Source organism: Pseudochaenichthys georgianus, chromosome 10 (genome assembly GCF_902827115.2).
Source record: "Pseudochaenichthys georgianus chromosome 10, fPseGeo1.2, whole genome shotgun sequence".
NCBI classification, from domain to species: Eukaryota; Metazoa; Chordata; class Actinopteri; order Perciformes; family Channichthyidae; genus Pseudochaenichthys; species Pseudochaenichthys georgianus.
Window position 1 is genome coordinate 40,856,044 of NC_047512.1, and position 70,564 is coordinate 40,926,607.

The window sequence follows — 70,564 nt, forward strand, 5'->3', positions numbered from 1 at the left end:
CACAGGGGACTGGCTGTCTACATGATGTGGTCTGCCTCACACAGGGGGACTGGCTGTCTACATGATGTGGTCTGCCTCACACAGGGGGACTGGCTGTCTACATGATGTGGTCTGCCTCACACGGGGTGACTGGCTGTCTACATGATGTGGTCTGCCTCACACAGGGTGACTGGCTGTCTAGACTCTATAACATGATGTGGCCTGCCGACATGGCCACTGTCATACAGATCATAAATCAAAGCCCTTGAATGATTGGTCTCTGTGTGTCATTCAAGCTCGGGATAAGCTCAGCTCAGGTGAGGCAAAGGACTCTCTGAGTGTTTAGATAGTTAACTTAGTCTAAGTTCTCAGTGGGTCTCAAACGGTTTGGTCATCATTTATGTAAACACATATTTCCATTTGAGGGTGTCAGTGTTTCTTCATATTGGATATGTTATTGGTTATGGCCTTGATTTTATGATTATTGAAATGTATACAGTTCTGTTTCATATAGGTGTTCCCATATATCTAGTCTCTTTACTTTCCCCCCAAAATGCACCAGATTGATGCTTTTAACTCCACCATTTAAAAAAAAATCTTACCGGGGGAGCTTGCCCCCGGACCCCCCTAGAGGATTTGAGGTCCACCCCCACTTAAAATCACATGGATAGGTTCCTAAATACATTTACATGTACCCCGCTACCACCACCCCCCAAGTATATTTCACATCTGTGGGAAGCACTGCATATGTATTTATCGGCTACTGTAAAATACTGGTCGTTCATAGAGCTGTCTAGCTATTGTTTTTATTTTGTATATACCTTTTTTCCAACTTTAACTTTTTTTAATGCCTGAACACACTTCTGCTACTGTAACTAAATAATCTCCCAATTTGGGCTCAATAACGTATCTATCTATCTATCCATCCATCTAAACAAATGACAGCAAATGTCAGTCATTATGTAAGTAATGGTTATGTAGTATGATGGTCAGCAGTACCTGTCACCTTATTGTGCACTTATGGACCATTTTGAAATATTCCACCTACTGCTTTGTCAAGGGAAATATTGTATTAAATCCAAAACTGGCACTTGTTGGTACATTGTTGGAAGTAATGAATCTGAACACTCTTGATCACTGAAGCTGTCAGTGCAGGGGGAGTGAGGGTCTCTCTTCCCAGTGAAGATGATTTAATTCATATCAACCTAACGTCAGGTTAGTTTATTGTTCTTCCAGTAAAATGACATTCTCCTCAAACATTGAGAACATTTTTAACGTTTAGCTCTAGTAACACCTCTGATAGGAAGACGTGTCTCCACAGCTCATGTTCAGTTACACAAAGCATGAGGAACATTCTTACTGAACATTAGAAATGGCGTCCAGACGTCCATCCCCGGCGAATGCTGCCTGTTCTGAAGCTGTCTGCCGGCGAGCCGTCTGTTATTGAAGGCTGCTGCTGTTAATACCATGGTTAATGCTCACTCACAACTAAGCTGTACAGTAGCAACACCCATTTGTCACAGCTAACGGCTTTTTGTATCGGTTTATCAAATGCCTTCTCTGAAACAACCGCCGAATGACAAGTATGCCATTACTGACTTACTTGTTTTTCTTATAGGTGCTTGTTAATCCACTGCTCACGAAGGAAGTATGTTTAAAATAGCATTTGCTAGCGAGGCCTGAAAACACAGGATGTAGAAACAGCCAATCAGGAGGAAGCGTCCTCGGTTGTTATGGAAAACAGAGGAGGCTCTAGGAAATGGCCGGGGAAACAGCGCAGAACGTTTCTACACCAGCAGGTGGCAGCAGAACAAACCAGTCCAGTATCTTCTGATTCTTCTGATTCTTCTTCTTCTTCTTCTTCTTCTTCTTCTTCTTCTTCTTCTTCTTCTTCTTCTTCTTCTGCGTCTCCTAATCCCCACTCTTTCCTGAATTTAAAGCATTTTCCTCCCTCTTGTCTCCAGATCCCATATGTGCTGCTGTTGTTTCATGATTCCCCTGTTTGGAGTACCATTTCCCCTCAGGTTTTGTTTTCTATGTTTTCCTTCATCAGCGCCTGTTTCGATATTTTGTCAACCCTCTCATCTCCCAGAATTGGGCAAGAACCCAAATGATAGCGAACAGAGTTCCCATATTGCACATTTCTGAGTGTTGTTGTTGTTGTTGTTGTTGTTGTTGTTGTTGTTGTAAGTAATAATGTAGTGTTTAGTATGGTGAACATTATTGGTTCTATACCAGGGTTGCCAACTTTGGGTACTTGGCTGGAGTGAGATTTTGATATCATGGGTTTAATTACACATCTGCGCACGAAATGACTGCTATCGTGTCAGTAGCGGGACCTTAGCATATAGGATATATACAATATATACAAATACACAATATTGGACACAGACTACAAAGGGGCAAAGGGCACACAGTTTCATTCACTAATCAAAGTCAAACACATCTTTGTTTCCACTGTTGTATTGTGTGCCTGTCGCGATAAGCAATTAATTGACTTATCGGCCCCGGAGTATTTGTGTTGGGTAATCTATGATAGGGCTAACCCATACAGTGGTGGTGCTCAAGTCAGTATTTGCAATGTAATTACATACACGCTATATCACCTCCTTGACAGTGAAACGCCACGCGTGAGGTTTAGATTATTTCCCTGTCTCAATCCAAATTGAACTGTATGAAATAAAAAGGCACATTTGTCTTGTAGTAAATAAAAAGGGCGACCTGGAGCTAATCCTGCAATTTCCCCACAGGTGAAAGAGTTGACATGCTGAAAACCCAACCCCTGCAGGGGGGTCTGGGGGGATTGTCCCCCAGGAGATTTTTTGAAATACTAACATATAAAATACACATTCTGGTGCTCTCTTGAGAAGAAAAATAAATACATCTATTACTACATGACATATTTAAATGAAGCTGAACCTGCTGAACCTTCACTCCTCACAAAGAGAAGAGGCTGTGTGAATTACTTACATTGTGGATAAGAGTGGATTGCCCCCATTGTTCTGTGTGTCAAAATGGAAGACAGCCCACACACCTATCAATCATCAAACCGTGGGGTCTTATTTAATTAATGTTATGTATCGGGACTTCATGCAACAACACCACGCCGTTATCTTGATTCTGATTGTCCAGAAGACATTATCAAAGATGTCCTATTGAGAAGACGATCACTGCGTGACAACAGTTTTCAAAACCGTTTCTAGTCTTCGGTATTCTGGTTTTGGCGTGAGAATAGTTTGGGCAGCGTGAGAGCGTGAGATTGAGAGTGAAAGCGTGTTTCACACGCCAGATGCGTGAGAGTTGGCAACCCTGTCTATACTTGTAACTGTGTAAGGCGGATGCAGAGTTGCTTCTGCTGTTTTCTCTTAATTCGCGCCCAGTATCTTCGGCCCAATCCCAAACCGCCCCCTACACCCTACACTACCTCTCCGTTTGCGCGTTCGCGCGGAGGGTCCGCCACATTAAGTGCTGTTCCAAACCAACGGGTGTGGAGCGTGGAGCGGTGGGCTATCAAGCCCTCAAACAGTGAGTCTGCATCGGTGCTGACTGGAGACCGGTCTCTACGGCCCAATCCCAAACCACTCCCTCGACGCTACCCCTCCGTGATGGAGTGAACTCCGTCTGTAGCCACACTCGCAGCTCAACGAGGGTCCCTCCTGTCAGATGGAGGGAGTAAATACAGCAGCAAGCTTTGGGACGGCCTCCCCTCTCTCCGGCAGAAACAGGAAATGCCGTAACTGTATGTAACAAGGGTTTCAAATCAGCATCTCTTAGACAAAAAGTTGAAATGAATAACTCAAATAAAACTCCAAACATCTTTCATTGTGTTTCAAAGCTCTTTTAGTTTTAAACCTGATGTTTATAAGCTTCTTAGTTTTTGCAACGGTCTGTAAATATACACAACTTTATAATAAAATGCACACATTTACCTTTTTCTAGACTAAACACAGGTATGATCCTAAGTTAAAAACATATGAGGTTATCATGAGGTTGTTAACATCGAAATGTATCAGTGGATGTTTGCTGGAACTACTTGTAAACAGCGTGTTTCCTGACGGACACACACAGCGTGACTCCGGTCAGGTAGGAGGAGCCTCATGTGTCACTCCAAGGAGTTCACTCATGCAGTTCACTCCGTCACGGAGGGGCAGTGTGTAGGGGTAGGGTGTAGGGCGTGGTTTGGGATTGGGCCTGAGCAGTCTATGGCAGAGCCCTAGAGATACTAGGGCCCTTTCTCATTTCTCGAACTCCCCTCCTCGACTCCTATCCTCGATACTTAGTCCCGCCCACAGGAGATGCGAGCGGAGGAGCCGAGGAGGGGAACCGAGGAGAGAGGAGGGGAAGCAGCAGGCGGTTAGAGAAATGAGAACTCCTCTCCTCTGAGCGGTCATTTTAAAGAGACGTCCATTAATGATGACAGGAGGCACAGCAGCCCTCTGTCTGATGGACAGATGTGTTCATGACCACTTATATATTTACTTTGATTCATTCACAGTGCGGTATAATGAGACAATAACAGGCTACAGATGTGGACACGCACACACATATATATATGTATATATTTATATAAATATATACAATTTCAGAATCAAACAGAGCACTCTCATAATAACGTAACACTATCAGAGACTGGATATATCCCCCCCCTCTCTGGTCGCTACAATGAGGAAAATAAATTACGGGCCAAAAGTTTTATTTACAAGTATTAAAAGTAAGCAGAGGACACCAAACCAACTGAGACCTGTCTGTCCGCTGCATCTACGCACACACTGTAACACACACACACACACACACACACACACACACACACACACACACACACACACACACACACACACACACACACACACACACACACACACACACACACACACACACACACACACACACACACACACACACACACACACACACACAGCTCCTAAAACAGGCTACAGCCGTTGTGTACTAAATGGTTTTTGAAAAATATAGACTCTTTGTTTGTAGATATCTAGTAAACTAAAGCAAATAAAGAGAGTAGGCCTGTTATACTGAGTGATATATATTATACACACTGCTCTGCTTTCTGCACGGACCTCACAGCTGTTCTCACTGTAAACATCGCAAAGCAGTTAATAAAATAATATCCAGGGGATGCATGCAGAGCTGTCATTGGCTGAGATAAGTCCGGCCGTGCGTCACGACTCTTTGAAACATCTCTGTTGCCAGAAATGCATCCACGAAGCAGCCGTGGAGGACCGTGGAGGACCCATCAGTGTATCCTCGGTTATAGCTCCTCCAGAGAGCCTCCTCGACGCTCGGTCCTCGAAGTGCATTTAGAAAAATGAGATGTCCTTCAACATGGCGCGCTAAAATTCATTTCCGGGTCACTACCGGAGGACCGAGGAGTCGAGGAGGGGGATTTGATGAAATGAGAAAGGGCCAAGGGCTCTGGGCCTGAGTATTATTTGCATGTATATCCGCCCTTTCCTGTCACGTGACCTGTTGGACTGTTTGGGACCGCGCGCCTTTCAGTGTTGGCGGGTAGACACAACACTGCCTGCTGCTGAGCTGACAACAAGGATAACTTTACTCGACTTATAATCAAGAATATGTCGAACTGGACCAGAGGAAAACGACGTGAAACTCGCGAAAACGAACATGAGAATGGGCAAGTTTCACCTGCTTAAACCACCACGAGCCTCCATTGCGTTCATTTGATTGTCGATACCTTATTAGCTAGAACTCTTTCAGAGTGGGATTATGTAAATGTGTTGCTAGCTAACCGACTACAAACACATTTACCTTTTCAATTATGAATTATTCTCATAAATAAAGCCACACTGTAAGGCTGTGTTCATGTTTCAATTGACTTGTGTCCTGCGCTAACGTTAGTTAGCTTGATGCTCGCTTTGAAATTATTTTTACATTAGCCTTAAAGAAGTTAGCTAATTTATTGTTGTGCTGTGTTCGCCACGGGGTGACACGACGCTAGCACCGTGGAGGCTCTGCTCTATTGTCGGCGGGTACCGAGGAAGTGAAAACGGTGGTAAAGGCTAACCGCTGCTAAACAGGACTGTCTGTAGTGAAGCTGTATCGGGGGTTGGTTATAACCTGATGTTTGTGCAGCGGGTTGAAGTGTTATCCACCACAGCAGAAGCTTCCTGGTAGGAACAGTTGGGGCTTTACGGAATGACGGGCGTTTTGCCGCCAGTGTTCACGGAATATACCGGCAATGGTGTGCCCGGTTGTGAACAGCCATGAATGTGAATTGATAGGCCTCAGCCCCCCCACCCAGACCCTGTCGGATAGATAATGGATGGATGAACAGATGGCCAGAACAATCGCTAACAGGAAGTCAGTGGCGGGAGAACGACTTGACAACTAACTACTTCTATTTCATTCACTAGCTGATTAAGTTATTGCTTGTACTGCTGGTGGCCATGGTTTATCTGAAAGAGGATTTAACAGTGGTGTTTGGAAACAATTGAGAGCTAGTTTTTCAGCAGTGGTGTAAAGAAAACAAGTACCCTTTACCCAAGTACAATTTTGAAGTAGGCTACTTGTGCTTTACTTGAGTATTTTAACGTGTTGCTACTTTGTACTTTTACGCCCTGACATTTATTTAATACATTTAGTTACTTCACAGATGTTGATTAATGAGGTGCAATTTAATAAACACTTAAATCAGACTTTAGTTCCACCTGGAGTAAATCCACCAGCTACCCTGCAGTCTACAAAGTCATTCAAACTAGCTGCACCTTTACCAGCTTTGAGAACACTTTCATGATCAATCATTATAAAACACATCATATATATTATTCTGAAATGGACCAATCTGCACAATGACTACTTTTACTTTTTGTACTTTAACTATATTTTGATGCTAATACTTTTCTACTTTTACTTGAGTAACATTTTCAATGCAGGACTTTTACTGTGACAGAGTATTCCTACACTCTGGTACTCTGAGTATTCTCCCACCTGTGATTTTAAATCACTTTACCTTCCCACCATTAGTTATGAGCCTATTATCAATCAATCAATGTTTATTTATATAGCCCAATATCACAAATGTTACATTTGTCTCAGTGGTCTTCACAGTGTGTACAGAATATCAGTATGACAATACGACACCCTCTGTCCTTAGACCCTCACATCGTACAAGGAAAAACTTCCAGAGAAAACCCAGTTTAAAGGGAACATGGGAGAAACCTCAGGGAGAGCAACAGAGGAGGGATCCCTCTCTCAGGACGGACAGACGTGCAATAGATGCCGTGTGTAAATTGAAAAGATAATACATTTGCAACATATTATTCGTTCATTCGCCGCCCAATAGCAAAGACTGACCCAATTTCCGGAGTTGCATCTCCTGACCGTTTTCTGTGGAGTCGGCATTCATCCACTGTGTGTGTCTGAACAGATAGAAACGGTGATTAGAGACACGCTAGCACCGAAGGGCTACTAAATTGACGTTGAACATAAAGTTGCATGTTAATAATATGCTATCTTTACTTGTCTCTACTGTGTAGGAGCTCTGGTCCGTCCCGGTGGTCCCACTGCAGGAAACGAGGGGTCGACGGAAGCCTGCGGGCCAACAGAGAGGAGGACGCTGGTCGGGAAAAGGGTGTGCACCCCGACAGCAGAAATGCTAGGTAAGAGAATACAGCTGCAATAAAAACACAACTTGCAAATGTACTAGAATAGCAAAAAGCAGTTAGAATGATTTCAGTAAGGTGACCTGAAGGTTAGAAGCTCTGGATGATCATCATTAAACCAAACTGTTAGCAACGAGGGGTAAATGACCTCGTGATTATCTCCTTCTAGTATTCTCTTCTCTTGTGTTTCTATCTCATCATTTGCGCTCTGGGCCAGGGGAGGCTATTTGTGGCTACATGTACTTGCACTGTGGCAACAATAACTCCATTCCCCTCTGTGTGTTAATGCTGGTACTCCCCCCTTGCTGCCTCCCTAGTTTCACCACTCCAGAGGGCACAGGCCCGGTGTCTCGCTGCGGCAGAAAGGCTGACTGGGGCAGCCAGGTGGAGAGTGATGAAATGAAGAGAGACGTACACAGAGACATGCAGCGGTAAGCACGCTGCTTCTATCTCAGTGGTTCACAGCACACTTTCCACTGAGTCTTGATTGTAACTGACTGTGTGTGCACTGTTCAGTTACAGGAGGAGGATACTGGGTGCAGAGGTCACCCAGAGAGAGAGGAAGATCTCCTCTGGCTCATCGGGGAGGTATGTCCACTTCTGTGGCACCTTTTTCATTGTTGGAGTCCGTGTGTGTGAAAACGTCTGTCTGTCTGTCTGTGTTCCAGCTGCGACTCAAAAGAGGGAGAACACATTGAAACTGATGAGGCAGTGTTGCTAAGGCGACAGAAACAGATCAACTATGGAAAGAATACACTGGCCTATGATCGGTACATCAAAGAAGTTCCAAAGTAGGTCAACACACTCACACAACACTACAACCATAATGACCGTTTTTGAACAATAATACATGTTTTAAAGTGACTCAAGTAAAAGGATGATATGTATGCACCACCACCACACCTTGTAAGTGCAAACCTGCTTGGCCAAAAAAGTGATTTCTGACCTTTACTTTTTTGTTTCTAGACACATTCGTCAGCCGGGTGTTCACCCCAAGACTCCAAATAAGTTCAGGAAGTACAGCCGTCGCTCCTGGGACCAGCAGATCAAACTGTGGAAGGTCAAACTGCACGCCTGGGACCCCCCAACAGAGGAGGGTCAAGACAAAGTCCTTGATGACATGTAAGAAGAGATTAGGCTTTCAACAGAGATGCCCGTGAACGGCTTAACTCACCGACTTTGAGAATCCTGATAAACACATCGGTATCGATGATGAAAGAACAGTTCAGCTTCACATCCCCGCCAGATGGTGCTCTCCACAACACACACATACGCCCACACACACACACACACACACACACACACACACACACACACACACACACACACACACACACACACACACACACTTACCCACTTACCCAAGTCAAAGAAGCAGTACCACATTGTAAATGCACTGTAACAAGTCAAAGTCCTGTATTCTAATCAGACATAATACCGTTTTGATCACAGCTGCTAAATGGATCACCCTTTTCATGCCTTGATATCCCGCTCAAGATGGAAGCAGTTCAGAACTTGAGTAAATGACCTTGGCTTTATTTGTTGCCACAGCTAGAAGTCCCTTTACCTTAAATGAACCTAAATGGTTATTTTTGGGATTGTTGCAATAATAAAAAGATACATGTTGTCTAAATCAATCAAATGTATCCACTCCCATGTTGAGTGTATTTATATATATATATATATACAGTCTATGATTTCAATAGCAAAATAACTCTTTAGGTACCTCTAAAATAGCATTTTTTTAAAGTGCAATTTAATTTGCAAACAAGCACAGGTTAAATATAGACTTTTAACAATATATATATATATATATATATATATATATATATAAAAAATGTCCATAGTGTTTATAAATGTTGGGGCAAGCTGGATGGACAATCAGGGTCATCCCAATACACAGCTGGAGGATAAGACTGTTGAAGCTCCAAGGCTGTTAACACATCTTAACTTAAGGGCCACATAGAACATTCTATAGATAAATGTATATATATATTTATACACATCCAATCCCTCCTCAAAGCCAACCTGTTCAGATCTGCCTACTCACTGTAGTGCATGTTCCCCGTTACTGTCCTTTTGTGACGTTTTGAAGCATATTCTCTGAGGGGTGTCCTTGGGGGGCTTTGAATGGCACCTCTCAATAACACGTTTTATTATTGAAATACAATGCAACGGCTTTACACATAGAGCCCCCCCATGTGGTCCGGCAGGCAGTGATTCCTAGGCTACCTCACCTGGTTGCCCAGCCCACGCCACCTGGCCTGTCGTATTGAAAGAAAGGTTTACTTCTGGCGATATTGAATTGTAAAGTGCTTTGGTCCGATGCCATGCTGTAGACTCTGTGTTCCGTCTGTTTGCTGATGGGCATGTTGTTGTTGTTGTTGTTTGTCCTCTGCTCTCCAGTGAGGAGCTGGGAATCGATGATGTCATGGACATTGAGCTGGACTTCCCAGACTTCCAGAATGTCCCAGCCTCTCTTCCCACACACAGCTGTTCCCTGGGGGTAAGGTTGATAACTTTGAATTCACTATGAGATCAGAATGATTAGAGGAGAAGGAGAGAGCAGGTCAGCTGATGCAAATGCACAATTCAACATGGACATGTATGTTTCCAATACATCTATGAATGATGTCCTCTTAGGAAACAGCCACCGTTAAGTTAGTGGGAATATGTTTAACCTGGTCACATATCTCTGAACATGATGCACAGTTTCCACATGTCCTGTCCGTTTGGACCATGCAGACTCTTCAGTCATCTAATGGAGTGTTCACTGACACGTGTCCAGCTTCCTCTGGCAGCATACATCTGTCCACGTTTCTGAAACCAAACCAAAAGTGCAGCTGAAGAATCCTGGTACTTTATGAGCCTTCTGTTTTATTGATTGCTTTGCTTCTCTCTCGCTCAGGGTGAAGACTACTATTCGGGTACTCCAGTTAAAATACAGAAGACTGAAACCACGGTGCAGCCGGACTTGGCGTTGTGGAAATGAAATGAAACATGTTACCCACCCCCCAAATGTTCATCCATCTCTTCCCTGACGCTTCTCGCAGCCCACCATGTCCCCACAATGACTGTTCCAGGTTCAATCTGCTCCCTCTGTGTCTCCGTTGGCGTTGGTTCAACACTGTAATTTATATTTACGACCCATGTGTAATGTCTTTATTCACCATCATAAATATTCAATAGGCTTCCTTTTTTTCCAGTGCTTCTTAATCCAAAGGTTGGAACCTTTTACAGATTCCTAGCCTGCTCAGGGAGTCTCCTTTCGTGGCAAGGTTCAACAGGTGCATGTTTAACTCTGGCCACTTCAGATAGTTGGGACTTGGTGTTCACAAAAGAAATCGTAGCACTGATCCTTGCTGGTGGTAATGCAGGAATACATAGATACCGACTCAACTCAAACATATTTTTTATGATTCATATTGACAATAACTTTCCCAAGAATGTACATTTTAAACACTTACATCAGTTGTATTGGGTTGTGATTTGTTTTTGTACTAGTTGTTTTTATTGCAAATGTTTTGGTTTTGTTTCTGGTTCCTTTATGGTTTTTCAAATAAAAAAAAAGAACAATGTTGCATTGACTTCTATGAGCAGTTTGAAGGGTCGTAGTGATGGGACTGATGAGATGCATCAGTGTGGAGGGGCTCTGCAGCGGAGCCTCTGGCTGCATGTGGTATGTTTGTTAACAGCCCTGTAGACCGAGGTGCGCAAAGCTGCCGTAGGGGCACGGAGTCTTTATCGCTCATTTATGGATATTGATAAACTACATAAAGTAAAGTTTATTCATAAAGCGCTTTTCAGACAAAGTGCTTGACAAAAGAATAAAACAGCATCATTACAATGATAAATGAACACACAAAGCCACGTGTTAAGTCATAAAAGCACCAACACACAATAGAAGAAGCATTTCTGCAGTAAAAGGTCTCCGTAGAAATGAAATACATTGGGGGGTGGTGTTGCAGCAGCATCACAGGAGGGTCTGCTCTGTGGGGGGAAGCTTGTAGTTCTACTTTTGACCAGAGAGGCAGTATGGCGCACATAAACTAACATACAAAGAAGAAGAGTGGGGTAGAATCAAAAAGAAGGACGAGAGGAGAAAACACCTACTGCTACTGTGCAGCTTACAATATTATCACTTGAGAAGCAAAGTGATTTTGGACCATGCTGAGGGCTTGTCTGAGAGGGGCTAACAGCAGCGTGCGGGTAAGAGCAGCCTTCACAGCCAGCCGGGAGCTAACATGTTAGCATTAGCATGTTGTCATTCATTGACCCACAGACCTGCCCAAGGTTTCACTGTAGGTTTAATTTGAAATAGTGTTGAATTGTTAACATCAGCATGCTTTCTGATGCTGGAGCTTAGGATTCACAGGGCTCTGTGTTAAACAGTAGCTTGTCATTCGAAAGAGCCGATCAGAAGCCTGCTAAGGTCCGTGCTAGCTGTTAGCTTCTAGTGACATATGACTAATGACATACAGCCAGCATGGAGACAGCTCAGTTACTGAGGAGGAGTGCAGCATATCCACAGCTCCACAGTTCACCTCACTGCACTCACCATGCAGGCAGGCTGGAGGGGTCCTAGAATGTACATCCATACACAGTGTACTAACATTACATCATCCCATGCAGTCACTGTGCGCGAGCCCGGGTTATCACCTGAGCTACGGTCAGTGCGGACGACCTGCTCAGGAACATCCCGTTATTACTCTTTTGTGTTCAGCTCATAAGGAAGTAACTAGAGTTCAGTTCATTTCAGTTTCTTTACTAAAGTAAGCAAAGCTCCTCTGATACCGTTATTTATCTTCAAAAATATCAAATGCGTGTCATCATCACGTTTACACACATCACACAGGTACAGCATTCATGTACATGATGTCAGGTGTTGAAGGTAAAGCACCGTCCCCCTCTCTCTGTCCCCCTCTCTGACCCCTCTCTCTGTCCCTCTCTCTGTCCCCTCTCTATGTCCCTCTCTCTGTCCCTCTCTCTGACCCTCTCTATGACCCCTCTCTCTGTCCCCTCTCTCTGTCCCTCTCTCTGTCCCCTCTCTCTGTCCCTCTCTCTGACCCCTCTCTCTGTCCCCTCTCTCTGACCCTCTCTCTGTCCCCTCTCTATGACCCCTCTCTCTGTCCCCTCTCTCTGTCCCTCTCTCTCTGTCCCTCTCTCTGTCCCTCTCTCTGACCCCTCTCTCTGTCCCCTCTCTCTGACCCTCTCTCTGTCCCCTTTCTCCAGAAGAACTTTGGGAGAACCCCTCTGACCAATCTGCAACCCTGCCGTCACTACACAGCAGGAGAGAGCGGGTAACACACACACACACACACACACACACACACACACACCAATTTATTCCATCAATGACTTAATCTGATGTGAAATATCTTTGCTTTTTCAACAATAGTAAATATACAGAAGAGAAAATAAGGCAACAATAAAGAATTGGTTCAAACATGTGTGCTATTGAAATGGAATGCAACCTGATCTGAGAGAACCATATCACCGTCTGAGGGAAACGAACAACATGTTCTGAGAGTACCATATCACCGTCTGAGGGGAACGAACAACATGTTCTGAGAGTACCATATCACCGTCTGAGGGAAACGAACAACATGTTCTGAGAGTACCATATCACCGTCTGAGGGGAACGAACAACATGTTCTGAGAGTACCATATCACCGTCTGAGGGAAACGAACAACATGTTCTGAGAGTACCATATCACCGTCTAAGGGAAACGAACAACATGTTCTGAGAGTACCATATCACCGTCTGAGGGAAACGAACAACATGTTCTGAGAGTACCATATCACCGTCTGAGGGAAACGAACAACATGTTCTGAGAGTACCATATCACCGTCTGAGGGGAACGAACAACATGTTCTGAGAGAACCATATCACCGTCTGAGGGGAACGAACAACATGTTCTGAGAGTACCATATCACCGTCTGAGGGAAACGAACAACATGTTCTGAGAGTACCATATCACCGTCTGAGGGGAACGAACAACATGTTCTGAGAGTACCATATCACCGTCTGAGGGGAACGAACAACATGTTCTGAGAGTACCATATCACCGTCTGAGGGAAACGAACAACATGTTCTGAGAGTACCATATCACCGTCTGAGGGGAACGAACAACATGTTCTGAGAGAACCATATCACCGTCTGAGGGGAACGAACAACATGTTCTGAGAGTACCATATCACCGTCTGAGGGAAACGAACAACATGTTCTGAGAGTACAATATCACCGTCTGAGGGGAACGAACAACATGTTCTGAGAGTACCATATCACCGTCTGAGGGGAACGAACAACATGTTCTGAGAGAACCATATCACCGTCTGAGGGGAACGAACAACATGTTCTGAGAGAACCATATCACCGTCTGAGGGGAACGAACAACATGTTCTGAGAGAACCATATCACCGTCTGAGGGAAACGAACAACATGTTCTGAAATGCAAAAACAAGCATTTACAATAATTTAATTCATTTGACTTTTTAAAAGATATACTTATCATGGGCTACTCCTTTTCAAGGAACTATATAATATATTTAACTGTGAGGATTATTATATTCAGGCAACCCACACACACACACACACACACACACATTGTGCTAAATGTTGACTCTTGACTAGACGTGACGCCAGCTTCTCGTCTCTCCGCAGCAGTGGAGCTGGCAAAGTGGTCGCTGCTGGCCTGGTGACGGTTGGCGGGGGCATTGGAGGAACAGTACTGTACGCCAAATGGGATCACAAGTTCCGAGCGGCCGTGGAGACCAATGTCCCGTACTCAGACCGGCTGCTGGGTCTGGCTCTGGGACCCGCTTCTCAATACGGCGGCCCCCTCCAGAAACAGGTGGGAGTGGGTTCTCAGCGCCTCCTAAGCGCTATCTGAAATCTGTTTTTGGTGAGATCAGAGTGTTTTGAGAATGTCGTTATTGACGTGAGACATTATTGCTGGTCCAGCTTTACAGCCGCCATGTTTTATGTTGCACTTTGCAGACCATTTCCAATCAATCTTAAAAGCTACATCTGGGAACACCGTATATCAGTGGCAGGGCTTCTCGTGTGTATTCATTCATTCAAAAGGAAAAGGTCATGCTAAGGTCATGCTAAGAGGAAATACCTGTTGAAGATGTATTTACAATTTCTAATATAGTTGTCTTTTAGTGGAGGGAAAGTGAACTGCAGGGCTGCAAACAAACGTCCTCCTGCGGGACTCGACGTGAAAGACGTCCTGCTAAAGGATCAGGGCTCGCAGACTGTATAGAGAGGTAGAGCTACACAAACACCTTTCAGACCGTCAGGTTAAAGAACTGCTTTTCCTGCTCTGTAGACGGAGAGTGTACAGCACGGGTACAAAGCTGAGACGGAGAAGAAGTCTTCAGAGAGCCCAGCCGCTGAGGGGGGGGCCGTCCCAGCTCCGCCTGCTCCCAGCATAGAGGGTAGGTCTCCATCGGGCTCAGACCCTCATCGTCAGGCTCTTTGTACCGAGTGATTTCCACTCTAATGATATCCCCATTCTGACTGTTAACTGTATGTTAGCAACTTCACTTAACCATATTTGAAACGAAGCTGCACTCATGTTGCTCTTATTTGTACGCAGCCAGATATAATTGAAGAATGACTTCTCCAACACCTTCCTACAGAGTGACATGGACCAGTAGTGCCTCTGTAAGGGGACACGCTCGTGCCGTGGATCCTACCGCTTGCTAGCAGCAGTTGCCCTTGGAATGTAGCATCTCCCGTCTGACTTTGATCCAGCTTCTTACTTCATATGAAGCTGTCTTCTGCTGTAACAAATGCAAACCCCCTCTTACCTCATTCACACCAACGGCGTTTCGGGGCCGGTTCGGAGCTTGAAAAGCACCGGGTTTCCCTGTTCACACCGCAGCGGAGCAGCCTCTTAGCTCCGGAATCCGGTTCGTTTCAAGCACCAAAAAATTGTCCGGCCAGAGCAAAAGCACCGCATACGTCGCGCTTACGTCGAGGCGGGGACGGGATCAACTCCTGAACACCAACAAGAAGCCTGCGTGTTATCCAGTTTGTACACAACGATGGAGAAACTTAACAAGCAGCAGTGGTCCACTGAGGAGACCAGCTACCTGCTGGGAATCTGGTCTTCTGAAGAGGCACAGAGGAAGCTGGAGCACAATCGGCCATTGTTGTTGTTGTCGGTGTCAGCTGTGAGGGGTTTCCGCGCGGTTTGGCTTTATGAAGCAGGCACGCAAACGGTTACGCAATGACGCAGCACCAGTCGGACTCTGGGCGGTGTGAAAAGAGCCGGTGCTAAACCGAAGAACCGGTTCTGAACCTGAACAGCTCTAGCACGGAGCTTGAACCGGAGTTGCGTTGGTGGGAATGAGGTATAGCAGGGACGATACACATATTCTGATTCTGAAGTTGTGTCTCCTGATGCAGATTCCCACAGGGTCCACATGCTCGATGTTAGCATAGCCACTAAAGCCAATCCCACTAATCAGTTACAAGATTTAGAGCCAACAAACGACGACTTGACTCCCAATGTTAATTGAAATGATTTGATTGACTTGGAAGTAATCATACTGCGCCTGCTCAGAAATCAAACGTCCATGGCCCGCCAACGACTGGAACTGTGGCAGCAACAACTTAATTTAAATGAAGGCAGCTCTCATGAATGTTTTCTGACTGTTCAGGTCTGTTCACAGTTTCTGTTCCAAGTCCTTAAACACTTAATTTGCACTCAAATGAATGTTCTGATATGGCAACAACGGTAGCATATGTATTGATTACTACTAAAATATGCATGTCATACCTATTCCTGGTAAATGTCACGTGACATTCATATTCATTACACACACACACACACACACACACACACACACACACACACACACACACACACACACACACACACACACACACACACACACACACACACACACACACACACACACACACACACACACACACACACACACACACACACACACACACACACACACACACACACACACACACACACACACACACACACACACACTAACTGCTGTTGTGTGTCTCCCTCCCATCCAGAGGCTTCAGTAGAGGCCACTCACATCATCTCAGCCATCAGTGAGGTGTCCTCGATCCCTGCTCCCTGTGACTCGGAGGTAGCAGCATTCAAAGGTGACTTCTTGACCTCTGTGACCTTGATATCTTAAAGCATAATCTAGACCAGGGGTAGCCAACACGGTGCCCGCGGGCACTTAGTCGCCCGCAGGGGCAACGTGAGTCGCCCGCAGGGGCAACGTGAGTCGCCCGCGGGGCAACGTGAGTCGCCCGCGGGGCATGTTCTAAAAATAGCTCGCCAAGCAAATCCAAAATGTATAAAATACACAAAACAAAAAAGGAAATGTAATTAAAAGAATATACCCTATGCATAAACGAAACCTAAATCATAGCGAACTCTATCTACTTACTACAACTCTATATATAACACTCCTCCTCCCCCACCCCCACAATGAATATCGACCAATCACGTTCTTGCTTGATTTGCGGAACCAGCGTTGCAGTCGGGAAGAAAAGCAATGTGGCAGCACACCGCTGATTTTCCTTTTGGCAGAATCTACACAACACATCAGCCCCATTGAACACAGCCTATCATGAGGGGCAGAGTTTTACTGTGTGTGTTGCAACTTGCATATATATTTATTCCACTTGACGCACACACACACACACGCATGGCGTAATTTCCACTGGGGACAGGGGGGACATGTCCCCCGCTCGTTTCGATACTCTGTTTGTGTCCCCGCACTTTACAAATGTTTATTATTATTTTTTAACGCAAGCCGTCATCGCCACAGAAGAGCACACAGCCTCTGTGATCGAGAGAGAGAGAGCGAGAGAGAGAGAGCGAGAGAGAGAGAGAGAGAGCCTCTTTATCTATTTAATATAGATAAAGTAAGAAATCATTCCAATGTGTACTATAGTACAGTAAAAAAAACAGTTTAAAAGGGGAGTGATTAGTAAAATATGCATAAAGAAAAAGAAAGAATGCTAACTAACATAAGATAAGAATAAACACGTTTAAATGATTTGTTATTGGTTGTGATCATATTCTAAAGATGTTTGGATTATTGAAAAGTATACAGCTCCCTTTCATAGAGTGTTGAGAGCTGTATCCATAAATTCATGTTGTGCTCAAAGTGCACCAGATTGATGCATTTAACTTCAACATTTTAAAAAACATCTTCCCGGGGGAGCATGCCCCCGGACCCCCCTAGAGGAGGTGAGGTCCACCCCCAAATAAAGCAGGTTAAAATAATTAAATTGCATACATGTTCTTTTAGTAAACACTGAAACGGGTCCCACAGACCCAAACAGCACACAAAGGTTAAAGGTAGCATATCATAATGTTAAAATGTGCTAAATATATACACTGCAAAAAACAAAAAAAGAGGAGTAAAAGTAGCCCCCGACTTGTTTTATTTTTTTAAAGTAGCCCTCAACCTAAAAAAGGTTGGTGACCCCTGATCTAGACCCTCCAGAAAAACGCGGGCAAAAATCGTTGATTATGCGATCAAACATGCGGGGGTTTATGCGGTGAAATTGCGGAAAGTTGCGAAATATGCGGAAAAAATCAATATTGGGCTGTCTTATTTATTCTCTCTCACACACAACCTGCCACTAACGTTAAACCCCTGTACTATTCAATTAAACACATGCAATGTTTATTTATTGTAAAAGACATTGGGCTATTTTAATCACACTCTCTCTCTCTCACACACACACACGCACACACTTCTCCGCCTCATTCTGTTTTCATTTACTCGTTCGTTATCTGACCAGCTTCAATCTTGTAGGCTACTCACCTCGTTTCTTGTAGCCCTCGAAAGGGTTTTGGAGGTCGATGCCTCGGTGAACGTGAGTTGTTTGGCTTTCTTGTCCGCAGCAGCAGAAAGCAATTTGGAATGTTTGAATGAATCAAAGTGGGTCGTCACCGTCGATGTTCTCTTATGCTCCAACACACAGTTACACGGGGTGCAGAATAGTTCCCCCCCACTTTCGTGCAAGACATCGGGATCGGGGAACTGCTTTGCCCGGTCTTTAGCAGATATGTTCGCCGGTAAATTAGATGGATTAGATTTTTCCACTACGGTGTTGTTTACCTTCTGTGATGCGCGAGCTGATGACGTCGCGGCATCATCATCATCATCATCATCACTTCACGTCAAGACGAGTTAACTTTGTGTGGAAAAATGCGGGGATTATGCGGCCTTTTAAAAATCTGCGCCATTTTGCTGATTCGCAGAATCGCGTTTTTCTGGAGGGTCTAATAATCAGAAAAGCACAATTTGAAGTGTGTACAGCAGATACATGCATGTGGCTGGCGGCTGCTAACCAGATGTGTTTTACATATAATGGAAAACTCAGAAATCCCCAAATAGTGTTATATCACTCTGAACCCTAACCGTCACTATTTTAGAGCCATGCGAATAATCATGGCTCTCGGTTGTGTTTACTCGCGTCATTAAAACAAGACGCGCTGACAAAGGGGGCGTGGCTTATCTCCTTGGATACTATGGTAGTTACCAACTATAACAAAATGAACATATTTTAACGTGATTTCATTGTAACACACGTTTCAAAATGATGCCGAAATAAAAACATACTGATACCGGTTAGTAAAAACCATGAATGAATGCTTTGACAAAGTGTGCAGACGAAACACTTTAATATTTCGTGTCTTTTGTGAACGCACAAACTCGGAGACTTCAAGGTTGGAAATGACAAAGTAAGATGACTGTTTGTGCGTGTTCTCCAGAGGAGTGCACAGAGTGCCACGCCCACAAGGATACTGCCGTGTCCGCGATGGAGGAGCCTGAGACGGAGCCCGGGGCGTCAGAGGCCCTGAAGGAGCGCCCCGTGGAGGAGGTGACCGCGAGACTGGCCCAACAAGACCAGGAGGAACAGGAAGTCCTCACATGTAGGCTGGAGCACACACACACACACACACACACACACACACACACACACACACACACACACACACACACACACACACACACACACACACACACACACACACACACACACACACACACACACACACACACACACACACACACACACACACACACACACACACACACACACACACACACACACACACACACACACACACACACACACACACACACACACACACACGCATTCTTTAGAAAGTGAATGAATAAAAGTTGATTTAATTGTGTGTGTGTGTGTGGCAGCTGTGTCAGCCAGTCTGGACGACTCCCTGGCCAGCTCTGCTAAAGCCACCCTGCAGGCTATTGGAGCTCAGGAGGCCGCGCTGCAGGCCATCGCTCAGCACACACTCAGACTGAAGGAGGCCATGGAGGCAGAGGTACTGACTGGTCTGACTAGCACTGGCAGTCATTTTCTAAATAGATGAAAACAGTGCTTTTCTAATGTAAAAGAACATCACAGCTCTGCATAGCTGAGTACATTTGAATAATTTTTTTCACATCAGTTCACCATGGATTTAAAATAACAAACCAGAAACCAATATGTAGCTTGATGGCTGTTTTTTTGTTTTGTCTCCTTTTTGTACACGAGTACAGTATTTGAGTTAATGTACTTTGTTATTCTTCAACACCAGTGTTTCCCCTACCATTGTCTTGGGGGGGCGATGCGCCCCGCCAACGGAGCCCCGCGCCCCCCCTGAAATTCAAGGTGTTTAAAAAAAAAAGTTTTTTATATATATATTAGGGCTGTCAAACGATTACAATTTTTAGTCAGATTAAAAATTAATTAATCATGATTAATCACCATTCCAACTATGTCCAAAATATGCCATTTCTTTATGTATATTTTTGTGGGAATGGAAAGATAAATGAAAGAAGGCGGATATATCCATTTAACATACAGTATCTATGTTTATTATAACATTTTTCTGCATGTCAAAATGACAGACAGCCCACACACCTATCAATCATCAAACCGTGGGGTCTTATTTCATTACGTGTTGATTTCTATCAACACGTAATGTTGTATCGATGTATATAGAGATGTACTACAGCAAAAGTATTCTCCGTCGGGACTTCCTGCAACAACACCACGCCGTTATCTTGATTCTGATTGGCCAGAAGACATTATCAAAGATGTTCTATTGAGAAGACGATCACTACGTGACAAAAGTTTTCAAAACCGTTTCTAGTCTTCGGTATTTCCAGACAAGTGGCTGAAATCAATCTGACTAACTGCTGTCTGTGCAATTCTCGGCGCGAGTTTTGCTTACTTTAACATCATTTTTCATGGTGGGGCTAAGCCATTTCTTGGTATGGGTGAAGCCTACCCCAGCCATACCCTGGCGCTGCCACTGGTGGGACATTCTGCACATGCGTTAAATATTTTAACGCAATTAATTAAAAAAATTAATTACCACCGTTAACGCGATAATTTTGACAGCATTAATATATATATAGTGCTCTTTTATTAAATAAACTAAAAGCTTTCATTTTAAGTTGTGAGTTCAGTGTTGTTGACCCTAAGAAACTCTGATGCATTAATCAATAACAATAATCTCTGCTCCAGAGGATTTAAAACACACACTGAACACTGTCAGAGGATAAAAGCTATTCCTCCTGCCGCGCTGCCCCTTCCAAACGGACCACGGCCAAAAGGGAGAGAAATAACAGTCCATGACAGCAGCTGGTGTTTGTGACACATAAGACGGAGCATACTGTGACACTCACCTCCTTGATTATTCCAAACAACAAAGTCAATGTCAAATGATTAGTAATTGGACAATAAGAAGAGATGAATCTGAGCAATCCCTCCAGAACCGAGCTGAGCAGCCGACTCACAAAACAACAAGCTCATTTAGCGAGCCGGCTGTTGGACGAACGTACTGGCCCAGAAGCCGGTTTGGGTAACTACTGGAGTGAATGGTTGGACACACAGACTGGGCACCCTCCATTTATTGACTCAAGAATTGATTCTGATTGGATCGTGAGATTGTCATCCCCAGATATTTCCATAGGAGTAATTGGCTTTAAATCCCATACACCCAACTCCACAACATTCAACCTTCATATCCTGGGCTGAGACGCTTCTATGGGCAACAGAATGGTGTGATTAACGCTCTTCATACATCCAGGTTCCTCCCGAGGAGAAGTCCGCCCAGTGGAAGGATCTGGAAGCTTCTCTAGCTGAGAGGACCAGCGCTGTGACTGCTGCTGAAACGGCCTTGTCCAATGCCAAGTAAGACATGTACCTCAACACACACACATTACATTTCACGGCAAAACTATTTAACGTCATGCAATAACACTGAGACGACAGTAGTTGCATTGAACTGATCTTTTTAATAAGTTGTACAATGTAGTGAAACATGGCTTGTGCTTCACTGAGGACCTTTGTCTTTCTGACAGGGAGGCAAACAGTTATTACACTTCGCGTTTTGAAATATGTGTAACTCTGTTATAAAATATAAAACCCACACTGCTCAAACTTCCTTATCTTTCCTAAAATTGGAATATTTATTTATTTATGTTGGGGCGTGGGGAATGAAGAGAAGAAAATATGAGCATTTCATGAGCATGGGATTGTGACCCCTCATATAAACAGAGCCTATAATGCTAAGCTATACTTTGCGGCACACACCGTTGCCAAGCAACGCTTATTGTTTAGGTATCCTTTGATAAGCAGGCAGTCATATCATTAACTAGAACTAGCTGGATCTGATAGATTTTGACATAAACGCGAGTGAAGTCTAACCGGACGCGAGAGAGAGATCAGATCAGCTGCTGCTGACGGAGAACACGCAGCTCTGCATTATCACAGCTCCGCCGCTGTGACGGACCGGTGAGTGGAGCAAAATACACTAAGAGTTAGACCTAACACACTTAGCTAGTTTATCTACTCTGGAACTAGCTAAACTAGTTATAAATATATTTATTATTTACTGTCGGGTCACTTATTACAGGTTCAGCGAGCTGACGGGCTGTCAGGAGAGGGAGAGGAAAAGAGAGCACCCCGTTTACTTCCCCATTTTATTATCCAGAGTTTCTGTAAACATTTGAATAAAGTAGTTAATCTACTATTAGTAGTTTGTTTAAATGCATTACTTATGTTGTTTTTTCATTAACATAAAATAAATCTCATGTACCCCCTGCAGTACTCCAACGTACCCCTAGGGGTCCGCGTACCCCCATTTGAGAACCACTGGGTTAGAGGACCTCCCTGGCTATAGGATGTGGGCTTCAATGTGATGAAGTACCTGCTTTTCATATATTGCCTATCCTGATAGTACTATATCGATGAAGTGATATAATTATACATGTGGGGGGGTAGAGGATTCATCCGAAGCTCTCTCAGTTGGTGGAAGAAGCAAGCCTTCATCATCAGAGGCTTCTGAGTCTGACCCCCCCCAATAGCCCCCCACTCGCTTCATTTAGCTTTTTTTAAATAATCATCTATAGGCCGCTCCAATTTTGGAACGTCCGTTTAGGTGCCAAAATGCTTATTTTGTCATTGCTTATTATTTCTATTATTATCATTATTTGTTTACTTCCCATAGTCGTAATTGGTCACTTCAGGCAAATATCACATGGGTGTGGTGTGAGATAAAGTAGTCCGTGTGATGGGCTTGTGTGGAAAGAGAGAGGGTTCGATATATTTTTTCTGTTGACCGTTTGGCTGGTCCTATTGTAGTTATCGTTTGTTGTTGTTGTTGTTCTTGAATAAATATTCAAAAACCCAGGGGCCAGCGGGGCCTCGATGGTCATTACAGCCATGAGACGTGGGACCGTTTTCAGCTGCACACCCACACTGGCCGCCTGGAGCCTCGCCTTCATATTGTGCACCAGTTTTCTGAAGCTCTCCCCCCCCGTCCCCCGTCTCCCCCGCAGTGAAGCCCTGCACAGTCTGAAGGCGGTGATTGACAGCTCCAAGGGGCTGAAGGTGGCTGCTGTGCGCCCCCTGGTTCTAGCAGCAGAGGAGAATCTCCACAACATGGTGGTGGACTTGGACAAAGTGGTAACTAAGGTAAGGACATTATTTGTGTACATGATGGATGGATTGGGGTTCAGTCGTACCGCTGTCTGTGTGGTGCAATGAAGAGTCAGAGCATCAAACTATCACCATTCATCCTGAAAGAAACGACTGGGAGCCACATTTGGGAAGGCAAGCCATTTCATATGTCCAGATACAGCACTACCCAAAGCGGTGGATCTACACCAGAGGTCGCGTTAACCCAATATTTTCTGCCCGTGACGGATTTTTTTGAACAAACTCGGAACAGCGCCAAAGTTTCCCCGCAGCGAGGCTCTGGTGTTCTGCATGCCTGCCAAAAAGGAAATGATACCGCTTCCAAACGCGACTTTGCCGTACACATCGTTGCAATGTCTGTGAGTTTTGGCTTTACGCCGTGCGCACTTCCGCGAGGTGCAGTGGGCATGCATAACACGGCGCTGAGAGTTCACGACGTGCTCCCCCCCCCCCCCCCCCCCACACCCCCGTTGACAGTTCACGACGTGCTCTCCCCCCCCCACACCCCCGTTGACAGTTCACGACGTGCTCTCCCCTCCCCACGCCCCCGTTGACAGTTCACGACCTGCTCCCCCCCCTCACGCCCCCGTTGACAGTTCACGACGTGCTCTCCCCTCCCCCACACCCCCGTTGACAGTTCACGACGTGCTCTCCCCCCCCACACCCCCGTTGACAGTTCACGACGTGCTCCCCCCCCCCCCACACCCCCGTTGACAGTTCACGACGTGCTCTCCCCTCCCCACACCCCCGTTGACAGTTCACGATGTGCTCTCCCCTCCCCACACCCCCGTTGACAGTTCACGACGTGCTCCCCCCCCCCACACCCCCGTTGACAGTTCACGACGTGCTCCCCCCTCACGCCCCCGTTGACAGTTTCACGACGTGCTCTCCCCCCCCACGCCCCCGTTGACAGTTCACGACGTGCTCTCCCCCCCCCACGCCCCCGTTGACAGTTCACGACGTGCTCTCCCCCCCCCCCACGCCCCCGTTGACAGTTCACGACGTGCTCCCCCCCCTCACGCCCCCGTTGACAGTTCACGACGTGCTCCCCCCCCCTCACGCCCCCGTTGACAGTTCACGACGTGCTCCCCCCCCCTCACGCCCCCGTTGACAGTTCACGACGTGCTCTCCCCCCCCACACCCCCGTTGACAGTTCACGACGTGCTCCCCCCCCCCCCACACCCCCGTTGACAGTTCACGACGTGCTCTCCCCCCCCACACCCCCGTTGACAGTTCACGACGTGCTCTCCCCCCCCCCACACCCCGTTGACAGTTCACGACGTGCTCCCCCCCCTCACGCCCCCGTTGACAGTTCACGACGTGCTCTCCCCCCCCCACGCCCCCGTTGACAGTTCACGACGTGCTCTCCCCCCCTTCACGCCCCCGTTGACAGTTCACGACGTGCTCTCCCCCCCCACACCCCCGTTGACAGTTCACGACGTGCTCCCCCCCCCCCCACACCCCCGTTGACAGTTCACGACGTGGCTCTCCCCCCCCCCACACCCCCGTTGACAGTTCACGACGTGCTCTCCCCCCCCACACCCCCGTTGACAGTTCACGACGTGCTCTCCCCCCCCCACCCCCCCGTTGACAGTTCACGACGTGCCCCCCCCCCCCACCCCCCCGTTGACAGTTCACGACGTGCTCTCCCCCCCCACACCCCCGTTGACAGTTCACGACGTGCTCTCCCCCCCCCACACCCCCGTTGACAGTTCACGACGTGCTCTCCCCCCCCCCACACCCCCGTTGACAGTTCACGACGTGCTCTCCCCCCCCCCACACCCCCGTTGACAGTTCACGACGTGCTCTCCCCCCCCCCCCACACCCCCGTTGACAGTTCACGACGTGCTCTCCCCCCCACACCCCCGTTGACAGTTCACGACGTGCTCTCCCCCCCCCCACACCCCCGTTGACAGTTCACGACGTGCTCTCCCCTCCCCACACCCCCGTTGACAGTTCACGACCGTGCTCTCCCCCCCCCCCCACACCCCCGTTGACAGTTCACGACGTGCTCTCCCCCCCCACACCCCCCGTTGACAGTTCACGACGTGCTCCCCCCCCCCACACCCCCGTTGACAGTTCACGACGTGCTCTCCCCCCCACACCCCCGTTGACAGTTCACGACGTGCTCTCCCCCCCCCACACCCCCGTTGACAGTTCACGACGTGCTCTCCCCCCCCACACCCCCGTTGACAGTTCACGACGTGCTCCCCCCCCCCACGCCCCCGTTGACAGTTCACGACGTGCTCTCCCCCCCCACACCCCCGTTGACAGTTCACGACGTGCTCTCCCCCCCCCCCACACCCCCGTTGACAGTTCACGACGTGCTCTCCCCCCCCCCCACCACCCCCGTTGACAGTTCACGACGTGCTCCCCCCCCCCACACCCCCGTTGACAGTTCACGACGTGCTCTCCCCCCCCCCACACCCCCGTTGACAGTTCACGACGTGCTCTCCCCTCCCCACACCCCCGTTGACAGTTCACGACCGTGCTCTCCCCCCCCCCCCACACCCCCGTTGACAGTTCACGACGTGCTCTCCCCCCCCCACACCCCCGTTGACAGTTCACGACGTGCTCTCCCCCCCCCCACACCCCCGTTGACAGTTCACGACGTGCTCTCCCCCCAGGGCAATCTAGCGCAACCTCTGATCTACACACTGCTCAATACATGAAGAACACTAAGTCTCCAGGAAACGCATGTAAGTCAATGTAATGTCCCCTGAAGTGATGTATACATGGTGTGTGTGTGTGTGTGTGTGTGTGTGTGTGCGCAGGTGCAGTCATCAGAGTCAGAAGCTAAGATTGTCTCCCAGTACAGTGAGCTGGTTAATGAAGCCAAACTACAGTTCCAGAGGGAGGTGACCAGCCTCACTCCAGAGATCCAGGCCAACTGGAAGGGGCTCAGTAAGAACACACACACACACACACACACACACACACACACACACACACACACACACACACACACACACACACACACACACACACACACACCATCAGTACCCTGCACGTCTTACACCGTTTGTATAAAGGACACTTGTGCTTTACTGATCCAAATAAACACCTGCATGGATTTATTTAGATGCCGTAGACATATTTTCAAAAGGAGTTGTGTTTGTGTTTGAGCTGGTAAGCTGTCGGAGGATGACCTGAACTCGCTGATCGCCCACGCTCACCGGCGCATCGACCAGCTGAACCGAGAGCTGGCGGAGCAGAGGGTCAGGGAGCAGATCCACATCGACGCCTCGCTGGAGCAGCAGAGGCTGGAGGACCAGAAGGCCCTGGAGAAGGCCGTGAGCACCGCCCTGCAGCACGTCAAGGAGGAGGCCCGGCTGGAGCAGGAGAGGAAGGTACGCACGGCACATTTATTCCACCCAGCAACTTTAACCACCGTTACTAGAGACGAGCTATGAACTGAAGATAATAGGCGATAGGAAATAATGTACAACATGTTAATGAAAAACTATATTAAAGGTTTGTCAGTGATCCTGATAGTATTTAGGCCAGCAGAGAGGCCTTCTGGCTCTGACGGCGCACCACTTGTGTGTGTGTGTGTGTGTGTATAGCTGTCTGAAATGAGGGAGGTGATGGAGGCGGAGATGAGGACTCAGCTGCGGCGGCAGGCAGCGGCTCACACCGACCACGTCCAGGACGTCCTGAAGGTGCAGGAGACGGAGCTGAGGGCCGACGCTGAGCAGGTGAGCACACATTACATCAAAGCACTCTTATAACTTCACCCATATGTACAAGAGGGGGTGTGGCTTGATGATGTCATTTCACAGCCATATTTATATTTGATAATTGAGGTTAGTATTATATTGTTCTTCATTGTTTTATTCATTTCAGTCAGTTTTGAATTGAAATAGCAGCTTTAGTGGTCCACGTGGTACAGCTGGTGTGACTGTGTGATGCGTTCAGGTGCTGATCAGGAAGCTGCTGGAGCAGGAGACCAGCTACAGGCAGCTGAGCCAGGAGCAGCTGGATGACTTCACTCTGGATATGAACACAGCCTACGCCCGGCTGAAGGGGGTGGAGGAGGCCATCGACAGTAAGATAAAGACCCACGCTCGCACACGCACACGCACACACACACGCACACACACACACACACACACACACACACACACACACCATAGTGTGTTGCACTAGGACACATGGACAGCAGGGGCTGGGATCAAATCCCCAACCTTCCCATTGTTAGGCAAACACACCGTTTTTCTTTGCAGGAGTAACGTTATAAAAACGTTATAAAAACATATAATGGTTGATGATATAGTCATTTCAAGTTGAAATTGAAAAGACCATTTACATGAATTAAACATTAAAACAATGACCGGAAGAAATAAAGCATTTAAGTTTCAATAATCTTTAGTGTTGGTGCGGACACTAATAAACGCGAAGGTACTTGTAATCAAGGTTTGTTAATGTGTTCGTTATCTGGACATTAATAAAAACTGTTCGTTCTGCAAATTTCAAGTCAAAATTATAAAATAATTGGGATTTCTATATTATTCCAATGATCAGGAAAATGTGCTTAAAAGTCTAAAAATAGGTACTGGAATGATTTGACCTTATATTTTGTAAGGTAGGAAATGATTTCTTGTCACAGCAAGGACAGATATTTCTTTATTAGTACTTCCATAAAGGACAACATACGGTGTTTGAGTGTGTGGTTCTTCAGGAGACTTCCTGTGTTGCAGCAGCACCTGCTTTGTGTTAATGCTGCCCTGTGTTCTGCCTGCAGGCCACGTGCTGGCGGAGGAGGAGGCCCGTAAGGCGCACCACCTGTGGCTCTCTGTGGAGGCTCTGAACTTCACGCTGAAGACGGCAGAGGCGGACGTGCCCACGCAGCCTCTGGAGGGCGCCGCCCAGGCCGTGCGGGACAGCTGCCACGAAAACGACTTCGCCCTGGCGCTGGCCTCGGCGCTGCCCGAGGAGTCGCTGCAGCGCGGCGTGTACAGTGAGGCGTCTCTGCGCGCTCGCTTCAACGCGCTGCGCTCGCTGGCCCGCCGCGTCGCTCTAGTCGATGAAACTCACAACTCCCTGTACCAGTACTTCCTGTCCTACCTCCAGGCTGCACTGCTGTTCGAGGATAAACAGGAAGCCCCCCCCGCCCAGCTGAGCAGTGACAACCTGGATCCATTCAAGATCCTGTCCTACGCCAGCTTCTGCTTAGAGCACGGAGACCTGGAGCTGGCCGCCAAGCTGGTGAACCAGCTGAGAGGGGAAGCCCGCCGCGTGGTGGAGGACTGGCTGACGGAGGCCCGGCTCACCCTGGAGACCCGGCAGGTGGTCAGCCTGCTGTCGGCCTACGCTAACGCTGTGGGGCTTGGGACCACCCAGGCCCCCTAGGCTGGCCCTCAAAGGAACAGCCACTGAGAGTGTGAGGAGAGCTGCAGGCTCACAGGGAAACAGCCGAAGAGGCGAGAAGAGATTTCCAGTGGTGTATTCCTTTGAGCTGCCAAGTTAACGAAGAGGTTCATGTTCAGATCCAACTGAAGTTTATTTGTTTGAAAGCACTAAGTCACTGTGGAGGATCATTTGTAAAATAAAATGAATGCACCTTCTCCTCCCGTCTGTCCAGGCCCACAGCCTTTGGTTCAGGTATTTATCTCTAACCCCCCCCCACAGCCTAATACCCCCACTCATTAAAGAATATGTAATACTAGATGTTATGTTTGTCACAACTGCATATGTTTCAATAAATCATGAAGATGGTATCTGCTCCGTTCTTTCTTCACTCAACACTCTTTCTTTGTCAAAAGAATAATAATCCATTCCATAATTACTGTCTGCAGTCAGTGAACTATATATTTATACATTTACTTCAACAAAAGCTAAATGTCACTACTGTAAATTCTGACACACAGAACATTCTTTGACTTCAAAGGGCATGTGGTTGGAGCTCTGCTTGGTGTTTTATTCTCCCATCAGTCGGGCACATCGGACTCTGAGTGGACAGGCGCACAGCCAGGGTACAGGAAACCAGTAGCAGCATTGTGAAGGTGAAGATGATAACAAGACTCCAGGAAGTGAGTGCTGTAACATATTTAGACAAGAATGAAGTCCTTCTAAATTCTTTCAGCTGGACACTTCTGGGTACATCGATCCCACCATCATGGAGTGAAGCCGTTATCTGTTTTCCCTAAAGAGGGCAAACATCAAATGTTATGTAGCTCATATCGGCCGATCTCAATCCTAAATCAGGACCATACACTTAATGTGTCCTTTATTTCCAAAAGGCTAGACTCTTATATTCCTGATCTGACGGACGCAGATCAGACCTGGTTTGTGCAAACACAAGATCATGTTAGATGCTCTGTGCACATCACTCAGACCACCAGGGAAACGGATGCAGTGCTATCATTGAGCCTTGACACTGAGAAAGCTTTGGACTGTGTGAGCTGGAATTATCTGGTTGTGGAACAATTTGGCTTTACTGAAAATGCAATCACTCGTCGTATTAAAGCTTTGATATTGTGCCCGACAGGCAGAATGAAAGCAAATGGACGTCTGTCTGACCTCATACATCTGGACGTCTGTCTGACCTCATACAGATGGACGTCTGTCTGACCTCATACAGATGGACGTCTGTCTGACCTCATACATCTGGACGTCTGTCTGACCTCATACAGATGGACGTCTGTCTGACCTCATACAGATGGACGTCTGTCTGACCTCAAACATCTCTCTGTCTTTGCTCTTTGTATCGAGCCTCAGGCCACAAGAGAAGACTGTAATATACAACGATGGATGATCGAGAACACCAGGTGGCGCTATACGCTGGAGACGTGTTTCTATACATGAGTGACCCAGAGGTCAGCCTTTAGATCTACTTGATGTTTTTGGCACATATTCAGGCTACAAGCTCAATATTCAAATAACACACATTTTAACATTTAGAATTTCAAACTAAGACTCCCTGTTGATTAGTCTCAAAAAGCAATCAAGCACTAGGGAATTGGTTAACATATTGTCCCAATGATTTATATTAAAAATAAACGATGGATCTGTGCCTGGTCGACACGACTGAATTTCACTTACGCATTGAGACTATAAAAATGTACATTTCACCAAGACCTTTTTATGTCATTGCCGGTGAAAGTTCCACATACCCAAGTTCAGGATTGGGCAAACCATTTTTTCTCATTTGATTTGGAATGGAAAAAGCCAAGGATTAAATATAGTACATTAACTATCAGTAAGGAAGGCTCTCCCTAATCTCAGGGATGATTACCTGTGTGATGATGGGTATGAAGCAGAGTGGAAGGGGAAATAAGGAGTGCAAAGGTGTCCCAATGAAAGCAACGATTGGAGATCACAAAGCTATGACAATCTACCGGGAACAGCTTTACCTGATTTACCTGAAGTTATGAAGCAATGACTTGTGTGAAGAAACAGTTCACAATGCTCGATGGATTGCATACGATTCTGGATTCAAACCAAATACTATGGACTCGAGATTCAAACTTTGGATAAACACTCAATCACACCTGGCGAAACCGATGTGAAATAACTTTCTCCACGTTCCAGATACTGGCGTCAATTTAATCAGAAGAGTCTCGTTAGCTTTTTCCTTACTAAAATGAAAACATATCTAGCATTGGTTGAGAATGCTTGTTGGAGAAGCTGAGGGAATGGTGGACTTCCCCACTTTTTGGACATGCCCAAAAATAAACCAATTTTGGGTTGACAGAACCATGCAACATGTTTTGGGACCACAGATCCCCTTCTCGTGTGAAAATACCCCGCTCAAACAGAACCCTGATTCTTGTGTGCTGTGACATGGTGATGCTTTGGCTCCAACAGTAAGTCGTATTCTGAGGGAGCGTGACAAAGCAGACTAAAGCAAAATGTAAAACCTCAAAATGGGGAATTACCCAGCTTAGCTTCTCTTCCTCCGCTTCACCTCCTGCTGCCGGTCCCTACAGCCGCCCCCCAGCAGAAGTCATTCTAAACATCAGCACTCACAACAGCACCATGTGGTTTTGCAAACATTGTTTTATTAATCCATTTGTCAGTTTGTAATATATAAATTACTTTTAAAAACGTGAGAAGCAGATGCACCTACAAGAAGGACATGGCGTGAAAACACAGGAGTTATAGAAAACCTGGACTGTGTTAACAGCCATCTGAGACGTCCACTGTCCAACAATCCTCTGTGTCTCCCTGTCCCGGATTGTCTATGGACAGGGCCTGTGTGTGTGTGTGTGTGTGTGTGTGTGTGTGTGTGTGTGTGTGTGTGTGAAACAGTTCTATAGACAGCCTTCTTCCATGTGCCAGCTCTTCCTGTGGTCAGTCCATCCAGATCAGTGCATTGTGGGGGCAACACACAGCAGCCAGAGCCCAGGGAAGGGGGGGTGGGGCGGGTTCTAAGGCGTCTGGGGGTGTGCGCTCCTCTTCCTCCTCCTCCTCTTCGTCTCTTGTAGTCGCAGCTCACATTTCGTTGCCCATGTCGTCGTGCTCTCCCGAGGACAGGTCACCGTTGGCACTGATGGTGGGGTTGTTGTCTTGGTAACCGGGGGGCATGAAGGCCAGGCTGTAGGGGAAGAGCTTATGGCAGGCGGGGCGGTACGCCTCCGCAGCTTTCTGCTGACCCCCCCCCAGCTGTCCGTCACAAAGAGCCTCCAGCACCTCAGTACTGACCTGCAACCACACAAACAGTTAGTTATCTGAATCAGTGTGTACATGTTGAACAGACAGGTGTGTGAGGTCAGACCTGGATGCTTCTCCCAGTCAGCGACTCTTCCAGGGCCGTAGCTATCTCACAGGCTGCCTGATGACAGGAGGGCTCCAGGTACACCATCATCTTAGCAGCTGAGGAAAAGTCACGTTTTTATAAAATCACAATGGCAATATTACTCGTCGGTCCTATAACACAAGTCATATGAGTCTGTCATGGCTGAATAATGCACACTTACGCATGCATAAGTGTGCATCTGTGTGTGTTGTGTTGTGTGGTGTGTGTGTGCACGCAGCATACCAGCCAGTCTGTGGGGGATGGAGCTGGAGTGTTGGCTCAGGAACTTCTTGTTGAAGCTCTGAGGGTCGCTGTCCCCAAACAGCCGTGAGATCTCCTGCTTCAGCACCGTCCTCACCGCCTCCGCCAGGTCGGCACTCTCTCCAACTACAAACACAGTAAATCACAGTTGGATGAACAGTTTGTGTAGAACCAGAGGTGGGAGAAGTACTCAGATCTTGTACTTGAGTAAAAGTAGTAGTACAAGAGTGTAGGAATACTCTTTTACAACTAAAAGTCCGGCATTGAAAATGTTACTCAAGGAAAAGTAGAAAAGTATTATCATCAAAATATAGTTCAAGTACCAAAAGTAAAAGTAGTCATTGTGCAGATTGGTCCATTTCAGAATAATATGTATGATATGTTTTATAATGCTTGATCATTAAAATGTTATCAAAGCTGGTAAAGGTGCAGCTAGTTTTAACTAGAGAATGCAATTCCTGAAGAAATTGCTAGTGGGAATGCTTTATGCTTTATGCTGACGCTGAACTGCTATGATGAAATGTAATGTATAAGAAGAAAGTGAAGACTTTAGATTGAAATGATACATGAACACTGGGGGCTTGAATGTGTGATAAGAGAAGAAAGTAAGAAGGCTTTGAAAAGCATCAGAATATTTGAACTGCAAACTTTTGAACTAACTTGATGGCGAATGATCTGTCGCCATGGCAACAGTATTTGATGACACCCCATACTATGCTTAGATGTGTTGATGGCTGCATCGTTACCAAACTTGTGAAGGTTTGGGCCATTAGGAGCATTTTCACTGAAGTTATGAAAAAACCGTGTTTCATAGCGAGCATTATGTTGCCATGGCAACGCCATTTGAAGAAATCTCAAAACTGTCACGTAGATGTGTACACGGCTGGACTGTTAGCACACATGTGAAGTTTGAGCACTTTTTTACCATTTTCATAGGAGTTATAGGAATATCGTGTTTTACGGCGAGGGATGCATTGCCATGGCAACAGCTTTTGAGGAAAACTCACTAATGGCACAGACATGTTGAAGGCTATTTTGACCAGTTGCATAGGAGTTACGATAACATCGTGTTTCTTGGCGAGGGAAACGTGGAAACGGCATATGGTGAGATCTCAGATTTGGCGTACAGCTGTTGAACCATGGACCGGTGATATACAGGTGAAGATTGGGGAACGATCGGACCGAGTTACAGCGACATCGTGTTTTATGGCGAGGGATGCGTTGCCATGGTAACACCACATTATGTAACATCAGATTTGACGTAGAGCTGTTCAGGGCCACAGTGTTAACCATCATGTGATGTTTGGTGGCGTTCTGAGCATGTCAGTTGGAGTTATGACATCATCACACAGGTTTTTGTGTTTGAGGTGACGACGTTATCCAACACCTATGTGTGTGTGTGTATCCAGATATCAAAGGTTACCATGGTGATGTGCAGTAATCAGTGAGAGGAGAGCCTTTCCATTGTTCTGAATGAGAGATAAACCTCTTACATGTGAACGTTTTGTTGAAGAAACGTAGCAGATATCGGTGAAATGTCAACGCGTGAAGCGTCTCAGAACCCTGACGAGCGTCTCAGTCTGCTTTTTGTGTACTTTCGGGTCAATAATGTGGCCTTTTTGGCAGATTAACTAAAGGTGTGCGGCTGCTGCTGTGAGGAAATATTGAATTTTACAATGGGCCTTAATGGAGACATGTTGAACGTTTTTGTCACTTCATGCCCTCAAGAGGCATTTTGTTTATCCAACCTAGGAGAGGTTTTCCTACGTTTTTCATGACCAATTATGTCTCAGGAGTGTAGGGTTTGGGAATTATGGCAGGTTTAAAAAGAAATATGAAGGCGAATTTCAAGCTGTCCTCCACTCTAGTTGTGACTTCACGCACTCTAGCCTTAACGAGCTGCGCAATACACACTAATGTTAAAATCTGAAGAAGGCCTCTGTACCAAGGTCTGAGCAATGTTTAATATCTCTAAAAGTATGAATCTGATTTAACAGTTGTGTTACACGAATAATGTCAGAAAGATTTGTAAACATTTTAAAGTTGGAATGAGTGAAAATATGAAGGAGCAGTTAGCAGTTGAAGTCGCATGAAGATTTTTCAAGTCTGAAGAGTTTCTCCATTGACTTCCATGTTCAAAATGTGATGAATTATGGGATGTATCCCTGGAATTATGAAAGTGAATGAGAAAAGTAATAGCCATCGATTCCCGATGGAGCTGAACGTTCTGATGTTTGAATGGAGTTTCTGCGATGTGGAATGTGTGGAATGTGGGAGCAGAAGAGGCGCAAAATAACCCTAATAACACTAAATGACTTTGTATACTGCAGGGTAGCTGGTGGATTTAGTCCAGGTGGAACTAAAGTCTGATTTAACACTTGATTATATTTCACATCATTCATCCAAATCTGTAAAGTAACAAAAGGTATTCAATAAATGTAGTGGAGTAAAAGTACATGATTTACCTCTGAATTGTAGTGGAGTAGAAGTACAAAGTAGTATACTATGGAAATACTCAAGTATCTCAAAATTGTACTTGAATACGGTACTTGAGTAAATGTACTTAGTTAATTCCCACCTCTGGGTAGAACACATATTGAGCTCAAAGGGTACTTGCCTCCTCTGAAGAAGCGCACCAGACACTGGTGCAGCCATGGGTTGGACGGCTCTATGGCCACAGCCCTCTTGATGGACTGAAGCATCAACAGGTACTTCTCTGCAGGAAAGAAGACCGATAATGTTGAGAATCGTTGGTATGGTTACCTGCTGGGAGTGCATGAATGAGTGTGAGGCGTGGTGAGTGCAGGGACCTTTCCTGAAGTAGATCTCAAAGGCCAGCAGGTGAGTCTCGATCTGGTTCCGCACCAGGTTCTTCAGAGGGATCAGGAACTTCACTGCCTCCTCCAGAGGATTCTCCACCTGGTCAAACACATTAAACGTCCCCTATTATACCTTTTTCATCAATATATTAGAGGTATATATAGAACATGTCGCTGATTGGCTGAAACACCAAACAGATCATCGCAGCATCCCATAATCCCCTCTGTTTCAGCCCTGTTCCAAAAGTGCTGATTCAGGGTCTGTAGCTTTAAATGCTAATGAGCTGCTGCTGGCCACGCCCCTCTGAGAGATGATTGGTTTAAAAACACACAACACAAAGGTGCTCGAGGAGGAGATTCAGGTGATAAGGTGGTGGGGGGGGGGGGTTACCTTGGTTGGTGATTGGCTAATGGTTACACAACCAAAAAAACATTGTGACATCACAAAGTGAATCTGATCGGTGGATTTTCAGACAGGTTTTATAGAAATAGATCAGGACAAGAAGAGAGGCGGCCATTGTTCCTGAGACTGTCCGAACCTCTTAACACAGAGGGGACACATGTTGATGTATACTATATCTGTAATTAAGAGAAACATTACACAGTGGGAAATATTCTATTGGATCAAATGTCAATGTAATGATTATTTTGCATTGGATTTGAATGGAATGGAATAATACTTCAGATTCTAATATGCAGAGTGATTGATAGAACACATAGAACATGGACTGTTCCGCTGTACCTTGACCCAACCCACTATCATTAGCAGAAAGGCTGTGTTCACAGAGCATGCTGGGAGGGAGCAGGACCCACCTTGGCCAGTTTGTCAGGCACCAGCTCCTCTTTGGGCCCTCCTATCTCCTCATCATCATCCTCCTTCTTCTTCTTCTGGTTCTTCAGCTGCTTCTCCTTCTCTGCGACCTTCTTCTCCTCCTCCAGCTGGGCCTTCTTCTGCGCTCTCCTCTGTTTGTTGCGCAGTTTCTTCAGCTCCTTGTCGTTCAGATTTTCTGCCGGAGGCAACAGGATATGTTTACCTTTGTAGGAGTGACACTTTGAAGAGAGCGCTGTCACCAGATGGTATTGTTTACTAAATGCTAATTCAAATAAACAGGTTTACTCAGCCATTTTTAAAAAGGTCAGGAATAGGATCATGTAACTTTTGATGACATCAAAAGACACTTTAAGAAATGTCCTAATATTGATCATTGTAGCGCCGGTGCTTCCCTTTTCCTGAGAATGGATCTTTGAACAACCTGAAGCTGCTGCCTCCTCACTGTCTCACACTGACTGCACACCACTCTGATCCTGAGTGCTATGGCATGACCAGAGCACTATAGCACTTCCTCTGGTTGGTGTGTTTAATGAGAACAAGTCAACAACAGCTCCATTCTACCTTATATGCAGTACCCTGCTACATAGAACTACATTATTTACATCATGGTTGTTTGTCCCTTGGACAATACAAGCCTGACCCAGACACGTCGGGATCATGTTAAGGATAACTGACCGGTGTGCGCCTGGCTCTCCTTGCTGTCGTCGCTCAGCGGGCGGTCGTGCAGCAGCAGGTAGATCTGGATGGCGCTGCGAGCGGCCTTGTAGTAGAACGGGTGCTGCCGCAGCACGTCCTCCAGCTTCAGCAGGTCCACGTAGGAGCGCAGCGTCATCTTCCTCATGCAGTAGGTGTGGAAGTCAAACTGGTCATCTGTGATCTCCACAAAATGCTGACAGAGGGAGGAAGAGAGGGGTGCAGAGGAAGAGTCAAGTGGAAGTCTGGATAACAGACTGCACGTCTATATCAAGATAAATGTGACTATGTGCATAAATGTGCTATATCCCAGTGAACGCGGCCGCTCAGAGGCTCGTCTTTGCTTATCGCTTTGACGCGTATAAATAATAGAAGTCCCTACTGAAGTTAACATTTAAGGAATCAAACAGACAGACCATAAGGTCACCAAAAGACCTCACATGTCACACTACCAGCCTCCACGTACACCAGGCAAGAAACAAAGTATTACAAGTGTGGCTCCTGCAGTAAATGGCAGCTGTGGGAGCGTACCCTCTCGATCTCATGGCACTTCTTCAGCGCCTCTCCAAACTTGTTCATGGCCTTGTAAGCCAGCGCACACTCGGTCTGGAACCACATGCACTGCATCTCGTTCAGGTTCTCCACGGCAGACGCCCCCTCCTGAAAACACACACACACACGTCAGTGAGAGGGGGGGGGGGGATAAAGCATATAAATATGATCTTGGTATTTTATATATACCGCTATATCGCTATATCGCGAGTACTAATATTTATCTTGATATTTATAATCTAATAATATAAACTCATGTCAGCATTCTTGATTAGATTCATATTGTTCACATCAGCGGTCTCTATTGGAACACTTTGATGAACTTGCATTAATACCTGTTTGCATTAAGAGATAAAGTGCTATCCATGAGGCCCCTAGCAACAGCACTCCTGTGTGTCTGTATCAAACATAAGAACATGGGAATCATTCACCTCCACAGACAGGTTCTACCAACCGCTACGTGGCTCTGTAGGCATTTCAGTTCACCATGGTTACGGCATGACAACAGAGGAAGGGACTCTGTCCACTGAAATCCTAACTGACGTAAGACGGCCCGCAGCTTGGCTCTTATAATGTATTATTTATTATAGTTTGCAGGTAGCACCGTCGAACTGAATACATCTTTAAACTGTAAAGTCCCCGCACGGCGGCAGCTCCACTCGGAGGCCGTTCACAGGCTGCAGTTCGCCTTCTCTGTTCAAGGTGCTGCTCTTGGGTGGGCCCTGGAACCAGAGCTTTGCTTGTTGGCCAATGAATTGGATTGCACTCATGTTGGGCTGTAGCTAACTGGACTCTGTTCACCACACACTGCACACACTGATCTTACATGTGTTGCTTTCCTATGAAATAGATCTGACCAAAATGGAAACTGATGTGTGACTTCTTTTGTAATGCCTTTCGGTGATGGAGGAGATGTTTCCCGAATTAATTCATTTGTTTGACTGAACTATTTGTCAGGCCTGAATCTGACCGTCACCCCACTTGATTCAAAATAGGTGAGATCTGCTTCAAAGTTAAGGTATTCCATATCACCTGTTCAATGTCACCTGACTCTCCAGAAGGAAAGGGCGTGCTCTTAGAGTTCTTCACGCCCGCTGAGTGGCTTATATTGAGTCATGTTGCCATTTGAAAAATGAAGATAATTGTGACTATGATAGTTGTTATACAAAAACTGTCTGTAAGTTACTTTTATGTTTAAAATATCAGAAGGGACCATTGGCTGCGGCCATCTTGGCCAGCCCTGGTATAAACCGACTGGACTACAAAGGAGGACACGTTCTCACCCTGGTGAACTTGGAGCACATGTCCTCGGCCTCCTTGACCAGGCCAGCCTTCAGCATGTACTTGGCACACTTGGAGTTGATGAAGCGGTCGGCGGTGTCCAGGGCCTGGGCCTCGTCCATCCAGCGCGCCGCCTCCTTTATGTTGCCCGCGTGCTGCAGCGACACAGAGAGAGCTTAAAGACCTCCACCTGAACTCTCCCTCTCCCTCGGCCATACCCCTAAAGGCCTTCAGGAAAGTTCTAAATACCTTTGAAGGTTATTATGGCCACAAGTAAAAAGCTATTACAAAATGCTGTCTCCCCCTCTATTGCTCTCCTCATTAACATAATCATTTTCAGATGGCATTGTTATAAATATCTAGGATCTTAATGTCTTTCCTTCCTTGACTTTGCTATCTTGGTTTGTGTTTCTCAATGCCACTGATCGTGTGTTGCTGCCCCGTCCCGATGCGTTCCGTGCTCACACACAACCAAAGAGCATCAACACCTCATTCTGCACTGAGTGGGAGTTCACTGTAAACCTTGTAGATCTTGGCCTTGATGAGGAAGAGCTCGATGAGGGTGGGGGTGCTGTCAATGGCCGCGTTGATGTACTCCAGGGCCGTGCTGTGCCGATCTATGAAGTCAAAGTGCTGCGCCAGGAAGTACTGCACCCACAACAGAGTGGTGGGGGGCTCCTCCTTCCCCTCGTCTGCACACATGTTGCACATCATCACAGCTCCGCCTTCATCAAGTCACACATCAATTACAAACATCTCCCAAAGTGGGATCAATAAAGTACTTCTTATCTTACACATTCAAATCCAAGAAGTACATGAGGGGAAATAAGCTCACCGTTTTCACAGAATATCCTGCAGGTTTTTAAGCAGCTTTCGTAGCCAACTACTACTTCTTCAATGAGTGCCACCTGCATGAGGAGAGAGCGAGTTAGCCGCTTCATTTGAGAGCAGGAAGGAGAAGGACTCCATTGTTCTCAGCTCCGTGGGCTCACCTTGGCTCTGTCGGCGTAGAGGGACTTCAGGGTGGTGAAGACGGGGGGGCAGCCTTTACTGAAGTTCATCCTCAGGTAGCCGTCCAGACACTCGCGGAACTCGTCCCCTGGCCAGCAGCACACACAGTGGGGGTAAAGAAGAGTGAGCTTTGTGGCGTGTTACTATTGGCCTGTTGAAGACATCGTGTGCACTGGCTCTACTGTGACATGTCTCCATGCTCTGATTGGTTAGCTGGCCTGAAGTAGGAAGACAAAGGAGTGGGGAGGGGTGTGGGAGAGAAACTCCCTCTGGTGGGGACTCAGCAGCCCATTTACACACACCAAAAGCTAGAGCCAGGGGTGCACATAACGTTCTGAGTGAGTTCCTCAGGTGGGTACCAGGAGACAGTGTTTGGTACTGCAACGTGTGGGCCCACGCAAAGTGATGAAGCCCCCTGTGTCGCGAACGTCGCGGGGGGGGGGTGTGCGCGGGGCACCGTTGTACACACCGACGTTAACTGCAGCCCCGTTTGCCCTTAGACCAGTGCTTCTCAAAGTGTGGTCCGCGGACCACTGGTGGTCCGTGAGCTCCCCCTAGTGGTCCGTGAGTATATTGGTAACATTTCACATTTGAAATAAATAAATACATTTAAGTTTTTCGCACTCTCGCGGGAATATTCATTACACATGTTGCCACTTGTTTGTACAATTTTCAGGCGATTTGTAAAAAACGATGTGTTTTTGGATATTTGTGGAGTTAGGTGGTCCTCGAGTGTTTTTTTATTGGTTAAGTGGTCCTTGGTATGAAAAACTTTGAGAAACACTGCCCTAGACAAAAAGAATGATGTGGATGAACTTAAAGTTCAAACCGTCCTGATTGGACTGTGAGGGCGCTCCCCTTTCTGTGAGGGCGCTCCCCTTTCTGCTTTACAGACAACATCATGGCAACATTCCCCCCAGTGAAAGCCTTTCTTTGTTAGAGGCCATGCTGTTTCCAGTCCTGTGAAGACAACCCATTCGTATGAACTCCTCAGTAATCTGATTGGTCCTCCATCCCAGCTGCTGCTGCACGGTGTTTACCTGTCAGGAAATTAAGAGGCAGTCTCCGGGGAACCAGGCCTTTGGGGAACTTCAGCCAGGAGTCTTCATAAATCTTATGCCGGTCCTCTACACCTTCTGGACACACACACATGCACACAAGAAGAACAAATGATCACTTATACTGCAGGCCACTTTCAGTCTGAAGGAACCTCAGGGTGCCGACTGAAGGACCATTTCATTAACCCTTACTTGTTTACTGCTCCTCTTACTCAGAGGCCTTTCTGTTGCCAGGCAACCCTTGGCCAAAAGCCTTTGCAAATGCATTGTAGGATGCACAGCTGATTGACAGTCTTCAAATAGCCTCAGTATAACTACATGAATCCATCATGCAGTGCTCACCTGGCTTTAAGGCCTTCTCCAGGCCCTGGTAGTAGGCCCAGTTCTCCGGGTTCCTCTCCTGGAGCCTCCTGTAGACCTCCAGAGCCTCCTCCGGCCTCTCCAGCTTCAGCAGCAGCTCTCCTACACACACATGCACAAAGCTTACAATGTATAGATGGCTGTACTATAGAAGGAAATGGAAATAAAATATAAAGAGTGCCCATTAGCAAATGTAAATAGCGTTACGGTAACACATTCTGAGTGGGGGGGGGGGGGGGGGGGGGCATATGGACCCACCTCTGGTCTCCTCCACAGCCAGTTTGTCACAGATCTGTTTCTCAAAACTGTTCAGGTGATCCAGAGCCTCCTTGTTCAGACCCGCCTCCCTCAGAACCTGGTTCTGATACAGGAGCAGTTCACTGTACTCGTAGTCCACCTTATCCGGAGACGTCTGCACACGCACGCACACGCACGCACACACACACACACACACACACACACACACACACACACACACACACACACACACACACACACACACACACACACACACACACACACACACACACACACACACACACACACACACACACACACACACACACACACACACACACACACACACACACACACACACACACACACACACACACACACACACACACACACACACACACACACACACACACACACACACACACACACACACACACACACACACACACACACTTTGTTAATCATCAGGGGCTGGAGTGCTGACTCAGGAAAGTTTTCAGCAGAGGATGTAAAACCCTTACTCAGCATTTTGGCTTGAACTAATATTTCTTCAGGCATAGATGAAGATGGATTCTGTGACGCATAGTCAGTTCATTGTTTTGGTAGCAACTCAACAACACAATTAATGGCAGCTTATTATTTATTACAAGTTATTGAACACCTATTTCTTTACCCTAGCTATTTGAACCCTTTTGAAGAACGCTGTGATGATGACTGGAGTTTAAAACAAATGTGTTATTTCCGACTTGCTTTAAGTGAGGGGCTGGACACATGTTTTCTGCGTGCTCATTTCGCACAGCAGCGCACACAGCTTCTCATGTGACAAGGAACCACCAATCACAGCCGAGAGATATGATTACTTCTGTAAATATTAGTACACGGCAAATACGAAGGAGAAGTTGTTTATTTCAGTGCTGGTCTGTCGTTACCCTGACTTTCAGATCAGACAGTGTTTCAACTTATATTCATTTTCCGAGCACCTCTGCTAGAACATCACACATCATTAATAAGCTCCACTTTAATAATGTAAATAACACCCTGAAGGTATTCGTATCATACGGTTAGCTGGTAACGGTTGCTTAGCAAACGTAAGGCTTGTCCTGTCTCAGCACCCCTGAAAACAAAAGTATCCCCCAGATCCTGCGGCCTGGACGCAGTACAAAAGGCTAATGTGTGCGGTTCTTCTATGTCAGTTTGTGATGAAGTGTGCAGCTCTGTTGAGCGGTCTCTAGCTTCGGCCTACCTGCTGTGTTTTGCGGAACTCCTCAACAATCTTGGCGGCCATCTCAAAGTCCTCCAACAGGTGATAAGCTACAGCGTACCCGATCCAGGAGGCGCGCTGGGCCGGACGCAGTTGCAGCAGCTGGTACCGGGTCTCCTGCAGAGGAGACAAGCAGCACATGTCAGTACCAACATGCATCTCATGATACTGTCCACCAGTGAGTTCACGGGTCCTCTGTCTTCTCTTCACCAAACAACTGTACCCCCTGTACAGGAGGATGGGTAATCCCAGCCTGCCCCTCCCCCAACTCCTCATCTGGAAGCTACTGTTCTCACACACATCCCCTCACCCTGTAGCCCTCCAGGTCTCTCATCTGGATCTGCAGCAGAGAGAGGTCTCTCAGGATCTGCAGGTTGTCCTTGTCCCACTTCAGAGCGTTGCGGTAACATTTAATGGCCTCGTCGTACTTTTTATCTGAGCGCTGCAGCAAGCCGTACACGTGCCAGCCTGGAGGAAGAGCAAGTTCAGGAAGCAAAGAAAAACAGCAAGTGCACTATCCAGGTGCGCTTACACATGGAACAAACAGATAGAAATTAAGCTGAATTGTGGGGGGGGGTTGCTGCAGGAAGGATACAGACGTGGCTCTTCAGGTCGTTGCGCAGGCCTCGTCTCACCAGCTCGTACGCATCCTCCTTCTTGCCCAGACAGTTGAGGGTTAAACCCTTCATGGCCTGCGTTTCTGCAGCACAGGGGGGGGGGGGGGGGGGACATTCAGCAACAACAGTTGTAATGAGGGTTAACATTGCTCTTTATGTCTTCTTAAATGATGGCTTTAGTTTGCTTGCTAGCTTAATAGAAGACGTTTGAGTTCTAAAGAATAAAGCACTGCTGACATCAAATATGTAGACATGTTGGTTATTGCAGTTCCTCCCTGTGCCATTAATAACCAACATGTTACACATGGCATGGGATCCAACAGACCAGGCTCCAGCTCCAGCACAGATACAGGAAGTCACCTCACCTCTGGGTGGCAGAGCACTCGCTGCCCTGCAGTTATAGTTTCTCCCGCTCCATAACCAACAACAATTCACACAACAGCCACCTTGTACTTCTGCAATTTATAAACTATCTCATGTATATGTATATATATATATATATATATATATGTCTCTGCTCTGGAGTATACATCTATATTTCTGTTACTGCAGTTTTTTTGGTCTTTTATAGATCATTTTAATTTATCCAGAATATTGTATAGTGTTTTATTTGTGATGAATGTATTTTTACTGTAGATATGTTTATATTTGCTGCTTATTTTTTTATTTTATGTATTATTGTCTATACTTTATTAAATGTTTATAATATTGTAATGCCTGAACACACTGCTGCTCCTGTAACACAAGACATTACAGCTGGGAAACACCCAAGATATATGTTTGAAGTAGTTTAGAAGCAGTACTTCTGTTGCATAGTTTATCCACCTGAAAGGACTGAGTACAGCACATTCAAAAGTCCTGTTGAATGAAGCAGCTGGTGTCTTACCTCCATGTTCAGAAAACTTTGGGTTCCCCAGGATCTGTTTGCAAAACTTCAGGCCGTTTCTGTACTGCTTGTGTTCGTAGCATCTCTGCAACAACAGACAAAGCAGACTTCACATGTGAGGACAACAGCCTGCCTGATCCCAGACAGCCGTTCAGGTGCAACATGTGCTGGCACTGTGTTCCAGGGACCAATACCTAACCCTAGAGTGGACACAGCCGTCCTGGCAGTGCATTTAGCATGATAGTGTAACACTGAGGAAAGAGAACACTCGCCATTAAAGCAAAGAAGAAGAAGAGGAAATAGAACTGAAGATGGAGGCCGTGTATGAAATGTCATAAGAAAAGCTGACCCTCAGTTTCCTGACTGACAAAGTAAAGAACACACTCACAAATAAATATTAGTGAATTGATGCTATATTCTATTAATTAATTGCTAGTACTATAACTTGAATGTAAATGTCATGTATACCGTCAACGACTCAATATTGTGATTACCACTTAACTATTTCAGTCTTGTGTGTGTTAAAAAGATATGCCCAATTTAAATGTGGCATCAAATCATTGGGTTATAGACTTGTGCTTAAATGTAATTTGGTAAAAAGGCTAGGTGAACAGTTTCATTGCTAAGTGAAAGTTGGCTTGCGGTGAAATCTGAATTAAACTGAACTATTTTGGCCACATACACACTTTATGCACAGTGCAGAGCAGCCTGTAACTGCACAGCTCACTCCACTGTCCCTCACTTCTAAAGCTGTCATATGTGGAGCTTCCATTCATATACTTTGGTGTGTTGGAAGGCTAACGCATAGCTAGGACCCTACACGGCTGCTTTCTTCCTTGCAATGTTAATTATACGTGTTAATAACAGAGACAGTGAAAGTACGTTTGGTGTTCGGAACAGTTTTGTTATTGACTAGCGGCTTCCTAGCTACTGCTATAACTGACTGCTACTTGGTAAACTAGCATTAGCCAGCGAGCTAACGCTAACTCAGGCATTAGCCTACCAATATTCTCTTGAAGAGAGCATTCTCCTTCGGCGGCAGGGTGATTGTGGGCATTGTGGTGGCTTCCTATGCATCTGTCGGTTCACACATGAATAATATCCTCTTGGAGTCAGAGATCCTGGACTGTTCAGGCTCCTCTTTCTCACGTGTTGAAGCCCAGGCCCCCTTCCGAGCAAAATGGCCGATGTGCTTCTCCTCCGGGTCACCGCAGGGCTGCTGTCTGAGTCTGCGTGAGGAGCACCAAGCGAGCAGGGTCAACACGTAATGTGAATAAATAATATGTATACGAATAAATACACACATAGCAAATGTATCTGGTTATGTTCCAAAATAGTAGGCCTACATATTTTATTATGTTAAATGTAGAGTACGCTCCTATGTCCAGTTTTGTCGACAGTTGCCTACCAAATTCCATATCCCTTATTATTATTTTTAAGCGAATTGCGCTAAAACTCACTAACAGTGATTTTAGTTTAAAACACCAACTATTTTAAGTGACAGCAAACATAAGAAGGTTAGATCGATGTATCGGTGATCTTGAATCATCCATTCCACTCATCCTTCCAGGAAATGTAATCAACCGCAGAGTGTCAGGATCACAGATCGGTTGAAGGGAACTGTTGTTAAGCTAAAATGACTTTCACCCGGTTATTATCTCGAGCTGCTCTTGTTAGCAAAGGTAAGATTGTCACATCGCGGTATTAAAAAAAAGGTTATGATTTTGAAAGAGCCGGGTTTTGTCTTGTTTTGTACAACGTTAACGCTGTATTTGTTATGAAGCCTGACCTTAGCTTAGCATTCATGTAGCACTGTAGTCACACAGGAGCTTTACTATTCCCTAAAGTGAATTTGTTTACAACTATTTGCTAATATTTTCTTTAAATGTGTATATAGTGTAACAGTAAGAATGATACAACCATTTGACCTTTACCATTCTCCCATGAAATGTGTTCTCACGACATATTTATTTAAGAGGCTTGTGCAATGTAATGCTAACTCGCTTCTTCTTATTATTATTAATATTAACGCAATAAACACATCTGAAAGAAGGCTTCATTCCAACATTAGGCAAGGCAAGTTTATTTAAATAGCACATTTCAAGGCAATTCAAAGTGCTTTACAAAAATGAAAGACATTAAGAGCATTAATAATTGTCATTTAAAAACACTCATTTAAAAGCAAAGATCCACAGATCCACTAAAGCATACAGTAACATACATCTGACAAGTTGCTGTGATTCAAATGGAATATGGCCAGTTGAAGGGCATGGTTTTATTAATGTTGTAAAGTCATCTCTTATACGTCTGCAAGACTTCCTTCTTCTCACAATGATGTTACTTTTAAGTACTGACTGCCAGTGCCGGTCCATGTTCATTTCAAATGATTAACGGCCCCGTTGTTCTTGTTATTTTCATGTGTTTTGCAGTTGGATCCAGGTCTATTTTCCAAAGCTCCAAAGTGGACATGGCTAATCCTAACTGGATCAGAGTGGGCCTTGCCTTTGGATCAGCTGCTTTCTTTTGGGGCCTGGTAAAGAACCACACCGGTTTACAGATACCCTTTTATAAAGACCATCATTAGTTGGCATAGTGCTACAGTAAACTCACTCAGTTTGTTTGACCCTTAGGAGCTTATCTCCGTCTTATTGTATGAATACCAAACTCTGTTCATACACCAAGCACGCAATGCATGTCATCGGCCTTCCTATCGAGATAAGTTTGTCTTTCAGCCAAATAGTTTTCTGAATCCTGTAGCTGAGGGAAACATTTGAGCACCATTCAGCATTGACTGGATCTCAAAGTATTACCACTGTTTGCTTTTCCCAGGACAGTGGAACGCTTTTTTTAATGTTTATTATTTCTTTATTTTTTATGTTTGATTTTTCAATGTATCTATTCATTTATGTATTCTATACAATTATCTTCATGAGGCAAAGCCTTTTCAAGTGGCATTTGGTCTGTGGGGTTCTCGGGTTCCCAGTATCCTCCTTATTTTGTTATTGATGTTATTTGATTTGATTCCAGAGGCCTGTACTACGAAGCTTGCTCAACCTAGCCTGGATATGTTTGAGTTAGCCGGTTGGCCTAATCCAAAACAAACGCGCTCTCGCTAAACGGTACTACGACACGGGTTATCAAGTGGATCGCTCAAGCCAGCCGTGTCCTATCTAGTTAGGTGCGCGTTCACATGCAAGGGGCGGGGTTAGCAACATTTGACCAATCACAAACATGGAGAAGCGCACTGACAGCGCAGCGTCATACTTCTTGAATGAAAAGTGAACTTTAATACAAAAATGAAGAAGTTAAACTTTAAACATCCATGACTTAAACACTTGATCCAGGATGAAAGCCACATAGCTGCACCTGCAAGGTGAATACAGCTGGGAACAGAACAAGTGTTTGAATGCGTACATTAACAGGTTTATGATATCACTGCCCCGTCTTAGACACGATCTGACTTTCATTACATTTGTCTCGAGTGTTTCGTCAACTTAATGTGTTGCTTAAAATAATACTTCTGCATACAGTATGTGACACTGTGAGTGTTGCACGGCCAGATACGGCTCAGCTGACTCAGATAAGGAAATATATGATATATGGCAGGTCACCCTTGAAAAAGAAATCTTTTGATCTCAAGGGGCTTCACCTGGTTAAATAAAGGCTACAAACAAACATACATTATGAAGTGATATGAATGATAATGGGACACATCGACGTCTGCACTCACAGTGCCGCGGACTGTAGGCTACGTAATGTTACTTTGATCCAGTTACTTATGTTGTGGCAGATATTTAAGTAAGCTTTCTTAACGCTAATGTTATAATAGTCAGATTGCTCTGAGATGGGAGGTGATATTCTATTCATGTTCACGTTCACACAGTCGGTGATTGAACTGCAACGGCAGTTTAAACTGTATTTCCTTTATCCTGTAATATGACTTGATCGCTTTAAACTCTGCACACTGTTGTTATCAACTGTTCCACCACGGTTTCTACCTCAACCTGTAATAGATGTATCCTTATTGAAACGGTTACATTCAATGAAAAATAAAATCAATGTGCAGGCTTACGTGAACACTGTTCTCCATGAACAATATGGGCAGTTTATACATTAAATAAATCAACAGTATAGTGGCGATATTCTCCAAGTGGAAGCGAGTCGCCATTAAAGCAAAGAAGAAGAAGAACTCCGCACAGTTGATCTCTTATCCTGGAACCTATCCTGCTCCGGCTAGCCGTTCAGAATAAGTTATCTAGCCCGCTAAAAGTGAACCAGCTTCGTAGGACCGGAAATCCCAGAAGTTATCTTGCTAAACGAAAATCCTGATTCGTAGTATAGGCCCCAGGTTAGCCGCTAAGCATAAGTTACCATGGAGATCTAGCCTGCTAAAAAGAGAACCGGCGGACAGGAAACCCTGAGTTTTCCCTGAAGTTAGCCGGCTAAGCGAAAATCCGGCTTCGTAGTACAGGCCTCTGGTGGCAATAAGAAGCTAACAAAGTGATTCATATGATCTGAAGCCATTGAGGATACACACTCAGTTATTGCCAATCGGACAGACAGAGAAGAAGTAGAGATGATGTATTCGATTAGAATATGAAGAAGTATCCAATTCAACATGGGCTAATACTAATAAATGGCTTGTTGTTACTGTGCCCCCCCCCCAGCTCTTTAAGCAGAACAGTGCAGATCTACATGAGTACAGAGTGAGGAATGGCCTGGAATAACCCCCCCACAATGGTATGCGAGTGTTTGTTTGTTTTGATCATACTAGAATGAAATATATACAGTATAACATGATTTTTGTAATTGGATATCTATATTGCCAATATAGCTGTTTTTGTATTCTGCAACATTCTGTGAAGATGTCAAATCTAAATCTATAACCCGATGCTCTGCTCTCTGTCTTTAGGATGCAGCTGATCGTCCACGTCTTTGTATTCCCTCTCCCTGATTCTTCACTCTCCCTTTGTGTCAAATAAAAAAGTATCATGTGAAATGTATTTGCTGTTGCTGTGGTGGTTGATCAGTATAGTTTATGTATTGACACTTCTTTATTTCATGTGCCAAACAGAGATAAGCAGTACATGTGAGTTGTTCCCAACAGCCTTCCAAACATAATAATAATAATGGGTTTAATGTATATCGCACTTTCATATCTAAGTTCAGATCCCGAAGTGCTACACGCATTTAGCATGGAAACAAAATAAAACAGTACACAACACGGTAGAATGACTAAAAAGCAATAAAAAAACAAACCAAAAAATACATAAATAAAAGGGTAGTAATAAATAAGATAAAAGGTCTAGGAAAAGGCTCTATTGAATAGATGGGTTTGAGGCCTTTTTTAAAAGCCTCCACGGTCTGTGGTGCTCTCATGTGGTCGGGGAGAGCGTTCCACAGACTGGGAGCAGCCGAGCAGAAGGCCCGGTCTCCCATAGTACGGAGCTTGGTCCTGGGGGGTTTGAGGAGGTTGGTATTGCTGGAGCGAGAGGTCCGCAAGGAGGTATGGGGGGTGAGGACTTCCTTGAGATAGGAGGGGGGGGGGGGATACACTGGTGGGTGAGGAGGGAGACCTTGTATTCGATCCTCAGTTCCACTGGGAGCCAGTGTAGAGATTTAAGGATGGGGGTGATATGATCGTATTTGCGCACCCTCATCAGGATCCTAGCAGCGCTGTTTTGAATGTACTGGAGCTTCGAGATGCTTTTGTCAGTGAGTGTGGGGCGGAGTTTGGCGATATTCCTGAGGTGATAGGAGTTCTTGCACAGTTGTTTAATGTGAGCCTCACAGGTCAGATGGGCATCCATTTTCACACCCAGGTTGGTGACTGTTGAGGAGAGGGTAATGTCCTGGCCGGAGAAGGTGATGGTGGATGACCGAACCTGATATGGGGTGCCAACTATAATGGCTTCGGTCTTGGAGCTGTTGAGTTTCAGGAAGTGTTGCTTCATCCACGCCTGTATCTCCTCCAGGCAGGCAGTGAGTGTGGGCGAAGGCAGGGCTGCAGAGGAGGTAGGGTTGATCCTGAGGTACAGTTGGGTGTCATCAGCGTAACATGTCGGCTGATGATAGAGCCAAGGGGGAGCATGTACTGTAGAGTGTGAATAGAGTGGGGCTGAGAACTGATCCTTGAGGGACACCACAGGTGACATCAGTGTATACAGTTTAGTGAGAGCATATTTAAGACCAGGTGGGCCTTTATTGATCCCAGTTGGCACATCCAGTTGTTAGAGAGAAACAGATAGCACACATGCCAATATACAAGGGGATAAGAAGAATACTAGGAGAATAAACATGTAACAGTATGAATACAAATGACATGAATTAAACTCTGATGAGGTGAATGTACATGTAAATATAGAACAAGGTTAAATATATATACATTTAAATGTGCATATAGTGTGGTACCGTACATTTTTTCACTTGTTTAAATAAATCGATGAATCAGGGGGATCACTCACTGTCAGTATATTTCCAGCAAATAACATGAGTACCCCTCGTTTTCCGGCTCTAGTTAAATTGCTAACAGTTTACTGCACTTCCACCCACTTTGAAAAGTGGTGTGGACACTTTTTTCATATACAAATAAATCTGTTTTGCGACCCAGCCTTTTTTTGTACACTAGTCCCCCTACTATTTGTCAGGCTACAGGCTATTGTCGTAGGAACCACCGTATGTATGTGTGGTGCGGGGAAATGATGAGGAAGCGAATAATCTGCTCTTTTTTTAGGAGACACACACCTGTTCTCCATGCCGACCCACACACCTGTTCTCCATGCCGACCCACACACCTGCAAACTCAATTTTAGAGTCAGTAGAGTAAGGAGGAATTCTATTTAGTTTAAATGAGTTCATGTTAAAGTGCGTGCGCCCTGCTGCTGCAAAGAGGGGGCAATGTTTGTTTTTACATTTCCTATTTAAAGTTTACTGACATGTCCAAATTGCACATCTTGGGTCCCCAGGAATACACCCATCAAGTGTGGAGTTACAAACTGTTCCCAACATGTTCTCTTGTGCAGAATAAACCGGTGTTCTTGTTTATTACATTTGTAACAATTGTTCAAAACACTTATAACGAGTTATACTTTTAAAAAGTGGTCAGTACAAAATGTGCTCTTTTAAAATTGGTGGGAGCATGTCCCCAGCGTTAATGCCACCTATGCTTCCACCAATAAACATCAGTAACTCAGAATGCCATGTGGGAGGGCTGTGGTATGTCCAACACATGAAGACCCTCGCCTCCATGGGCAGTGGCGGTTCTAGACCAATTTGACTGGGGGGGCCAAGCTGGGCCAGTTATTTTCTGAGGGGGGCACAATAAATGCAGGATGAAAAAGACAAAGACGGTATGATGTAATTGTGCATAAGAAAACAATGCCATACAGTTATTGGTTTTTGTTTCATTCCACATATTTATTTGAGATACTTAGTTACAGTTTGTACGCTCTAATGCAGGGGTCTCCAACCTTTTTTAGGATGAGAGCTACTTTCAAAAAATAAAACAAGTTGTGAGCTGCTTTTGCTCCTCTTTTTATTGTTTTTTGCAGTGTATATATTTAGCACATAACATAATTTAACATTATGATATTCTTACCTTTAACCTTTGTGTGCTGTTTGGGTCTGTGGGACCCGTTTCAGTGTTTACTAAAAGAACATGTATGCAATTTAATTATTTTAACCTGCTTTATTTGGGTGGGGGGACCTCACATCCTCTAGGGGGGTCCGGGGGCATGCACCCCCGGGAAGATTTGTTTTTTAAATGTTGAAGTGAAATGCATCAATCTGGTGCACTTTGAGCACAAAAAGAATTTATGGATACAGCTCTCAACACTCAGATGAAAGGGAGCTGTATACTTTTCAATAATCCAAACATCTTTAGAATATGATCACAACCAATAACAAATCATTTAAACTTGTTTATTCTTATCTTATGTTACCTAGTTAGCATTCTTTCTTTTTTACTAATCACTCCCCTTTTAAACTATTGCAAGAACGTGATTGGTTGATATTCATTGTGGGGGGTGGGGGGAGGAGGGTTGTTGGATAGATATAGAGTTGTAGTAAGTAGATAGAGTTCGCTATGATTGAGGTTTCGTTTATGCATAGGGTAGATTCTTTTAATTACATTCCCTTTTTTTTGTGTATTTTTACATTTTGGATTTGCTTGGCGAGCTACTTATTGAGGGCTTGTGAGCTACCGGTAGCTCGCGAGTCGCGATCGACGTGTTGGAGACCCCTGCTCTAATGGGTCCGACTAGAATGACAAATAGCGTTACTTACGCCTATTCCGTCAGCCAAGAAATCGTTTAATCATAAACAATTTTTTTTTTTCATTTTCAGGGGGGTCCACAGTCAGTGTTAGGGGGGCATGGGACAGGGTCTGGGTTTTTTAGGCTTCAGAACCAAAGCCACTCTTCATGGTGATTGAATGCTGAATAAGCCCAAATTCCTTGAGTGGCTCTTTGGTAACTATGAATTTGGTAAACCTTTTAAATGACAGGGCCAGACCAAAAGAGTGAAGGTCTTGTGAAGGCCCTGTATATAGTAAAGGCTTGTCTAATGTGTGTATATGTGAGTGTGTGAATGTGCAGGGTTTTCTGGGATAAGATGTCAAAATAAACCTGCAGTAAGTAGCTACAACATGGACAACAATTTTCAGACTGAGTGAAATGTGAAGAATTCCAAGCAGCAACAGCATCATTATTTCACGTGCTGCCTGCGACCTTACGTGCGTCCCTGAAGTGAAACCACGATGAAAGTCACCGTGGTGTATGAGGAGTGATCAGTGCCCGCCGCTCAGAGGAGAGGCAGCAGAGGAAGTGTACAGTGAGTTGTTGGTTAGGCTCTAATGAGAAAATTAGGAATATTTGATTTAATTACATTCTGAATATATATATTATTATATAATTTGAAATGCTTATGTATTAATTAAATAATCCAATAATCTATAATGTGAAAAACTGGATATTGCAAGTGTAAAACTTAATATACTGTGTAAGGCTATTGCTTATCCAACTATCATATCACATACAATTTATTTCCAAGTTTTGATCACCTCTCTTTAAACATCTTGAGTTTCTGTCACATTCATGAGTAGAACAAGTATTCAGTTTTCCATAAGTAAAATAAGTAATACTACAGTACAAACACTGTAACCAGCTAAAGCCCTCCATTCAAAATTGTACAAATGCATACTATCAAAACCTACTTTAAGTCAAAGTAGCCTACCAACTAAACACACTGGTTATTATATTGTTATATTAATAATGATGCATTAATGTGTTCCTGACTTCATACTGCAGCTGGTGATGGTGGGGCATATTCTAGTCTTAAAACATTTTTATTTTATGATATTATGCATATTGTAATTCAGGGTAACATTTACATTTGAGATGAGTGAATCTGCAAAGAAACAAAAGTTATAGTTAAAGTGGAGTTAAAAGTTGTCTGAAATCACTTTTGAGGTACCCCGAAGTTTTATGATAGAAATATAGTATGGGTCCAAAGCATAGACTTGTAGGTCCAAAGCACAAATAAACTGCTGGATGCTCACTTGCATGTGTTGGGCAATTTGCACAATTATCATACATTGCATAGGCTACTTCAGTTTCCTGCACCTTCCTCCACTGGTGGCATTAGCCACTTCCACACCAAGTACTTAACCGTCACTTGTCCCCGGTTCTTGTTCCCCCCGAACGCTTTAGTCCCTGGAACTGTCCTAGTACATCGCGTTCTCACCGGAATAAGGCCCCGTCCACACAGAGACGATATCAGTTGAATCCGCTAACCTTCTCTATCGTATAGAAGGTTCGACACACGAGGCCGATTCAGAGCCCGAATCCGATACACGCTGATAACGGCTCTCAAAGTGGGTAGGTCTGAGGACGAAACGCTTGCAGCTCCGTGTGTACGCCCTATATGATCATTCCCTGAAAACGCTAGTGGAGCCTCGCCGCGCGAAACCGTGCCGCGCAACACTAATTGCGCAAGATGAGGCCCCCTCCGCGAGGTGAGGCCCCACGCAGTCTGTGTGATCTGCCTGTAGGGAGGTACAGCCCTGTGTGTGTGTGTGTGTGTGTGTGTGTGTGTGTGTGTGTGTGTGTGTGTGTGTGTGTGTGTGTGTGCGCGTGTGTGTGTGTGTGTGTGTGTGTGTGTGTGTGTGTGTGTGTGTGTGTGTGTGGTGTGTGTGTGTGTGTGTGTGTGTGTGTGTGTGTGTGTGTGTGAGTGTGTGAAGGGGGGGATCAGTGGATCAGAGTGGCAGGTGATTAATCACCCGTCAAAAATGCTTCTGACAAATGAAGCTGCTGGGTCGTGTCTTCCGAGTAAATCGCCAGAAGCGCCGACACCTCCTCATCACTCCACCGCTCCCATGTTTTCTTTTGTGTTGCCATAAATGAGTCTCTCTCCATTGGTGCACTGGGCTAATGCTATGGCTAATGCTATGGCTAATGCGAGTAAATAAAATGGAGGCTTCACAAAACTTTTCGGAGTTTTACGGGGCGTGGTTTGCAATTCGCCCACCCAATCAGAAATTGATAGTGTGGCCGACACACCCACGAACAATTTCCTCCTCAGGAAAGTACTACCTCTCAGCAGGGACTATGGAGCATGTTAAATGTCCAGCATTCGGCGCCACTCGATGGTGTAGTATGAAATAGTGGCTCTGCAGCAGGTATACTCGACATTGAGAAACGGCCTGAGAAACACCCCTGGTACCCAGTGGTGTAGTACTATTTTAAATTAGGTCATCCCAAACAATGCCACACAAGTGCGCACGTGCGCAGTGCACTCACAAAACGGGCAGACAGGTCCACAGAAACTACCGGTATGCTTAGTCCTACTTTAGTTACTGTACTGCAAAAAGCAGACTGTGCTGTGCTCAACACACACACAGACTCAAAACCATGGACACACTGGCACATACGTTACATAAACAATGTATAGGCCTAAATTGCATAAGCTACAGTATTGCAACTAAGCAGACAGCGCTGCTTTTCTCTCTCTCTATCACCACTTTCAAAATCTATTTAAAACTCATCACAAACAAACAAAATTCCCAAAGTTGTCCTGAAATTAACTTATTAAATAAACAAAACGAAAAATATATATAGCCTACTAATGCAAACATTGAATCTGGACTGGAAATTATTCTGATTAGGCCTAGCCTACATTGCAAATAAGCAGACAGTGTGTGCTTCACATACACACACACACACACACACACACACACACACACACACACACACACACACACACACACACACACACACACACACACACACACACACACACACACACACACACACCTTGCGTTTTGAAGACTGATAAATCCGAAATGGATGAACAAACTTTGCAGCCCAGTTTCCCAGCTTTGCAGTCTATCCACGGGTATGCCTCTTGTTTCCTCCGCCCCGCCACATCTCCTGCGTCCATACCTCTGGGAAAGGTGAGCTTGAGCTAGCCAGGGGAACGTTGCTAGCGCAGCTAACGTGCACGTTAGCTAGCATTATCCACGTCTTTAGGCGGCTCTTCTGATGATGTACTGTAGTACTAGTAGCAGCTTCACTTGTAGCTTCGGTGCTGCTAGCCTCTTTCTTCTTGTGAATTATATTCTTTTTAGAAAAGAAGTCAAGTAAAAAATGTTTGCCTGCCATTATAGAGCTTTTTCGTTAGCGTTCTTGAGGGAAAGAGCTGCCGCAAAATCGGCGGGCGGTAAACTGGCCGTGGGTGTGTCACTGACCAGGGCCGGCCCTGACCAATTTGCCGCCCTAGGCAAGATTTTAGCTGGTGCCCCCCCCCCGAAAATGCAGACACTCACTATGATTCGCACGTGCATGGTTGTGGCATGACCACAAAAACAAAGATATTGACACAAGATGTGTGCAACTGTATTTAGTTTCCTATCCATTTGAACATGAGTTAAGTGGGGGGGGCTCCTCTAGGGGGGTCCGGGGGCATGCACCCCGGGAAGACTTTTTTTATTTAATATTGAAGTTAAAAGCATCAATCTGGTGCACTTTGAGAGCAACATTAGGAGATCTATGGATACATCTCTCAACACCCATATGAAACAGAACTGTAAGCAGATTTTCTTTTTCTTTATGGATATTTTACAAATCACCCCCCTTTCAAACTGTATTCTTGTTTATTAATAACAACTTTTTTGTACTGTCAGTATTTTATACCTGTTTTTCACCTGTTCTCTTATTTTTTATAACTATAATGATCATATAAAGGTGTGCCTTTACCTCACTGAGCTGAGGTTATCAGAGCCTCTCAGTCTTTCAGGAGAGAGTTCTCTAAAGCTCTCCCCCTCGCGGCCGCTTACACAGTAAATGCCAATGTTAATAAAAGCACACAGAAGCTGTGTACGTTTTTTGGGAGTTTGATTTATTTTAATTGAATACAAATACAAAATTAAAACCTATAATTGCACACTAAAACCATTATTTAAAAAAATGAACAATTTCACATAAACCTTTGGTTTTTACTGGGGCTGGGGCAGTTCAACTTGATTTTGGGGGGGGGGGGTGTGCCATAGTTTATGGGTGCTGTACGCAATATAGGCGTAGTTCTGTTAGTATAAGATGATAAGATGTACTTTGTTGATCCAAAATCGGGAAATTGTGTTGTTATGAAATAAATAAAATAAAACATTTTTTTTATTTCTAACTCTTTTTTTTTTTTCAATTTTTGGCGCCCCCTATGGGTTGATGCGCCCTTAGCATTCGCCTATACTGCCTATGCCGAGGGCCGGCCCTGTCACTGACACACCCCCAGCTCGCCGCGGGGTCACGAGCGTGATGACTAATCATAATTCTTTAAGGAAATCGTTTTTATTATAATTACTGTGAAATGTATTATGTTTTTGTCATTATTACAACAAATACACACTTGCAACTGATAAGACTGGCAATGATTTTATATTTATTAGACTATTACAAAAAAGATCATGCTCCAAATAAGTGGGGGTACGGCGTACGCCCCCGTCCAACGCCCACTACACCACTGCTGGTACCTACACCGGCGCACTTCCTGCAGGGCTTGGGCTTTACAGCCAGATGATTAGTACCGCCTTCTCTTCCGGGGTCTTAACGACTTCTCATACATGTCCTTTCACTTGCTCTCGCTCTTTGGCAGTGAGCACCCTTCATACACCGGCAACACGCAACAGAGAGCAGTCTGTCCTCCGCCCCTCACAGCACACGTTTCGCCGATCCGAGCCGAGCAGCCAGCCTCAGTGAGAGCAGCCCGGACACACACCGGAGACAAACCGGAGAGCAGCGATGTTTTCCTGCAGAGCAGCTTGGCAGAGGTGTGGGCCTCTGGCGCGGAAAGCAGCCTACAGGTTGCCCCGAGATGGTGAGTTTCATTAGCAGAAGAGAAAATAGAGCATTTTTTTAATTATTCCCTTTCACACAATGTGGTTCTGACACTCTGTGGTGTAACGGGAGGCGGTCTCTTTGTCTGAGGCAGCCTGTGACTGAATTCACAGGAATAGTACACCGTGTCCTCGTGCGAATTACACTGCATAGCTGCATCCCCGAGCGCAGGAATGCCAATGGCTGCCTGAGGTGTGAAGGTCAGCGGGACTGTGACAGGAGCTGGCCTCCAACACATCTGTGCATTAGAGTCTCTTATTCATAATTATGTGGTCTGTTCGGCGGGTTTCTCGTTGAGGTATGGTTGTACTTTAAGCTGTAGGCATTACAATGACACTGAACACTTGCTGTGTGCCCCCTGCTGAGCGTTAAACAGAGCTGCACACTGTCGGATACATTCACAGCTTGTGTAATACCTGTTCTGTTTTATACTGCAATGTCACTTGAGCCGAAACATTAATGCTTAAAAAAACGAGCCACGCAGGTTCTTTGTGAGGCAAAGGTCAATGAAGGTTCCTTACATATTGCCAGATTGATGAAGGCCACTGCATGTATACATGAGTGTGACCTTCAGCAGGCAGCGTGGAGACATTACACTGTGTGGTGGAACATGGCTGTCAGTCACGTGGTGTGACGGAGTTGCAATGGAAAAGAGTGCAGAGGCACGCGGGACACCTCTGCAGTGTGTCTGTGATGACCTTACATAAGCATGGAGGAGAATGAAGGTGTGGGCTGTGAGCTAATGCAGCCTGCAGAGCTGCAGAGCTGCAGAACACACTACTCTGTCTGCCATGCTTCTCTCACTGTATCCAAGTCCTCATTCCAGCTAACCTCCACACGTTTTTCAGGCTAGGGCATGTGTTTGTCAATTTAAGGTAACTAAAGATACCAAAATGAGACTTAAGCCCAAAACAGTCACTCGGTGCTTCACCATAACGGCATTTGCTTGCAGCTGACGTTGCGTCTGAATAGTCAGGTAGCAGTAATTGCACTTTAATAAAAACATGTTGTTGAAGAGCTTGGCCTTCCTCTCTAATGTCCAGAGTGACTGGCCTCTGACTGCTTCCGGAAACTCCTTCAGGTTTCTGTGTCCTAAATGTCTAAATAAAGATGCTAGCATGCAAGCCTTCCCACACAGGCTGACCTGTTGTCTTACTGCCAGGCACGACTGGTGGCCTCTCAAGAGGTTACTCGAAAGAGATGTCCACTCTGTAAAGAGACCCACGAAGCCCCTCTCCACTCCAGTGGTCCCACTTAACCAGAGGATGGTATCATGGTCTAATCCAGGGAGTCGTTGACCTGCGTCCCCTCCACTGCTCATGAAGGCTCCCACCTGAACCCCCAGCTCTTGAGCCGATTAGCCAGTGTATACAAGTCGTGCCCGAGCCCTGGGTAGTGGATTAGTTCCTGAGCATACGCAGTGTTTAATACCCTCAACAGTGGACAGGACAAAACTCCATCGGCCTTAGCCTCCACAAGAACGGCTTATTATAGTAGAACTGGTTGCCTCATGGAGGACATTTAAAACAATTTGAAGCTATTCATTTGTCCCCTTTTTATGTATGAAATTAGTATGGGTGCTTTTGGACTGTAGATTGTGTTTGAATTTAGATAATGATCAAAATATATAAAACCTTAACATGCTCTCATTTGGTGGGTGTTTAGGGGTCTCCCCTCAAGAAAACTAGCATTTTATTAAAGTGCTCCACTTTGATTTCACTTTAATTCAGCCGGTGGTGTGCAGGGTCAGCTGTGAGGGTTGGCATGGCGACAAAGGGTTTAAGAAAAGCGGCTGTCAGCAGTATCGGAAAGTAATGCTGACTGGGGTCAAAATGTTTCATTGTAAACAGCGTTGGATTTTCTCTTTCCTTTTTAATATCGTTAAACATTCCCACAGTCAAGATAATGGCTCCTTGCTGTATGCTTAATAACAGATGACATAGGAAACAACTTTCTGTCTCCTTTCCAAGGGTGTGCACAGCGTATCGGCCCGTCCACACAGCAGCGGTAAAAAAATCTTGGAGGTGGGCGTGTCTGAAAGCTTGGGGATTTTTTGCGACCAACAACCAATCACATGAATCTCCCGCCCCGACATACAAAGCAATAGCAATGTTAAAACGAAGTAAACTGGATATAAACTCCCCAAACAGGCGAAAACCGACCAGGTCCACCCACTGTCTCTGCCTCCTCCCTCCAGGCCCCTCCGGTTTGTATCCCGGTACGTTATTAGCGACTGGTCAGAAAGAACCGGGTGATTTGCTTGCGTAACTTCTCGTTTGGAATATGAGGAAATGAACTGCGGTCTGGCTCTCCCAGCTTGCACGCGGTTTGATTGGCTAGCGCTTGTACTGTCAGATTTGCATAAATGGGATTTGATTGGCTGACGCTTCCACCTCAGCTTCAAAAGTTTAACATTGCTCAACTTTTGAATCCCGGAAATCCTGGAAATCTTCGCTTTGCTTCCCCACAATGCAGTTCGGCGAAAAGCGAGCCACAGTGACGTCACCCCATTCAAAGTCAATGGGCAGAAGCGTTGGAAGATTTTTGTAACGCCGCTGTGTGGACGGGCCGCTACTGTGTGCAGAATTGTAAAGCTCCTTGCTGTATGCTTAACAACATACTAAACAACCTTCTGTCTTCTTTCCAAGGGTGTGTACAGAGTATCACCTTTGAGGCTTCAAGCAAGCCCTGACATGCATATTTATATCTTAATCTATTGTGCTAAATGCAATCAGAGGGGCGGTTATCATGAGTCAGCAGAGCAGCAGAGCAGCAGAGCTGCAGAGCTGCAGAGCTGCAGGGCTGCAGGGCTGCAGGGCTGCAGAGCTGCAGAGCTGCAGAGCTGCAGGGCTGCAGAGCTGCAGGGCTGCAGAGCTGCAGAGCTGCAGATGTGAAATGAGGATGCAAGGTGGATCCTTGTCTGAAATGCTCCGTGGTCACGATTCCTTTCATCAAAGCGGTCCCTCTGGGATCCTGGAGGGAGGGGAAAGTGGGAACACATACAAGGCTCCATTTGGAGAAATCAAACATCACATCATTGAGGACATTTTGAGAAAGGTCTAACGTTGACTTTTTTAACCCTTTTCAGTTGTGCAGCGGCGTCAGATGTCCTCCATGCCCGGGGGCTCCGTAGAGAATATACTGTACAGCCTGCTGTGTGGAGGAGCCTTGGTTGCTTCGGTGTCCTACGTAAGTTCTATTGTTTCTATCCTCTGAAGATGTAACCTTCACTTATTACAAGACTTTTAAAGACTCGTCTGTGAACAGTTAGAAAACCTCAAGCAGTGCTGCCGTTTAAGTTCAGCCATTGGTACGCCGCGGAACATACTTTTCATTTCTTTTTGGAAGCAATACGATCATTCCTAAATCAATAAAATAATTCAAAATCAGTACAGTGAGTCCAATACTCGATTGAATAATGAAGTAGCCGTGCAATAAGCAGGGTCATGTGCAGTGAGCTGGTCATTAAGGAGAAAAGAACCCCGACAGGGCGATAAGCATGTCTCCCTTGCTTGTTTGACAACAATGATCTGTGACCATCCAGAACCAGCAAGCTTATCTTATCAATAACATCCTTTGCGCAGGATGTGAAATGAGCCGCTTCAGGAACAGGAAATGAGTAGAATGCTCAAGCTGTGACTCCTTCCTCTCTCCACAGGCCTACAGCACCGTGTCCTCTGACGGCAACAGGTTCAATGATCGCATCTCAGAAATCCAGGCCCGGCCCAAGACGGAGTGGGTCCCTAAACCTTGGCCACCTAAGAGTAAGCGTTCCTCAGCCACTGCTCCACACTCTTCAGCAGGTTACACCAGCCGGGGTTCTTTTGGCACATACTTTAGTTTCTAAGCTCTACGGGCAACTCATCTGTTCGTCTTCCCTTTCCCGGGTTCAGGGGTCTTTTGTTAGCATTATGCTAAACAGGTTACACAATGAAGTGTAGCGGAGTCCATTATCCGACACGCGGTGGAACAGAAACTGTAGCAGTCCAATTTTTGAATTTGCAACAATGTAAAGAAACAAAAACAATAGTTAAAGCTGCAGATACTGTGGCCTGCATCAGGGAAACATTGTTCATCAACTTTGACCTTTGAGCACCAAGTTGGAATATAAAGACAGCCTTCACTGGTTAGCGGACACCAGCCAGGTGCATGCTGGGTCCCAGCTTGAGTAAACTGTGATTGGCCTTGTATGCTCCACAAACAAATCAAATATATGCTATATATATATATTTGCTGTTCAATACCTCTGCACTTCCTGTCCTGAACCCCCCTCTCCCCAACACAAGTTCATTTCCTTCTTACACAAACATGATCCGCTCCAGCACGCGACTGTGTGTATCCTCTTCGATATGATTGGTTTACGTGATCCACTCGGCGTGTGTTCTGATAGCAGTAGCGGCACATTGTAGAAACGAGAGATAAATCCACTTTGTAAACAGTCTGTCTCACTGCTGGCATCAGCATGAAGAAGGAAGAACAACCTTTGAGAGCTTAGGATCTGCAGCTTTCGGTCCACTTACCTACCAAATGATGCACTTGTTGCACACACGCGTTCTAAGATATAACGGCAGATATGCCTTGGTATAGGGCTGTGCAATTTAATCAATCTTGCGATATATATCGATATTTAGTTTTCCGAGAAAGTATCGATATTTCAGCCGCGGGTATCGATACATTAAGTCTGATGTCTGATAACTGTGTTCGTTATTCTCGCGTCCAGGAGAGAAGCTTTAAAAAGGAGACTAATTGAGTCTCTGAGAATGTTCAAATGTATACTTTAATTAATAAAAAGCGCGGTAATGTTACAAGCAGAAGATGGTTCAGTCAGAAAAACAGCTGTGTTCTGGCTCTCGTGAGCGAAGGGAAGAGAGCGAGCTCCACCTTTCCAGCTGTTAAATATCCTCTGTGGGCAGGTTGGCGCTGCTGGGGGCCGGCCCTCCACGTCTCCAATGTTCGTTGTTGCGCATTACAGAGGATTCAGACATTGCACATTAAATATATAACTAAACACGCCTTTTCTCCTCCTTATCTCTTTCATGACTTTTCATTTAATACATTTTAAACGCTGTAATCAACACTCCAAAAATACCTCACGGCTGGTATCATTTCCGGTAGTTCCGAATGTTGTCATATGCTACCCACGTCTGTAAACAAACGTATTCAAATAAACTGTACCTTCATTTAATATTCAGCAATAATAATATCTCGACGTCTATAGTTGTAGTGTTGAAATCAGTAGGTTTCGGTGTGCAACACTCCGTGTCATATCGCTACTAAATTCACCTCTATAGGAAATGGTATATTAGCCACATGCTAAATGCTAACCGGAGATGAAGGATTTTCAGAATAAAAGCTCAACAACTGGTTTTGCACAAGAACTTCTGGGTTTTCAGTATAAAACGGCATTTAAACTGACGGTATGTTTAAGGTACTTTATGCCATCAAAACATTGATTTTAATTTCTAACAAGTCCCATTCAAATCCCCCGTGTTCCGCCACCTGCTGCACCTTTTAATTCTCCATTGTCCATTGTGATACTGCACTTTACAGCTACAGTTTGCACTGTTTCAATAAATGAAACTAATTTTCTCACCACATCTTTTGATTCATTTTGTCCAGCATTTGCAAGCTGGAGACGCTCTGTCAGAGCCATATATTGTATAATTGATGCTTTCAGTTTTCAGTTGAATTGATTCAATCCAAGTCAATGGAACACTCACAAGATGTCACCAAAATCCCACTGTCCCTTTAAAATCTTTCAGAAAATGATATAAGTGTATCGAATTATAGCGAATCGTATCGTTGGCTGAATATCGTGTATCGTATCGTGAGATTAGTGTATCGCTACAGCCCTACCTTGGTACATGAATGCTCTTCTGGCATGACCCAGTGATGGATCGAACTCAATAGATTACAATAGATTCGTGTTTCATGTGAAGCAGAATGCGTAAAGAGAACTTTAAACAGACGAGTTATTCCATTGCTAACCCTGCATGTCTGTCGTGCTCCACATCTGAAGTGGCTTGTTTCTCTGAGGCGGCACTGACGGTTGTGTTTGCTTGCAGGTGGAGAGGAAGATGAGGGTAAGTTGTGTCACGCAGCTAATTGGCATGATCCATCATCACCTTCTGAATGCTCTCAGAGGCTTGCCATGGCTTGATTGGGCTTCTATCGGTCAACTAACCGACGCTCATGATCACATGACTCAATGTGCGTCTTTACGAGCTCATTGAACCATGGTTTGAGTCGGCTTCACGCAGACAGTCAAATAGCATTGAAATGATGTAACAACAACAGACCAAAGCAAGATGTGTTTAGTTTGGAATCACACACATTGGTCATGGCTATGCTTTGGGCCAAAGAGCGCCTTGTTGTTGGAGGTGCACGGGGAGAGAGGGGAAGACCTGTTGATCGGCTCTGGAAGCCAGCGGACTGCGGTCTAACCTCTGAGCTGTCCTGGAGCTTGATACTTTGCATTCGAACCTCCCATGTGACCTCAGTCTCTCCACCCCGTCAACATGTCTCCCCTCTCTTGCTCCCAGCCCCTCCCTCTCTTCATGTCGGAGACTCTAGATTCAAGCCGAGTCTTCGTACCTCATGTGTTGGAAAAGGCTTTAGTTAGAACAGTCTTTGAATGAAGACTCAGAGCTGGCTTATCGCGCTCCCATCACCATCACCATCTGTACCATGTGGTTGATGTAACGTTGATGATGAGATTGTTCTGTAAATGTTTCTTTCTTTAAACTTGGCCTTTTTGAAACATCCAGATTTGATTGTTCCCCCTTGCTCTAACTGTGTCTGTGTTTACTCTTTCAGTGTAATGCTAAAGCTAAGGTCCTCTGTGGCCGGAGATTGGTCCTAGCACTGGACCCTTTGGATCGAATGGGAAACAGACCCCCCCCCTCCTGTACTGCTAACAAAGGATATTCGGGACATTTTGTGAAGATTCTTTTTTGTGCTGCTTTTAGTTTGGTCTGACGAGGATAAATGGACTTGATCGAATTATTTCAAACCAATTCTGACAGATTTTTGTTTGGTAACTGTAAATGTTCAACAACACTCGGGTTGAAGCTAAAAACAATGGCGTTGTTTGTGTGGGACGTCCGTGCTAACACATTAGCATGCACTGCTGTGAGAGATATGAGTCTGTTGGCATCATCCAACGCGCAGCACACTGCGTGTTCATCTGCTCACTGACGGTCTCCTGCATCTGGAATCTCAAAGGCCTCTTTGTTAATAACTGATAAACATCCCCCCCCCCCCCCTTCCCAATTGAGCTCAACTTAACGCAGTGGACATCTTTAATAGATAAAAAAAGGAAAATAGTATTAATAATGTCACTTGTTTTCAAACGCATCAATGCTCACATATCTTGTGCCACCCGATGAAGGCTGTAACAGAAAAGCCTAGAGTTGCACGTTATGCAGGAGACGGCTGTGTTTCCATCGGGGGGAAGATTTGAGGTATTTCTAAAGACGTTTCAAATTGTCCACTTCAGTGGGGAGGAGGTTGCATTCTCAAGAATGAACCGCGTTATCGTGAGACCCCACTGTGCCAGCAGTCGTCGATCCCCCAACAGTCCATGCTGGAGTGTGTGGCAGCCGTCCCACGCTTGGTGTGTTTGTGTTGGATGTTAATGTCGTGTTAAAGATTAAAGACTCAGAACCCTCTGGGCCGTCTCAGTGTCAGACTCTTTTTCAGAGTTCAGATAGTTCTTTTTATTGGATGGTAAGAACCAAGATTCACCTTGACCCCCTCTACCCTGCATCCTAACCCTCTCCTCCCCCCCCCACCCCTCCTCACTTTCTTGTCTGTCGTTCTCCTTCCTGTCCTTGAGTTGCATGCACTGTATGTAGTGAATGTAGTCTTTGTTAGTCAGTGATCTAAAGGTAATCCTTCTGGATCAGACTGCAGGCAAAGCATGAACAGCTGTTAGTAGCTATGTTTCCATCCAACTGTCCCTCTGGTTGTCACGGAGATGATATTAAGTTCTGATGCACACGACAGAGGCTAACTGATCAATGGCAGGCAGCAGCTTGCTAAAAGTCGCAGAGCTGCAGGGATCCATTTGTTTTATCCATGGTGTTAAATCCAAAATGCTTCAAGGCATCACTTCTCAGCGTAGATAGTTGACCTGTTGGAGCGTGCAACCGGGACACAGTCAGGTGACTTGCCCAACTCTTCATCAGTGTGCCGATGTTTATTTTTCTCTTATTTTGAATTCAGTAAGATTGTTTCTCTGCTAATTATTTTCTACATTGTGAAAGTGATTCTACTAAAGTGAAACGCCCTACATTTGACAGTGCATAGCAACATGTTGTGGGCATTACACCTCATCCAACTGTGGATGGAAACTAGCTACTGATCAATTGTGAGGCACAATGTAACTATTTTATAATCATTGTGATGTCAAGTTTACAAAAGAATGCACCAAGTTTAAACGGAGCATCAGAGAAGATACACTGAAACAACATGTAATGACTTTTAGTTCAGTTCAACTTGTTTTAATTGAACAATGTTTATTCAACAAGCAATTAGTTTGAGTTCAGCACAACGGCAGGTGCTAGCCCTGCTCTGGCTGATGCACGTCTTCTGGTTCTTGTGTTCCAGCTGGAGAGGAGGAGGAGGAGGAGGAAGAGGCCGCAGCAGCCGAGGAGGAGGAGGCCGCTGGAGAGGCTGAGGTCGGAGCAGAGGAGGCTGCTGATGGGGAGGCTGCTGATGGGGAGGTGGAGAGCGTAGCAGAGGCAGTTGCTGAGGTAGCGGAGGAAGTTGCCGAGGTAGCAGAGGAAGTTGCCGAGGTAGCGGAGGAAGTTGCCGAGGTAGTGGAGGAAGTTGCCGAGGTAGCAGAGGAAGTTGCCGAAGTGGGGACTGTGGCAGAAGAAGTGGCTCACGCAGCTGAGGCTGTGGAGGAGGATGCCGAGGAGGATGCCGAGGCGGGCGCAGAACCAGCCGCCGCCGCCGAGGAGTCCGACAGCAACGGTACGCCTGCTGCACCTGAGGGGGGGGAGGCAGCTGCCCCTGAGGCCTGAGGCTTCAGGTTCATACTCGCACTACAGGGAGACACACACTACCACTATCTCTAACCCTAACCCGGTGCTTTTCTTCCCTCACACAATGGGAATAATGAGCAGTGACTTCCAGTCACTGCCACTGAAGGGTTAGCTGCTTCTCAGGTGCCTGGGTTCACCTCTTATTGATACGTCTCTTCTGTCTTCCGTAAAATGTCTATTTTCACTGTATTTAATTTATTGGAATGGAGGCCGACACTCTGCAAATGAAGTGTTTGTTTTTCTGGTGTGCATTGTAGATCGATGTGTATATTTGTTCAGATTATTATTTAAAAGCAGCAGCTCATCTTCTCAACGGGTTCCTTTCGATTTACAGCTGCGCGCCACGGACTCTTATTTGCAGTTATGAGTGAAATAAAAGTGATCACTGTGAATACATACATACATGCATGCATGCATAATTATTGGCCCTTATTTAACACGACTGAACACCAGCTAATTCTGTAGCAAACGAACTCTGAGAACCAGCAGGAACACCCCTCGAGTGCTGTGATATCATTGGTATCTTTTAGAAATGAAGGCCATAATGCTAATTTACGGGATTTGACCAATCGCTGTGTTACATTGAAATCTCTGTTTATCCATCTCAGGGCGAGATGGCCCTTTGCAGACTCTGTAACTGCTAGTGTGTTCTTTTCCTAAGTGTAATGTGGAAATCTTAAGAGCTCATTAGATTACAAGTTATTTAACTTATGTGATCATATTTTTATTTTGCTTATAACTGGAAAATGAGTACTGTGAATGGTAATTCATCAACCACACAATAAAACTGTTCTCAATCTGGAAAGCTTTACTGCGGTCTTTAATTTGTCTGTTTAACGTCATTTGTGTCGGAAGCTTTTAGGAAGGATATTTCTAACCCTTCAATCCACTCTACATTTAAAAAAACATAATTTTTTATTTCTAAATTTACAATTTTTCTGTAAACTATAAAAATGTCTCGTCTTGAATGTATGTCTTTGGAGCTATTGTAGATTTTCAGTTATTAATCATGATTACAATGCTCACTTAACCAATGCATTTAAATGTCATAGCTTTTCCTTATCACTAAACCTGCTTGATCACTTTGCACTGGGACTTCTGAGAAAACCCTTTCTGTCTGCACGGTTTGCACTTCTAGGAATGCTGCATGATGACCGACATACACCAACATGTAGATCCTGGTGAAATACTAACAAGAAATGGCAGTTCTGAAATGCGTTGCTTGTCCAACAGAGAGGACTGTGACAGACTTTAACTTGAGCACCAGTGATGTTTGGATGGCTGGATTTTGTGTTTCAGTGCCGCTGGCCGCTGCCTCTGCTCTAGAGGCTCCAGAGATCACTGAAGACAAGGAGGAGTTGGCAACCGCTGGTGAAGACAAGGAGCCCCTGCCATCAGTAGAAGAAGCCCCTGCACCAGTAGAGGTTGCACCAGTAGAAGAAGCCCCTGCACCAGTAGAGGTGGCACCAGTAGAAGAAGCCCCTGCACCAGTAGAGGTGGCACCAGTAGAAGAAGCCCCTGCACCAGAAGAGGTGGCACCAGTAGAAGAAGCCCCTGCACCAGTAGAAGAAGCCCCTGCAGCAGTAGAGGTGGCACCAGTAGAAGAAGCCCCTGCACCAGTAGAAGAAGCCCCTGCACCAGTAGAAGAAGCCCCTGCACCAGTAGAAGAAGCCCCTGCACTAGTAGAGGTGGCACCAGTAGAAGAAGCCCCTGCACCAGTGGAGGTGGCACCAGTAGAAGAAGCCCCTGCACCAGTAGAAGAAGCCCCTGCACCAGTAGAAGAAGCCCCTGCACCAGTAGAGGTGGCACCAGTAGAAGAAGCCCCTGCAGAGGGTCCCCAGAGAGAGTACATCGTTGTGGTTCTTGAGGGAGCATCTAAAGCTGAGAAGCGGCCCAGGGTGCTGGGCGTGAGCTCCATGACTGGTCGAGTCATCGCGGCCCCGGAGGAGGACCACGCCCCTGCTGAGGTACCAGTGAACTTTGTTTCAGACTGATCTGTGTGTGTAGGTGAAGATCAGATTACAAGTGACAAGAGTCCATTGCAAATGTTTCCCAGTGATTGCAGTCGTAACTTTTTTTTTTACTATCATGCTTTGGTTTAACGAGAAATGAAATGCATGTTGACGCTTGCTTTCAATCAGCGCGGGCTTTCAAAGAGTCACTCTAACACGTTTTAAACTTTGCTACTCAGGGTAGGCGACGTCTTCTTAGGATGCAAATGGAGTAGTTCCAAATAAGGTACTGAGCCTTTATTATTCCGACCATCGATTAATATGATGAAGGGCAATATGTTAGAAACAGGCCACTGCTGATATGTTGGCATAGGCTTTGCATGGTGCCCAACTTTCAGCTGGCAGAAGGTTTCAGGAGGGGGGGGCTGTGGCTTAGGGGATTTATAGGCGTAATTCAAACGGGCTAAATGCCACAGTGTCCTTGGGCAACATGCCTATCCCCAAATTGCTCCCACATGCACGACTACAGTGTTGTATGCAAGTCGGTTCAGATAAAAGTTGAATGATAAGTAACGTTTAGTTTGTTCAAATGGGTCATAACCTCGGAACATGGAAAGAAAGTAAATATTCTTACACATTTCTTTGTTTGTCTCTGAACAAACCGTATCCTGTGTGCTGTGGACATGGCAGAGTTGTTATTTAAAACATGTCCACCCTTCACATCCATGTTCCTGTAGTTCATGTTCAAATGCTCTTAGAAATGATTCAGAATGTGCTGACGCAGACAGTTCTAATGCCGTGTGTGTTTCTGTCCTCCATCACAGTAAACGGCTCCAGGACGATGACCTAATATCCTCCAGAAGGAGAGGATATGCCTTTCTCCAACATCTTCCCTTCCTCCCTTTACCCCATACAAATCAAAGGGACTTGTAGTAGTACAGTTCCAGTGTTCAAATCTAAATGATGCACAGACCCATGCCTGCTTTATGGATCCATTCACCAACATTGTGAGCAGTGCCCGTTACTGTGACACTCCACACTGACCGCCATGTCCCGGCCCACCCGTAGATGAACAGATCTCGGGTGTTTCCTTCACCAGCCTCACCAACACTTCTTCAGTGAATTGCAACCTGTTATCTGGTGTGTTTAAAAAACGGACCCATCCAGTCACCGTTTCTTCTTACTGTTACAGAGTTTCCTGCCTCCGAATCACTCCGTGGAATACCTCGGTGCAGCACCACAGTCTGTTAACCCAGGCTCTGCGTAGCCACGTCTAATGTGAAATTAGTGTTATATTTTAAAGAAGCAAGGTACATTTGTATTCACCAAAATTCTCTACAATACCCGACCTCAGGTTTTTCCTTCTACTTCTCTTTGTGTGAAAAGTAAAGATTTGGAGAGACGGCATGTACCACAGCCACCGGGCTACCTAACTGTACCTCGACTGCACCTCTTCTTGAAGCAGTCTGTATCGCAGCTCCAGAGCCAATTCATGGAGCACCCTAACTCTCCTGTAAGGCTAAATAAAGCAGGCATTGTTTATTTTCCTTCCCTTTTTCCAATGGTAATTCAACACTGAAACATGTGTTCCTCTGCTCTCATTGGGTAAACTCTAAAGCACTTCCCCAGTGGGTGGTGTCACAGCAGGGTCGTTCCCCAAAAAACCAGACACTGACCCATAGAGAGCAGCAGCTGTTTTCCTTTTCATGTTCAGTGTTTGCATACCCTTTGTTTATCCTTCATGATATAGACAATCTGATGATTAGATGTGAATGTATAAAATATAAGGGACATCTTCCTTTTGTTCTTTTCCACACACCCCTGAGGAAGCTGGTGTATTCCTCCAGAGCTGCTTCAGTGGGGATGGTCAGTGGGTTGATGGAGGATGTATGAGCAGCATTCTGTTCTTTCACTCTGCTTTCAGTCAGATCTGTGTGGATGTGT

General features: G+C 45.5%; 5 protein-coding genes across 8 annotated transcripts in view; 4 read left to right on the forward strand and 1 right to left on the reverse strand.

Annotated features, from left to right (window-relative positions):
- Positions 1-5,202: 5,202 nt before the first annotated feature.
- On the forward strand, positions 5,203-11,197 carry slbp (stem-loop histone mRNA binding protein). 2 transcript variants are annotated; one of them, XM_034092780.2, is made up of 8 exons: positions 5,203-5,629; positions 7,491-7,613; positions 7,934-8,047; positions 8,139-8,204; positions 8,285-8,407; positions 8,583-8,738; positions 10,023-10,122; positions 10,525-11,197. In XM_034092780.2, the coding sequence occupies exons 1-8, from the start codon at positions 5,571-5,573 to the stop codon at positions 10,606-10,608; spliced, it is 825 nt and encodes a 274-aa protein (XP_033948671.1). In that variant the 5' UTR covers positions 5,203-5,570; the 3' UTR covers positions 10,609-11,197. The 2 variants fall into 2 exon arrangements, with proteins under 2 accessions (XP_033948671.1, XP_033948670.1); XM_034092779.2 differs by having other exon boundaries at positions 5,208-5,629; positions 8,133-8,204.
- Positions 11,198-11,645: 448 nt separating this feature from the next.
- immt (inner membrane protein, mitochondrial (mitofilin)) lies at positions 11,646-29,343 on the forward strand. The gene is made up of 14 exons (XM_034093123.2): positions 11,646-11,825; positions 12,849-12,916; positions 14,281-14,470; positions 14,951-15,059; positions 16,669-16,761; positions 19,400-19,561; positions 19,845-19,978; positions 21,734-21,837; positions 23,487-23,622; positions 26,400-26,529; positions 26,752-26,975; positions 27,192-27,323; positions 27,544-27,673; positions 28,370-29,343. Exons 1-14 carry the CDS (start codon positions 11,784-11,786, stop codon positions 28,975-28,977), a joined length of 2,262 nt encoding a protein of 753 aa, XP_033949014.1. The 5' UTR covers positions 11,646-11,783; the 3' UTR covers positions 28,978-29,343.
- Positions 29,344-31,608: 2,265 nt separating this feature from the next.
- LOC117453684 (N-alpha-acetyltransferase 15, NatA auxiliary subunit-like) lies at positions 31,609-45,459 on the reverse strand. Its single transcript, XM_034092592.2, has 20 exons — positions 45,237-45,459; positions 44,234-44,318; positions 43,326-43,430; positions 43,041-43,198; positions 42,713-42,847; positions 41,491-41,644; positions 41,215-41,334; positions 40,855-40,950; positions 39,796-39,902; positions 39,639-39,711; positions 39,326-39,495; positions 38,806-38,958; positions 37,502-37,630; positions 36,953-37,166; positions 36,259-36,452; positions 35,437-35,545; positions 35,244-35,342; positions 32,609-32,752; positions 32,345-32,442; positions 31,609-32,271 (listed from the first exon to the last, which is right to left on the reverse strand). Exons 1-20 carry the CDS (start codon positions 45,288-45,290, stop codon positions 32,062-32,064), a joined length of 2,607 nt encoding a protein of 868 aa, XP_033948483.1. The 5' UTR covers positions 45,291-45,459; the 3' UTR covers positions 31,609-32,061.
- Positions 45,460-45,789: 330 nt separating this feature from the next.
- Positions 45,790-49,236, forward strand: ndufc1 (NADH:ubiquinone oxidoreductase subunit C1). Its single transcript, XM_034092593.2, has 4 exons — positions 45,790-45,915; positions 46,663-46,766; positions 48,901-48,973; positions 49,146-49,236. The coding sequence occupies exons 1-3, from the start codon at positions 45,870-45,872 to the stop codon at positions 48,958-48,960; spliced, it is 210 nt and encodes a 69-aa protein (XP_033948484.1). The 5' UTR covers positions 45,790-45,869; the 3' UTR covers positions 48,961-48,973; positions 49,146-49,236.
- Positions 49,237-57,327: 8,091 nt separating this feature from the next.
- The window catches only part of mgarpa (mitochondria localized glutamic acid rich protein a), a 13,599-nt gene continuing 362 nt past the window's right edge, over positions 57,328-70,564 (forward strand). The window contains exons 1-7 of one of the 3 annotated variants that reach the window (XM_034092139.2): positions 57,328-57,598; positions 60,707-60,807; positions 61,277-61,382; positions 66,229-66,597; positions 67,968-68,635; positions 68,860-68,906; positions 69,445-70,564. The exon at positions 69,445-70,564 is cut by the window's right edge and continues 362 nt beyond it. In XM_034092139.2, coding sequence (XP_033948030.1) covers positions 57,523-57,598; positions 60,707-60,807; positions 61,277-61,382; positions 66,229-66,597; positions 67,968-68,635; positions 68,860-68,895 — 1,356 coding nt within the window. In that variant the 5' untranslated portion in view covers positions 57,328-57,522 and the 3' untranslated portion in view covers positions 68,896-68,906; positions 69,445-70,564. Of the gene's footprint in view, positions 57,599-60,706; positions 60,808-61,276; positions 61,383-63,683; positions 63,702-64,434; positions 65,289-66,228; positions 66,598-67,967; positions 68,636-68,859; positions 68,907-69,444 lie in introns of those variants that run through there. The other 2 variants (XM_071204696.1, XM_034092142.1) reach the window with 2 other exon arrangements.

Coding starts and splice junctions, on each gene's coding strand:
- immt (XM_034093123.2), top strand. CDS start 11,784: ATGCTGAGGGCTTGTCTGAGAGGGGCTAACAGCAGCGTGCGG. Junction 15,060..16,668: donor GCCTGCTCCCAGCATAGAGG/GTAGGTCTCCAT, acceptor CCTCCCATCCAG/AGGCTTCAGTAGAGGCCACT. Junction 27,674..28,369: donor GGTGGAGGAGGCCATCGACA/GTAAGATAAAGA, acceptor TTCTGCCTGCAG/GCCACGTGCTGGCGGAGGAG.
- ndufc1 (XM_034092593.2), top strand. CDS start 45,870: ATGACTTTCACCCGGTTATTATCTCGAGCTGCTCTTGTTAGCAAAG. Junction 45,916..46,662: donor AGCTGCTCTTGTTAGCAAAG/GTAAGATTGTCA, acceptor TGTGTTTTGCAG/TTGGATCCAGGTCTATTTTC. Junction 46,767..48,900: donor CTGCTTTCTTTTGGGGCCTG/GTAAAGAACCAC, acceptor CCCCCCCCCCAG/CTCTTTAAGCAGAACAGTGC.
- LOC117453684 (XM_034092592.2), bottom strand. CDS start 45,290: ATGCCCACAATCACCCTGCCGCCGAAGGAGAATGCTCTCTTCAAGAGA. Junction 37,631..38,805: donor TGTGCTCCAAGTTCACCAGG/GTGAGAACGTGT, acceptor GTGTGTTTTCAG/GAGGGGGCGTCTGCCGTGGA. Junction 32,753..35,243: donor GGTGCGCTTCTTCAGAGGAG/GCAAGTACCCTT, acceptor CTGTGTTTGTAG/TTGGAGAGAGTGCCGACCTG.
- slbp (XM_034092779.2), top strand. CDS start 5,571: ATGTCGAACTGGACCAGAGGAAAACGACGTGAAACTCGCGAAAACGAA. Junction 5,630..7,490: donor GAAAACGAACATGAGAATGG/GCAAGTTTCACC, acceptor TCTACTGTGTAG/GAGCTCTGGTCCGTCCCGGT. Junction 10,123..10,524: donor CACACAGCTGTTCCCTGGGG/GTAAGGTTGATA, acceptor TCTCTCGCTCAG/GGTGAAGACTACTATTCGGG.